Below are 63,825 nucleotides of genomic sequence, written 5' to 3' on the forward strand. Positions count from 1 at the left end.
AGATCAAGGCACCTCTCCACTTCACAGATTTGGGAGCCTGATGTATTAGGGATCACATAGTTAGATCTGGTAGCATTTATGACATGCTACAAAAGATACAAATGAAATGCTTCTAACTTAGCTTTGTGACCTTTTATTTATTTATTTATTTTTGGTAGGTGTCACTATAACTTATTTTGCACAAAAAAATCTTTATTAAGCATTTTTTTACACACAAAAAGTGATTATGATGGATTCCGAGATCATCAATTGCTAAGAGTTAAAGAAGTCATTATTCTGAGCCACCAACGACAATTTTCCAGCATGAGCAGTAGCTAATGGCGCTGTCAATGTATTGGTTTTAGAAAACTTCATGGTTTTACATATTTATTGCCTTTATGGGAAGTGTTATAGTATAATGTCCAATTAACACGGATTTAGATTTGTTTTGGAAGGCAATCATGACATTCAATACTTATCGTTATCTTTTTTTGAACATTTTGCCAATATACTAACATTCTTGACCTTTAATTATAAAGGCTGATGTGGTAGCAGATGAAATTAACGCCTGGGTTGAAAATGTTACTTCAAACTTGATCAAAGAGCTCCTTCCTCCCGGATCTGTCGACAGTGACACTAGATTGGTCCTGGGGAATGCACTCTACTTCAAAGGATCCTGGACTGAAAAGTTTGATACATCTAAGACATTAAACTCTGAATTCTACCTGCTGAATGGAACATCTGTCGAAGTGGCTTTCATGACTAGTAGGAAAAAACAGTTTCTGGCCTCATACGAAGGATTCAAGGTTCTCAGGCTTCCCTATAAACAAGGTGAAGATAAAAGGTCATTCTCTATGTATATCTTTTTGCCAGACGCCAAAGATGGTCTATGGAGTTTGGAGGAGAAGTTAAACAGCGAATCTGAGCTCTTAACACGTTTTCTTCCGATGCAAAAGGTTGAAGTGAACAAATTCAAGCTGCCCAAATTCAAGATATCATTTGGTTTTGAAGCGTCTGCAGTGTTGAAAAGCTTGGGTCTTTTATCACCTTTCAGTGGAGATGCAGATTTGTCAGAAATGATGGATTCGCCTATTGGACACAGCCTCTATGTATCATCAATTTTCCACAAATCCTTCATTGAAGTCAATGAAGAAGGAACAGAAGCAGCAGCTGCATCTGCTGCAGTTGTGCAGCTGAGGTCAATGCCATTACGCATGGACTTTGATGCTGATCACCCATTTATGTTTCTGATCAGAGAAGACATGACAGGAGTACTGCTGTTCACTGGGCATGTTCTTAATCCATCAATTGAGTAAGCTATAAATATGCTATCAATCTCCTTAGAACTTGCAAGATTTTGTTTCTGGTGAAATGTACTGAGTTTCATGCAAGAACGTTTGCTGGTTGATGTTACGAGTTCTCTGTCTTGTATGACAAGACAGGTGTTATAATATTTAAATAATGATACAATCTTATTTGTTTTGCCAATTTTTTTACTGCAGCCAGTTTAAAACCATAAAATTATATATGAACTTTTATCATCTATGTGACTATTGTTTTGTCACTGTATTATTTCAAACATATAAGGTAGATTTAATCTCTAGTGGGTAACACTTGATTAACCAGGCATAATAATTATGCCATTAAGGATTTAATCTTAAGTGATCTAATATATTAAACATGAAGAAATTTATATTATTGGATATGGATTTAATATGTAAGTTAATCTGTTTTATTAATAATAATGGATTGTAATGGATAATGATTTATTATGTGGATGGTCTTTAAAGGAGGGATCAAAGTATATAAGAGAACAAGCTCATTGATTTGAGCATCTTGAATATTTGATTCAATTGAGAAGGATCTTCCTCCTCTCTTTCCTATGAGAAAGATTATGGATTGTCGCCCACTCTTATAGAAGATCATTTGGTGTTTATAAGAGTTCTGACAACAAATAATATCAATGACTTGACGATAAATAATATCAATGACTTTCACGATGGATTCAGGTTAGTCCATTATTAGTCTTTGTTTCGATTTTCAATATTGCGTTAAAGATAGATGATAACTAGATTTTGTAATTGATACATCGATTATTTTCTATGTATTGTTATTTCTTTCAATTGGTATTAGAGCTTAGAATGAGCTTATTATCACTCTTTAAGGTGTAAGAATTATTTTTGACGATTTGACACATATACATCGATTTCGCATTTGATTCTATTTGGATGAGTGAAATTGATGCATATTCGTCGAATATAGAATGGAGAGGTTAGGATTTAACCTGTGAATTAAGTTTTTTCGCATTATTCGCGAAGAACGTGATTAGCAATGCAATTTTAGGGTTTTTTCTGGCTTAAAATCATTTTCAGAAAATGAAATTTTCTAATATCAAAGGTCACCAATCAATTGATAAACGCAAATTTGGGCACACAGCTCCCAAGTCGATTTGGTAGATCGATTGTCATAAGGACCAATCGATTGGAATGCCCAGAATCACAGATAGAAAGGGTTGGAATTGATTGAGCGATTGATTAATGTTCACTAATCAATTGCCATGAGGACCAATCAATTGCTAAACCTAGGTTGTGTACAGAAAGGTTTAAAATTGATTGGGCAAATCGATTGGTTAACACCAATCAATTGCCATGATAATTATTCAATTGATTAGAAAACCTTAGGTTGAATACAGAAGGTCAAGGAATCAATTGGGTTGATCAATTGGTTAACATCAATTGATTACCAAAAGTACCAATCGATTGTTATTCGCTAGGTTGTCCGTATAAGGTTTCCAAATCAATTGGTGGAATCGATTGGTATTCACTAATCAATTGGGGTAAATGAACTCGCGAACAAAAGCCTCCTGAGTCGATCAGGGAACTCGAAGCTGTGTGCCAATCAATTGCCATTGGTGGGCAATTGATTGAGTAGTGTGTCAATCGATTGATAACTAATTACTTGAGTTTAACCATTTTTTCTTGAATTCTTCTTCACACTTGCTACTTAGTCGAGCCAATGTAAGTATCCTATGGTAGTTTTGATGTTATCAATCAAATCAAGTTAGGTCTTGTTGTGATTTGATGCCTTGTGTCTAAGTGTGCAGAAACTTAAGAGCATAGGAAGTTGAGCGAAAGACGCAGCTAGCGAGAAGGATGACACAAGAGAGAGTTGACGGGTTCGGTGCATCTGAGGGACAAGCTATTGCGGAAGAGTACACTGACGGACGAGAAGGAGGTGCGTGACGTTTTCGAGGGACGAGAAGCTAGAGCAGAAGATTACTCGAGAAGGCCGAAAATTGGGTTCGGGTGAGCCCTATTCTAGATGGTCAAAATCATTCAAGCAAGCGGAGCTGAAGCGGAAGACCCGAACCAAAAGTCAGCATTGAGTTGACTCTAGTCCGAGTGCCCGGACTCCGGGCGCTTAGACTTGGTCTGAGCGCCTGGAACCCTAGGGCAGGCAGGGCGCCCTGGGCTTGCTCCTTGGTCAAGGGCTGGTTCAGCCCAGTTCGGGCGCTCGAACCCGGTCCAGGCACTCAGACAAAAAATCTTATCAAAACGTCAGCTGTTGTGATCCGTTGCGATGTGGATAATGTTTTATCCATGCCCAAAGGTCTGGTACTCTTCTAGGAGCCCAAATTAGGGCTATAAATACAACCCTGATCTCAGTAGCTAAACACAACACTTGTAAAACAATTTTCTTTCTGTTTAGTTTTGTAATCTAGGCTTTAACTGCTGTAAGAGGCTTCTCCACCAGAAGGAGATTTGATAGTGATCTTTCAATGTTTTAGATTAGCAATCCCCTAATTATAAACCAAGTAAATCTCTGTGTCTTTTTCTTTTTGTTAATTAGTTTGTTAATTTTTTTGTATAAGTATTTATTTTAATCAAGCTATAAGATCGAGAAAGGTATTTCTTATTTTTATCCTACAAGGCAATTCACCCCCTCTTACCTGCCGCAAGGGACCAACAAGTGGTATCAGAGCTCAATCGCTTCAGAAGGACTAACCGTCGACCGAAGCACAGAAGACAATGGCTGGACCGAGCATTTATCAGCCTAAGTTGGAGGGGGTGTTTGTGATTTAGAAAATGAAGATGGAGATATTTTTCAAAATTGACTTTGAATTATTAGTAATAATGAAATATGGTTTTGTAGCAAGGGAAAGATAAAGAAAAACATCAATGGATGAAAAAGGAGCAAACCGACTTCGTAACAAATGACAAGGTAAAATTTCATCTGCTGATCGTTTTACCGCCACAAAAAGTCAACCGGATCAGAGCCTACGAGTCAACCGAGGAGCTTTGGAAGAAATTCCTGGAACTACATGAAGGAACCTCGGAGGTAAAACACGCGAGACAGGACCTGCTCCGGAACCAGATCAGCAACCTCCGATTAGAAGAAGGTGAAACTGTAGGTCCGTTGGGCCGGCTAGAAGGGGGGTTGAATAGCCCTGCAAGAATCAAAACGCAAACACCCTTCTCGAACTCTTAAACTAACACTTGTAAAATAAGAGAAATAAATAAAAGCAGAAAAAGTAAAAGGCACACTGAGATTTACTTGGTTACAACCGGGAAGGTTGTTAATCCAAGAAAGCGTAGCACTAGTATCTCCTTCAGGCGGAGAAGCCTTTTACAGCAATGAAGCGCACAACAGAAGCTTAAACTAGAACAATGAGTGCACAAGTGTTTGGAATGCTAATTACTGAGTTGATCTAAAGCTTCTGGACCAAGGCTATATTTATAGCCTTGGTCGGGGCGCCTGGAAGGGTTCCGGGCGCCCTGGGGGGGATAAAGTTTTATCCCCCAACGTTCAGATCGCGTAAATCGCGATCTTGGTCAAAATCAGGGTCCGGGCGCCCGGAAGCATTCCGGGCGCCCCGGACAGCTCCGGGCGCCCGGATTGGTTCCGGGCGCCCCGGAGCAAAAATTCAACTGCGGTTGACTTTTTGTCCGGGACCACTTCTCTGTTAAGTCCCCGTCTCGGTTCGGGTCTTCTGCTCCGGATCTGCTTGATTGGGTGATCTCTGACATCCGGAATAGGGCTCACCCGAACCCATCTTCCGGTCTTCTCGAGCGTGCTTCCCTCCGGCTTCTCGTCCCTCGGAATTGTCGCGTGTCCCTTCTCGTCCACCAGCGTACTCATCCGCAGACTTCGTTCCTCGATCGCACCCCGTGCCGACCTTCGCGCTAGCTGCGTCTCTTGCTCCCCGAGCAATCTTCCGCTCCGGCTTTTGTACCTCGGAACCATCGCGCGTACTTCCTTCTCGTCCGCCGGTGTACTCTTCCGCATCGCCTCGTCCCTCGGACGCACCGCGTGCCGTCCTTCTCGCTAGCTGCGTCTTCCGCTCAAGTACCTGTGCTCCTAAGCTCCTGCACACTTAGACACAAGGTTAAATACAACGCAGGACCTAACTTAACTTGTTGATCACACCAAAACAACCTTGGGGTTCCAACAGAAACCGTCGCACACCTCCACTCAATGATCAAAGAACTCATCATCGGACTCACGAATCTCGGAGAAAATATAACTAACCGAGATTCGCTAAGGTACATGTTTAACGCATTTCCTAGGCCTCCTGAATGGTCAACCCTAGTAGATGCATATTTTATCTCTAAAGACTTAGAGGTAAGTAATTTATGTTGGTGCAGCGGGGCCATCAAGAGGAGAGGGGTGAATTGCTTGCAATAAGAAAATACCCTCCTCGATCTTTCAACTCTAAAATAGTAACAATAAAATAATAACAAATAAAATAAAAGAAACAGAAAATAAGAGACTCAGCAATTTGACTTGGTTACAACCTAGATGGTTGTTAATCCCAGGCGGTTGAACAACGCACTTTGAATCTCCTTCTCTGAAGGCGGAGAAGCCTTTTACACACTTAGAGAACTCAAGAGTTGCTAGAAAATTGAATACTGAGTTGAATGATTAATTCCTAGCTTCAGGAGCCTTTATATAGCTCCTTGAAATCCTATCTTGAGTCTTGAGGGCGCCTCCAAAGGGGTTGAGGGCGCCTCCAAGGGGATGAGCGGATAAAACTTTATCCGCTCGTAAACGGTCTGTTTGACCTAGTTGAGGGCACCCTCAAGGGCATTGAGGGTGCCCTCAAAGCTGTTGAGTGCACTATCAATGCTGTTGAGGGCGCCCTCAAGCTGAGAGGGCAGAGGTGCCTCCAATGACTGTTGAGGGCGCCTTCAGTTGCTTTTCCAGCATTTCTTCATCTTCTCTTTAGCTTCCGAAGTTCCAATTGTTTGGGTGATTGCGTCCAACCAAAATAGAGTTCACTTGAACCCAATTTCTGGCCTTCTACTCTAGTAGGCTTCCGCCCCGGCTTCTTGTCCCTCGAACGTCGCACACGTTCTTCTCGTCCACCGATGTACTCCACGTCGTAGCTCTTTCGTCCTTCGGATGCACCGAGTCCGTCGGATCCCTTCTCGTGTCGTCCTTCTCGCTAACTGCGTCTTCCCCTCAACTTTATGCGCTCCTAAGCTCCTGCACACTTAGACACAGGGATCAAAACCAAACAGGACCTAATCTAACTTGGTTGATCACATCAAAATAACCACGGGGACCAACAATTTAGAGGAATTGTTTTCGACATTTGAAATTCATGAATCTAGACATGCAGATCTAAAAACAAAGATGAAGCAGAATATTGCCCTAAAGGCAAAAATGGATGAACCAGAATCCGAAACTTCTCTCGGTGATGACGAAACGACATTCATGGTAAGGAAGTTCAAAAGTTTTTTAAAAATTAATTAGTTTAATCAAGTGCAGGGTAAAAGAAGGAAAAGAAAGGTAAGATGCTACCATTGCAATGAAGAAGGACACGTCAAAGACAACTGCCCAAAATTAAAGAACAAGGAGAAGAACAAGAAGCTGATCCAGACAAAGCATAGAAACTTAAAGGCGACATGGGACGAAATTGTAAGGGATCGGTGGCCGGCTTGAAGGGGGGTTGGATAACTAGGTCACCCCCAACTTTCGATTCTTTTCTACAAGGTTAGTTTACGCAAGCAGGAATACAAAAACTAAAGCAATAAAGATAAGCAAGAATACAAATGCTAACACAATTTCTTTATGTGGTTCGGAGATTGCTTACTCCTACTCTACGGCGTGTCCTTGAGATACGAACCCTTGATCCTTCGATGGATCAATCTCCGGTAATCTCCAGCTAGAGCTTACTCCTTCTCGGTGGAGTACAACCTCTCACAAATCACTCTTCTTCTTTTACAAGATGGAGATTAAGAATAGGAAGAAGAGTATGGCTTGGAAGCTTTGGGCAATGACTTAGGAGTTATTCAATAAGCATGAGTAGTCTCCTTCATGCCCCAAAGCTCCTCTTTTATAACTGGAGAGAGTTGATCAACAAATCAACTCAACCCGACATCAGTCGACTGGTCCATGCACCAGTCAACTGATGTAGCCGTTAGACACAGCCAACGACTCTCTGCAGAAGCCACCTTCTGCCAACGACTATGTACCAGTCGAATGGTCATGGAACCAGTCGAATGGTCATGGAACCAGTCAACTGGTCCCCTTAGCCAATGAGCACAGAAGCATTCTGTGCTTTCTGTGAATTTGGACTAATCGACTGGTCCAAGGACCAGTCGACTGGTCCAAGTACCAGTCGACTGATACCTTACATTCACTCCCACTCATCCTCTCCGGAGTCACCTTTGAAGCTCTCTTCCTCGGCCTTCGTCCCTCAGATGCACCCGAGCCCGCGGCTTCTCTCCGTGTCATCCTTCACATTGCCTTGAAGTCCGCTTCCCTCGGCTACACTCCATTGCTCCTCGTCCGACGGTCCTTCGGATGTCTTCCACACCATCCTTCATCAACTCAAGGATCTGAGCCCTTGGATGAGTTTCTCATGTGTTTCACCAAGTCCTGCAAGACTCAAACACATATCAAACACATATGAAAGCCTAAATTAAACTCTTTGACACACACATCAAAACCATGATCATACCGATCAAACTTTGGGTCGATTGCACCAACAGAAATATCGTCAGAGTCGGAGATCGAAGCACACGTCGGACTTGCGCTGATGGCATGTCATTAAGAAGAAGAAGATGAAGCAAACTCATCCGCAATGAGCATTGAGAGCATAGATGAAAAGGGAGCAGTGTCAGAAGGAAGCAGGACTATAGGGGAGCTTCAGATCAAGGGGTCGACGAGGTAAGTCAGGTATAATCTTTGTCTCCTAACAAGTTGTACAAGTTTATAAAAATCTTGTCTAAAACTTCCTGTCAATTAGAAAATGATAATAAAAATTATTAAAATAAAATAATTAGTTAAAAGGAATCTTAGCAATATCTTGTCAATTGAAAAATTTCGACAAACTAAAAATAGAAAATAAAAATTTAAAAGAACAAATATAAAATTTAAGAAATTCTGCATGTTCGAATGTTATTCCTTCAAAATTTAGAAATTTGCAATGACTCAATTGACATCTTAGATATCATAAGGGTCAAATCAAAAAATTATTATCAAAATATATTCTGAAAAATTTCTGATTAATCTAATAGGTAGGGTTCCAAAATTATACTTAGATTAAATTTTTATGCATGCCTTATTTTTAAATTGAATTAAAGTTTTTTTTAATTGTCTAATATTTTCAAATAAATTACTTTGCATGATTTCTGTTAGAAATTAATTAGAATTATCTAAATAAATTGTTTCACATAATTTTTTTTAGAAATTAATTTATTCTTTAATTTTTCTGAGAAAAAGAATTTCATCACTAATCTGTAGAAAAATTTTTAAATTTTTTTGACCGTTAAGTTATTTTTTATAAAGTTTTTAGCAAAAATTATATTTTTAATTTAAAAATAATTCGCAGAGTAATTTTTGTAAAATTTATTTTTCTGTGAAAATTTATCATGTTCCCTATTCAAGAAAATATTTTCAAAATTTTTTTTGACCATTATTGAATTTTATATGAATTATTTATCCAAGTTCTACCTTTTAATATTAAAAATTCTCGAAAGTTATTTTTTGAATTTTTTTTTTTTTGCAAAATTACTTGCTATAATACATACTCAGAAAATTTTTCAAGATTTTTTGAGCTTAAAAATTATTTTAAGAAATTTTTTATCAGAAAATATCTTTTTTGAAATAATTTATTATTGCTCAAATTATTTTCAGTTTCTTTTCAAATTTTTATTACTGCTTTGGATATATCTGGTAAACTGTTATAAAATTTTTTTTTGATATTTTTTCTAATTAAAAATAATTTTAATAATTATTTCTCTAAAAATGCATTATTTGGTCAATTTTATTTATCTATTCAATTTTGCCTTAGAGACTGTTTTAGATTTATTTCCAAGTTATTTTAATATTACCCTTATTTTTAATGTGATCAAATGGGGAGAATAAGAGATTAAGTGTAGGGGAGGGTACATTTTTTTTATCACATACTTGTTATTTTTACTGTTATACTTGTTATTTTTACTATTATTTATTTTTTGTTTATCCTAACTTAACTTGGTTTACTCACATCAAAAAGGGGGAGATTGTAAGTACCTTGTTGTAATTTTGATGTGATCAACCAAATCAAGTTAGGTTATGTTGTGGTTTGATGCCCTGTGTTTATGTGTGCAGGAACTTAGGAGCACAGGAAGTTGAGCGATAGACACAGCTAGCGTGAAGGACGACACAAGAGAGAGTCTATGGGCTTGGTGCGCTCGAGGGATAAGGCGATGCGGAAGAGTACGCTGGCGGATGAGAAGGAGGCGCGAAGCATTTCTGAGGGACAAGAAGTCGGAGCAGAAGGTTGTTCGAGAAGGTCGGAAAATGGTTCGGGTGAGCCCTATTCCGGATGGCCGAAATCACCCAAGTGAGAGGAAGCGAAGCGGAAGACCCAGACCAAAAGTCAACACGAAGTTGACTTTGGTCCGAGCGGTTGGAACCCTGGGGCAGGCAGGGCGCCCTGGGCTCGCGCTCTGGTCGAGGGTTGGTTCAGCCCGGTCCAGCGCCTAGACCAAAAATCTTATCAAAATGCCAGCTGTTGCGATCCGTTACGACGTGGATAAAGTTTTATACACGTCAAGGGGCCCGGGACCCTTCAAAGCGCTCGGATCAAGGCTATAAATACAGCTTTGATCTTAGTAGCTAAACACAACACTTGTAAACAATCTTCTTTCTGTTTAGCTTTGTAATCTAGTGTTTTAATTACTGTAAGAGGCTTCTCCACGAGAAGGAGATTTGATAGTGAGCTTTTAACGTCTTGGATCAGCAATTCCCTGATTGCAAACTAAGTAAATCTCTGTGTCTTTTTCTTTTTTATTAATTAGCTTCTTAATTTTTTTTTGTACAAGTGTTTATTTTAATCAAGCTATAAGATCAAGAAAGGTATTTCTTGTTTTTATTATGCAAGGCAATCCACCCCCTCTTGTTGGCCGCAAGGGACTAGCAACCAATAATATCGTCAAAACGAGAACTATTGGGGATACTTGGGGTATTTGTGTAGATGAATGTATATTTATGCTAAAGATGGTTGGCCCAAAGGAAAGTCATTTTTATGCCAGATTTATGTTTAAGGAAGCTCACAAGTCTAGTTTCGCTTCTAAGTCATGCACATAGTGTGTTGGCCCAAGAGAAGATGCACCATGTAACTGATTATAAGTGTTGTGAGTGATACTCGAAAACATAATTAACTAAGCTGATACATAATGTTAATCATGTGCATGGTGTGTCAAACCCAAAGGAAGATGCGTTGTGTGGCAGATGAAAAAAATTATGAGTTGTTTGGAGAGTACCGTCAACAAATTATAATTTAGTCTAAAGACTTAATGTAATTTTGCACTAGGTATCCCAATTAATGCCCATAAAGTTGTATTTGTTAGGATCTCTTCGTACTCGGCTAGAGAGGGGGGTGTGAATAGCCGCCCCAAATCGCTCGTTTCTTCCTACAATTCGTTAGCGCAGCGGAAAAATAAACTAGAAACGACAGGAAGAATACAAACCTCAAACAAACCGATGTAACGAGGTTCGGAGATTAGGGCTCCTACTCCTCGGCGTGTCCGTAAGGTGGACGAGTCCAGTCAATCCGTCGGTGGATGAGTCCCCGGAGAACCGGCTAATACAAACTCCTTATGGGTGGAGAAACCTCGCCACAACACACTCTTGCAACAGCAAGTAAGGAGAGTACAGAAATACAAAGAAAGACGGCAAGAAATACAACAGTAAGAAAACTCTTGCTTGCCTTCTCTTCGACTGGAAGAAGCAGCAGCTCCAAGCGCCTACAACAGCAGGTGACCCAGCCAAAGGGAAGCTCACGCAAAGCTTCAACGCTTCAAGAACTCAGCAGAGCTCAGCAGCAGAAAGAAGAGCAAGAAGAAGAAGGAGGCTCGCAGCAGCAGCCCTCCTTTTATAACCTGCGAAAAAAGCGAAGAAACACAGAAGAAATCTAGCCGTTGCGTCGCAACGGCTAGTGCCTGGATCGGTCTGTGGACCGATCAGGCTCCATGTGGATCGGTCCACAGACCGATCCATTCCCTAGCCGTGCTTCTGTTCCGTCTATGATCGGTCCATGGACCGATCAGGGAACCTCCTGATCGGTCCACAGACCGATCAGGGAACATCCTGATCGGTCCAGGGACCGATCAGGATTTGTACTGATCGGTCCACAGACCGATCAGCCCCTCTTGCGCCTCGCTCCTATTCGGCTTCTGATCGACTCCTGATCGGTCACCAGACCGATCAGTCAATCACACAGTATGCTACTGATGTGTTACTGATCGGTCACCAGACCGATCAGAATATTCTCGGTATCACTGGATCGATCACCAGATCGATCCAGCTCATGGTTTTCGCCCAAACCAAGTCCAAACCAACATCCGGTCAATCTTGACCTGTTGGTACATTGCGCCTAGCATCCGGTCACTCCCTTGACCTGCTAGAATTCCCCGCCAAGTGTCCGGTCAATCCCTTTGACCTACTTGGACTTTCCTCAACACCAGATGTCCGATCATCCCTGATCCATCTGGATTTTCCCTTGCCTGGCTTCACTCACCAGGACTTTCACCTAGCTTCACTCACCAGGATTTCCATACTGCCTAACATCCCAGTTAGGACTTTCTCACTGCCTGGCTTCACTCACCAGGACTTTCCAACTGCCTAACATCCCAGTTAGGATTTTCCCACTGCCTGGCTTCACTCACCAGGACTTTCCACACTGCCTAACATCCCAGTTAGGACTTTCTCACTGCCTGGCTTCACTCACCAGGACTTTCCCATTGCCTGGCTTCACTCGCCAGGACTTTCCACACTGCCTAACATCCCAGTTAGGACTTTCTCACTGCCTGGCTTCACTCACCAGGACTTTCCAACTGCCTAACATCCCAGTTAGGACTTTCCCTCGTGCCAAGCTCCCTGCTTGGACTTTTCCGGTGCCAAGTCTCCATACTTGAACTTTTCCAGTGCCAAGTCTCTATACTTGGACTTTTCCCGTGCCAAGTCTCCATACTTGGACTTTTCGCGTGCCAAGCTCCCTGCTTGGACTTTTCCCGAATTTAGGTCAACCAGGTCAACCTTGACCTACGGTTGCACCAACAATTTCCTAAACATCTATTCTTGTCAAACATCAAGAATAGAACTCTCTTCTCGACAAACATCAACATACAACTCAACTAGGTCAATCTTGACCTAAGGTTGCATCAACAATCTTCCCAAGTCAAACATCAAAATACAACTCGAGTCAAGTCAACTCGAGTCGGGTCAACCAAGTCAACCTTGACCTAAGGTTGCACCAACAATCTCCCCCTTTTTGATGTTTGACAAAATCCAAGATCAAGTTAGGTTAACCCGATAACCTAACTTAGGTTTTCCAACCATCTTCCAATGTCCAATGTTCTTTCCTTGAACATTCTCTGGACATTCTCCCCTTAGGTTAACCCGATAACCTAACTTGGGTTCTCCAATAATTCTCCCCCTTTTTGACACACATCAAAAAGAATTCCAATGTTCTTCCTTGAACATTCCTTGACATTCTTCCCCTAGCTTAGGTTAACCCGATAGCCTAACTTGGGTTCTCCAATAATTCTCTAATGAATGCTCTCCCCTTTTTGACACACATCAAAAAGAAGATGGAGGGTATCAAGGTCAAGAGTTTCTTCCTAATGAAAGTCCTATACCTCTCATTGAAACTCTTAATTTCCCCCTTGATACTAAACTCAACAATCAACTTAGTGATAATCCCATATCACTAATCCTCAAAAATCTTAAGGAGTAAAAACTCCCCCTAAAAGTCAACTCCCCCTTGACAATTAGGTAAAACTCCCCCTAAAGGTCAACTCCCCCTTGACCATTGCACCAACAATGTCTTGGAGAGTTTCAAGCCTTAAGAAACTCAAAAATACCACTTCCATAACTGAAATTTCAGACACCAGCTGAAAAATCAGAAATTCGGCACGCCCTGATCGGTCCCCAAACCGATCAACCCTTCACCAGATCGCACTCGTGCCACTGGAACTCACTGGATCGGTCTGCAGACCGATCCACAATACTCTGGATCGGTCCGCAGACCGATCAGAGCTTCCCTGGATCGGTCCCCGGACCGATCCAGCCACTGAAATCAGAACCTCTGATTTCCCCTTCCGGAAATTCAGAAACTCCTAATAAATTCAAGAGAATTCCAAAAATTACGAAACTTTGAGGATACATCCCTCATATCATACACTATCATGGAAAAATAGTTTTCTATGAAAATAACTTCCATTTTTCAATCTTGATACAAAGTTCAAAAACTTTGAGATAGTTCAAGTTTAACTCAACTTTGTATCGTAATGTTCAATGATGAATGCTATCACTAGGAAAGCTTCATCAAGGTTTTTCAAATCAATTTTAACATGCTTTTAAAACCATTTGAATTTAGGACCATAATCTTAGGGCTAGATGTTCATGACTTGTACACAAGCTTTCCCTATGATCCTTAATTTCTTGAATTAGGGTCATCTAGGTACAAGAACTATGCACCTTGATCCTAACTCATGATCCTAATATCTCACACACATCTAAGGTGTATCAAACCACATTCAAGTCAATTTGATGTGAGATATGGGTTAAGGTCAACTTAGGCTAAGTTCTCATGCATTTTCTAAACACCAATTTGATCTCAATATCAAAATGTGTTTTTCATCCTTAAATCAATTCAATTGATTATTAATGCAAGAGATGATGACATGGCATAAATGATATCATAAATGGAAAACATGTGCCAATGTCATGATGTCATGACATAAAGTATGAAACTTAACTAGAGCATGACATATAATAACCTAAGCATTATCATGACATTTCAAATGATCATAAATTAAATATGATGTCATGACATGGCATATGGCAAACAACCATGGTAAGTTAACACAAATAAAATACCTAGATTACCTATCTAAGTATCCTTAATCACTTAGTTAACTTAAATTCTAATCCTAGATTGCCCAAAGTGCTCCAAGAAAATGTCAAAACCCAAATTGGCATTTCTTGATCTCTTGTTTGATTTATACCATTTTAAAATTTTACAAGAGTAGCACTTCTAAATTAAGGCCCGGATTGCCTTGATTACCTAAGAGAATATCAAAATCCCAATTTGATATTTCTCTAGGTTTTTCCAAATTGTGTCAATTCAAAGTAAGATTAATATATTCTCACTTCGGCACACTTTACTCTTCCAAGGAGTGAATGATAAAGATTATTCCATTTCATTTTCAAAGGTTCCCAAAAACCTTGAAAATGCTCCTTGAGTGTCAATTTCCTCAAAGTTGGGTTAACTACCCTTCTTATTGGAGTTGACACTCTCTAACCCATTTATGGGGTAGAGAAAATGCTCCTAGGAACCCAATACCTACTTGAGCTCATTGGGTTCACTAAAAATTCACTAGGGATGACTTCCCTAGCAACCCTCCTAATGACCCTCTTAGTCTTTGAAGCCTTGGTCATTTGGGTCTCATCAAGGTCAACTATAGGGGTGACTCCCCTTGTAACCTTGGTAATGGTCTTCCTAGCCCTAGGTTTTGTTCCATAATCGAATGGAACACTGTGGTAGGTGGGCTTGACCATTTGGGACTTAGGTTTGTGACCCAAACCTTTCTTGTCCTTGGACATTTGACCCTTAGGCCCTAGAGTTGACTTCTCTAAATTTTTAAGGGTCTTTTCTAGGGTATCAAGCCTTGACCTCAAGACTTGATTCTCCTTTTCTAATACCTCAAGTTTTGATTTGTCATTCTTTCTTGAGGTGTTCCTAGGCATGTGTCTAGTTGATTTAGGATTTCTACCTAGGTTTTCCTTAACCTTAGAAGTGTTAATCCTAGGGTTAGCATTCCTAGTAGTATCCCTATCTAGGTTGACATGTTTAGCACCTAAGCACATGTATTGATTAGTGTTAACATGCTTATCATTATTGACTAATGCAATAAAATTACTAGCATGTATCCTACTAGAATTGCACGAATGAGCCTTAAAAGATACCTTAGGGTTTGCCTTAGCTCCCCCTATCGATGTGCATCCCTTGTCCTTGTGAGGTTTCCTCCCCTTCGGACATTGGCTCCTATAGTGTCCCCTTTGCTTGCATTGGAAGCACACGATGTGCTCCTTGCCCTTGCGTTTCGGGACTCCGGCTTCCTTGACCTTTGGCGCCGGTGGAGTCTTTCTTACCCTCTTTGGACACTTACTCTTGTAGTGCCCAAATTCCCTACACTCAAAGCATAATATATGCAATTTACTAGAACTTAAATTGCTTGAGTTACCTAGGGTTGAGGTGGGATGTAAGCTCTCTCCTTCATCCCTTCCGGAGGTAGAAGCTTCTTCTTCTTGCTCCGAACTTGAAGAAGAACTCTCCTCCTCTTCTTCTTTAGATGTTGAGTGGCCCTCAACTTCTAATCCTCTATCTCCATGAAGTGAGCTACTTGATGACTCACTTGTCTCCTCTTCATGACTTGAAGTGGAGTTCTTCTCATAATACTTGGCCAAGTTATCCCATAATTCCTTGGCATTGTTGTAACCTATCTTACACAAGATGTTAGTAGGCAATGAAAATTCAATTATTCTCGTTACCTCTTCGTTGATTTCGGATTTGTGAATTTGTTCTCTTGTCCACTCCTCCTTCTCAAGTGGTTTTCCTTCCTTATCCACCGGAGGAGTAAAACCTTCTTGTACACAAAACCAATTCATTATGTTAGTCATAAGAAAGTACTTCATCCTTACCTTCCAATACGCGAAGTCGCCGCATTCGTAGAAGGGTGGAATGGTGATGTCTTCTCCATAGAGATCCATCTCTAGCCCGTGCTCCCCCGGGTGTTGATCCGTCGAAGAGCGGCCTCGCTCTGATACCACTTGTTAGGATCCTTCGTACTCGGCTAGAGAGGGGGGGTGTGAATAGCCGCCCCAAATCGCTCGTTTCTTCCTACAATTCGTTAGCGCAGCGGAAAAATAAACTAGAAACGAAAGGAAGAATACAAACCTCAAACAAACCGATGTAACGAGGTTCGGAGATTAGGGCTCCTACTCCTCGGCGTGTCCGTAAGGTGGACGAGTCCAGTCAATCCGTCGGTGGATGAGTCCCCGGAGAACCGGCTAATACAAACTCCTTATGGGTGGAGAAACCTCGCCACAACACACACTTGCAACAGCAAGTAAGGAGAGTACAGAAATACAAAGAAAGACAGCAAGAAATACAACAGTAAGAAAACTCTTGCTTGCCTTCTCTTCGACTGGAAGAAGCAGCAGCTCCAAGCGCCTACAACAGCAGGTGACCCAGCCAAAGGGAAGCTCACGCAAAGCTTCAACGCTTCAAGAACTCAGCAGAGCTCAGCAGCAGAAAGAAGAGCAAGAAGAAGAAGGAGGCTCGCAGCAGCAGCCCTCCTTTTATAACCTGCGAAGAAAGCGAAGAAACACAGAAGAAATCTAGCCGTTGCGTCGCAACGGCTAGTGCCTGGATCGGTCTGATCAGAGTCCATATGGATCGGTCCACGGACCGATCCATTCCTAGCCGTGCTTCTGTTCCGTCTATGATCGGTCCATGGACCGATCAGAACGTCGATCGGTCCACGCCGATCAGGAACATCCCTGATCGGTCCGAGGACCGATCGATCTTGATCGGTCCACGCACCGATCAGCCCCTCTGCGCCCGCTCCTATTCACGATCGACTCGATCGGTCACCGATCGATCATCAATCACACAAGATACTCGATGTTATCGATCGGTCACCGGACTCGATCGAATATTCTCAGATCACCGGATCGATCACCGGATCGATCCAGCTCATGGTTTTCGCCCAAACCAAGTCCAAACCAACATCCGGTCAATCTTGACCTGTTGGTACATTGCGCCTAGCATCCGGTCACTCCCTTGACCTGCTAGAATTCCCCGCCAAGTATCCGGTCACTCCCTTGACCTACTTGACCTTCTCAACACCAGATGTCCGATCATCCTTGATCCATTTGGATTTTCCCTTGCCCGGCTTCACTCACCAGGACTTTCACCTAGCTTCACTCACTAGGGTTTTTACACTGCCTAACATCCCAGTTAGGACTTTCTCACTGCCTGGCTTCACTCACCAGGACTTTCCAACCGCCTAACATCCCAGTTAGGACTTTCCCACTGCCTGGCTTCACTCACCAGGACTTTCCACACTGCCTAACATCCCAGTTAGGACTTTCTCACTGCCTGGCTTCACTCACCAGGACTTTCCCATTGCCTGGCTTCACTCGCCAGGACTTTCCACACTGCCTAACATCCCAGTTAGGACTTTCTCACTGCCTGGCTTCACTCACCAAGACTTTCCAACTGCCTAACATCCCAGTTAGGACTTTCCCTCGTGCCAAGCTCCCTGCTTGGACTTTTCCGGTGCCAAGTCTCCATACTTGAACTTTTCCAGTGCCAAGTCTCTATACTTGGACTTTTCCCGTGCCAAGTCTCCATACTTGAACTTTTCGCGTGCCAAGCTCCCTGCTTGGACTTTTCCCGAATTTAGGTCAACCAGGTCAACCTTGACCTACGGTTGCACCAACAATTTCCTAAACATCTATTCTTGTCAAACATCAAGAATAGAACTCTCTTCTCGACAAACATCAACATACAACTCAACTAGGTCAATCTTGACCTAAGGTTGCATCAACAATCTTCCCAAGTCAAACATCAAAATACAACTCGAGTCAAGTCAACTCGAGTCGGGTAACCAGGTCAACCTTGACCTAAGGTTGCACCAACAGTATTCATGTTTGTTGCATTTTGTTACTACACAACTATAATGGTATATACTTTGTTTAGAAAATTTAACTTATGCTCTTTGCTTTTGTTTATATAGTGTTCTCAAAGTCGACTAATCTAAACAATATTCTTGTGGTATAAACTTTAGACAATGGAAACAATATATAACAGTATTATTAAGCTGCATTGATTTAGACTTTGTATTTAAGCATGATCGTCCTACACCTTTATTTAGTGATTCCACTATAGATCAAAAGGTGATTTATGATAAGTGGGAGCGATCGAATCGTATGAGTCTTATGATCATGAAAATGTCCATTCCAGAATCAGTTAGTGATTCAATAACTAAGAATGAAGATGCCAAAACCTTAATTAAGGAATTAGCAGACCGATTCTCCTCAAATAAAAAGATCGAGACTTCTACACTTTTACAAAATTAGTATTCCTATGATACAATGGGAAGGGTAACATGAGGAAGTATACCATAAAGATGTCAAACTTAGTTACAAGACTTAAGACACTAAAGTTAGAAATGTTTAAAAGTATACTTATGAATCTCATCATAATCTCTCTGCCTACATAGTTCATTGTCTTTAAGATAAGTCACAATATTCAAAAGGAGAAGTGAACATTGAATTCTCTCATAGCTTAGTGTGTATAAGAAGAAGAGAGATTGAGGTATGACACATCTCATAGTGCTCACTTTGTATTCTCATCTTAAGAAAAAAATTGGTAATGATAATAGTAAGGGTAAACAACTTGCAGTGACTAGAGTTCAGGACATAAAGTGCAAAAGCAATAAAATTCAAACTCAATTTGTTTATTTTATAAAATGAAAGGTTATCTAAAGAATAATTGCCCCAGATACCTTAATTGACGTGTTAAAAAAGGTATACTTCTCAACTTTGTTAGTTCAGAAGTCAACCTAACTATTGTATCTAATAACACTTGATGGATAGATGCTGGTACAACTACTCATATAAGTATAACTATGCAGGTTATCTCAGAAGTCGAATGCCAATTGATGCTAATGATTTATCTACACGGGAACTGACAAGAAGGCGAACGTAAAGACGATAGGAGCTTTTAGAGTTTTTTTAAAAATTAATGTATTTTTAAATTTAAAAAATACATTTATAGTGTTATCATTTAAATGGAACTTAATTTCTATTTCATATTGGGATAAATCGAATATACTATTCATTTGGAAAGAAAAAATTTAGTATTTTTTTTAAAATTCTATTTTATGTGATACTAGTTCCTTGATCGATAAATTATATAGATTAGTCACTGAAACTCGAATAATATTATAATATATAGTATAAGTATAAAACATGATTTGAACGTGAAAATTCATCCATAAATATTTAGGATACATGTATAAATAACGCATAGAAAGATTAATGTTATTGGTGTTAGAGTGTATACTAAAAGTCTAGCTTTTTGTATAAACATATAAGAATCACATTGGTCAAATGTCTACATTTATGCTAAGTATAGTTGTTCAATTAATTTATATTATAGATAACATGGTGTGTGGTGTCACACACAGAAGATCATGTTATTAGTTCATTATAAATTATAAACAGTAGCTCACAACTAAGATGGATAGGAATAAACCATTAGAATAGTCGTAATGTAATTTGGTATTAGTTTATCTTGACTATAAAATTACACTAGTACACTCTGAGTGTATTGAGCAGGATCATTTAAGGTAAGTTCTTTTTATACTGACTGCATAAAAGAACAAGACCTTTGTTATTATGGAAGTGTGTGCTCTTAATCATGATATAATAATAAGCACATATACTCAATATTCATTTCTTTAATTTATCAAAGGGTGTAATTCAGTTCGATAAATCAATAGGCCCGATAAGTTGGGAAATTATATTATTTATATGGTGTATTGTTGATTATAGAATGAAACTGTGTCCTAGTAATCTAGGTTGATAATGTCCTCAAGAGGAGCTCATAAAGATTGTCATGTAAACCCTGTAGGTGGACTTAGTCCGACATGACAATAAAGTTGAGTGATACTACTCTTGGAGTTAGATATTAATTAAGTGAGTTGTCAGTAACTCATTTAATTAGTGGACATTCGATATCTTAAACACAGGGAGATTAACACACTCATGATAAGAAGGAGCTCATATAGTAATATGAGATTGGTGCGGTAGTTCAATAATAACTCTTTAGTGGAATGAGATATTATTGATGAACTCGAGTTGGGTGTTCGGGACGAACACGGGAAGCTCAAGTTCATCGGGAGACCAAAATCAATTCCTCCTCTTGGTCCCTGTCGTAGCCTCTTAATTATAAAGTGTTATATCCACCCATACCCACCTTCTTACCCACCTTAAGGTGGCCGGCCAAGCCTAGCTTGGAGCCCAAGCTAGGGCCGGCCAAACCAAAGTGAGTTGGTGGTCGGTCGTAGCTTGAACCCAAGCTTAATTGGCCGACCACATTAAATTAAAAGGATTTTATTTTTTAAAAATCTTTTCTTATGTGGAAGTCATGGTTTTAAAAGAGAGTTTAAAATTTAAATCTTTCCTTTTATAGTTTTCTACAAAAGATTAAGAGAAAGGTTTGATATCTTTCCTTATTTATAGTTAAAAGGAAGATTTTAATTTTTGATAAAACTTTCTTTTTATGTAACCATCCTCATGATTTTAAAAGAGAGTTTTAAAATTAAATCTTTCCTTTTTATAGTTTCTACAAAAGATTAAGAGAAAAGATTTGATATCTTTCCTTATTTGTAGATTAAAAGGAAGATTTTAATTTTGAGAAAAACTTTCCTTATTGTAATCATCCACATGTTTTAATAGAGAGATTTTAATTTATAAAAGTTTCCTTTTATAACCAACCATTAAGGGAATTTTTAAAGAGAAATTTTTATTTTAAAAATTTCCGGAAACAAATTAGGAAGTTTTAATTTTATGTTTAAAACTTTCCTTATTTGGAGGGATTGAAATGGCCGACCACATTGATAGAGAAAAGGAAAATTTTTTAATCAATTAAATTTTCCTTTCTATGGCAAAGAAAATAAGGAAGTTTTTATTAAAACTTTCCTTATTTGCCAAGACCAAGGAATATAAAAGAGAGGGTAGAGGTGCCTCACCTCGTAACAATACACATCTAGTATTCCTCTCTTCTCTTCCTTGTGGTGGCCGACCCTCTCTTCTTCCTCTTCCCCTATTCCTTTTCTTAAGTGGTTGGCGGCATCATCTTCTTGGAGAGATCTTGGTGGCCGGATTTTGCTTGGAGAAGAAGAAGAGATAGGAGACATTGTTTCCTAGCATCCCTTGGAGCTTGGTTGGTGGTCGAAGACCTTCATCTCTAAGAGATTCTTGGTGGCCGAAATTTGCAAGGAGAAGAAGGAAGCTTGGGTGGATTCTCGTCTCGGTAGATCATCGCTCACACGACGTCCGAGATAAGAAGAGGAATACGATAGAAGATCGTGAGGTCTATGAGCTACAAAAGGTATAATTAGTTATTAGTTTCCGCATCATAACTAGTTCATCCTTTTTTTTAGATCTTGAAGTACCAAACACAAGAGGCTAATGAATCTAGGCTATCGAATTTATGTTTTCGATTTTGTGTTTCTTTTGTTTTTAAAATTTGTGATTCAATTGTTCTTTTTGGTTAAACCTAAGGTTACTATAAGGAAATTAAATATTAAATTTCGTTGAAAGGTTTTGTCTAGGAAGTGGTGGATGCTCCCATACCCAAGAAGGTCTAGTGCCTCGCCATGTTTAACCTGGAAGCCGATCTCTGAAATTAATATTTAATTGAATTTGTAACATGGGTGGATTTGGATCAATAATGTTAAGCATCGTTTGTGATCCAAGTCTAAACCACTAAGAACAGATAAGTTGAATTTGGAATCAATGATGTTAAGTTCTGTTTGTGATTCCAAATTTAATTTCTAAAGAACACAATAAGTTGTTAGGAAAGGTTCAGGACTTGTACAAAATTTTTGTACAGGGGAACCAGTACGATATTCCGGATAGCAACAAACAATTGGTATCAAAGCTAAGGTTTGCCTCTGTGTGTTTAGTTTTCAGTTTAATTATGCACATGTCATACATATTTTAGGCAGGATAATAGTAGGATATGCTAACTCTGTGGTTGCAGACTCCAACTATTATGGTTTAATGTGATTGTGTGTGATTGACCCTTGGACATGTCAAGAGCATTTTATTGTGTGTGCATGATTGTATACAGCAGGAGTTGTATTAGCCCTAGGATTTTACATTTTTTGTTCGATCTATACTTCATGTACATTCCCTTGAGGAATATAGGATCGATATATGTAAAATTCTATTTTGTCGCGGATCGTATCCTTGCAAGGCGTAGTACTATTGGAGCACCAGAGGCGCAGCAGAAAAGGAAGCTCGATGGACCCGACGACATGAACCCTAGGGCTGGCAGCACACGGAGGACAGAAATGGAAGAAGCCATAATAGTTGGAAAATTAATTTTCATATTTATTGCTTTTATTTACTGTGATGTGTGTGTGCATTATTGGAACCCTCAAGGTTATTTTAGTGTGATCAAAAAGTTGAGTTAGGTCTTGTGTGTTTCTAACCTTGTGTCTAAGTGTGCAGGAGCTTAGGAGCACAGGTAGTCGAGTGGAAGACGCAGCTAACGAGAAGGACGACACGCGGTGCGTCCGAGGGACGAGGCGTTGCGGAAGAGTACACCAGCTGACGAGAAGGAAGCGTGCGGTGGTTCCGAGGGACGAAAGACAGAGCGGAAGACTGCTCGAGGAGCAAGAGACGCAGCTAGCGCGAAGGATGACACGTGGTGCATCCGAGAGACGAAGACTGCGGATGAGTACGCCAACGGACGAGAAGGAAACACGCGACGATTCCGAGGGACGAGAAGCCGGAGGGAAGCCCGCTCGAGAAGACCGGAAGTTGGGTTCGGGTGAGCCCTTTTTCGGATGGCAGAGATCACCCAAGCAAGCAGATCCGGAGTTGAAGACCCGGACCGAGACGAACTGAACCGGAGCAGTGGTCCCCGGATGAAAAAGTCAACATTTGTTGACTTTAGGCTCCGGGGCGCCCGAAACCATTCCGGGCGCCCGGAGCAGCCCGGGGCGCCCGAAACCATTCCGGGCGCCCGGAGCTGGTTTGTTGACCAGATCGCGTCAAACGCGATCTGAACATTGGGGGATAAAGTTTTATCCCCCCAGGGCGCCCGGAACCCCTTCCAGGTGCCCCGACCAAGGCTATAAATATAGCCTTGGTCCAGAAGCTTTTTAATCAGTTCAGAAATTGTAACAACACTTGTGCGCTTCCACTGTTTAGATTAGCTTCTCTCTTTCTGTGTCTACACTACTGTAAAAGAGGCTTCTCCGCCTAATGGAAATAGTAGTGTGATCATCTTCCTTGGATTAACAACCTCCCCAGTTGTAACCAAGTCAAATCCGGTGCCTCAGTTTTTTTATTTTCTGTTTATTTTATTATTCTTCAAGTGTTGGTTTGAAAAGTCGAGAAGGGTCGATTTTAATTTTTTAGGGCTATTCAACCCCCCTTCTAGCCGGCCCAACGGTCCTACATGCATGTGATGTGTGATTGCATGATAAAATTCCTCACCTTAAATAACTAAGTGTGAGAGGGATTTTAAATAAATTCTGCGGTCTCCATTACTGGTTTGTAAGTGATGCATTCAAACTTGCATGTTGTCTCTGAGTGTCTTCCTCCACAACAGATGAGTTTTTTTGAGGATCACTAGATCAAACATCCTTTATAAATGATTACTGGTTTGTAGGTGATGCATTCAAACTTGCGTGTTGGCTCTGAGTGCCTTCCTCCACAACGGATGAGTTTGTTTGTGGATCACTAGATCAAACTTCCTTTATAATTATTGGTTTGTAGGTGATGCATTCAAACTTGCATGTTGGCTCTAAGTGTCTTCCTCTACAACGGATGAGTTTGATTGTGGATCACTAGATCAAACTTCCTTTATGGGTAATTATAGGAAATTGTTTAGGATTGTGTGATCTTCTCTAGGTGAAGGAGCACAATCCTATAAGTAATCAAGTAATGGTATACACTTAGACACATTCAATAGTGTCCTCCCCAACGGAGTCACTGCTATTATTTGTGTGACCAAAGGAAAACCAACTATTAATTGTCATAAAATTAGGTTGACAAGATAATTAATGGGTAAGACCCTCCTCTTACAAATGTCTGAATTTGTATACGTCCACATTAACGTGGCATACAAAATTCACGGTGTTTGAGGTGTTGGTGAATTTAAATGATATTGTTTTGAGGAATCAATACTATTTTAAATTTAAAGTTTTGGTCAAATATTTGATCAAAGATAGACCAACTATTAATTTTATTTGTCATAAAGTTAGGTTGACGAGCTAATAAAATTAATGGATAAAATCTCCTCTTAAAGATTGAATTTGTATACATCCACACTAACGTGACATACAAAATTCACGGGGATTTTGAGGTGTTGGTCTTGACCAAATATTTTTGAGATTCTTAGGATTTCAAATGTTTGTCAATCCCCTAGCTATTATACTATAGAATAAACTTAGTAGTTCCAATTATAATGATTGGAAACAAAACTTGGACTCTAAGGTGAACTGTCCTCTCAGAAATGAGAACAATAAAACTGTATTTTATTCATTAGTTGTTGAAACATATTTAGTGGTGTTATCTACTGGTACCTGGTGTGTAGATACGAGAGCCACTGATCATGTCTGTAATTCATTGCAGGGGTTCCAGGAAACCTGACAACTATATGAAAGGGAAAATACCGTCTACATGGGCACCGCTGCATAAGTACGTAGCAGCTGTTGCAGTGGGAGATGTTTATCCTTTGAAAGAAATAAAACATTGACTGTCTTTACGTACCAAGTTTTAAAAAGAACTTGATTTCAATTTCTAAAACTATTTAAGGATAGATATTCTATCTATTTTGATAACAAAGTTGTTATCAAGAAAAATAGGGAAGTTATCAATTCTGGTACGTTGGTTGGCAATTTATAATCCAATAACTCCCACAATGCAACAAATGAAAAATAATAACACATCTTCTAACTCTAATAAGAGAAAACAACCTTCGAAAATGAACCAATCATATCTTTGCATCTAAGGCTAGGTTATATTAACTTGAGTAGGATTCATTGGTAGCCGATGAACTTTTAGGTTCATTGGTAGTGGAAAACTTTCCAACCTATGAGTCTTACTTGGAAGAAAAAATAACCAAGAAACCTTTTAAGTCTAAGGGGTAAGGAGCCAAAGATATGTTGGAAATGATTCATTCTGATTTGTGTGGACCTATGACTATCCAGGCAAGAGGTGGTTTCGAATATTTCGTCTCTTTTATAGACGACTATTCGAGATACGGGTGCATTTACTTGATACGCCGCAAGTCTAAGTACTTTGATAAGTTCAAAGAGTACAAGGCTGATGTGGAGAAACGTCAAGGTAAAAGTATCAAGACACTACGGTGAGATCGTAGTGGTGAGTACCTCTTAGGAGAGTTTAGAAGTCACTTATCAGATGTGGGAATTCAATCCCAACTGACTGCACCTGGTATACCCCAACAGAATGGTGTGACAGAACGAAGGAATAGGACTCTTATGGAAATGATTAGATCAATGATGAGTTATTCAGAATTACCCAATTCATTTTAGGGATATACATTGGAAACGGCAATGAACATAGTACCTTCTAAGTCAGAACTCTCTACTCCCATAGAATTGTAAAATGGGCATAAGCCTAGTCTGAAGCATATTCAGAATTGGGGTAGTCCAGCTGATAAGTTGGACAGGGGTTCACTTGTTTGTGGGTTATCCTAGAGAAACGAAAGGAGGTTTATAGTCCTAAAAATTAGAAGGTCATTGTTGGCATCAATACCCGATTTTTAGAAGAGGACTATATTATGAACCACAAGCCCATGAGTAAAATTGTTCTTAAAGAAATAATAAAGGACACGTCTAATCTAGTATCAACAGTACAAGATGAGATACCACAAGAAACTGCAACACGTATCACAAATGATACACAACAACAGACAATACCTCATCGTAGTGGGAGGGTTGTTAGGCAACCTGAAAGATTCATATTTTAGGAGAGTCTTTGGACTTGATCCCTGGTAAATATGAATCTGATCCCCGGACATATGATGAATCACTCCAAGATAAAGATGTAGCATCTTAGCAAAGAGCAATGAATACAAAATTAGAATATATGTATTCTAATAATGTCTGGGAGCTTGAAGAATCACCAAATAGTGTAAAAGTCATTGGGTGTAAATAGGTCTACAATAGAAAAAGAGGGATAGACGGGAAGGTGGAAACTTTCAAAGTAAGGCTTGTTGAAAAAGGGTATCGATTATAAGGAAACTTTTTCATCGGTAGTCATGTTTAAGTCTATCCAGATTCTTTTATCTATTGCTGTTTATATGGACCATGAGATTTGGCAAATGAATGTCAAGACAGTTTTCTTTAATGGAAGTCTTGAAGAAAACATCTATATAAAGCTACTAGAGGGGTTTATTGCAAAGGGTAAAGAGCGTCTAGTATGAAAGCTCAATTGGTCTATTTATGGACTGAAGCAAAGCTTCAAGGTTTTGAAATATCCTATTTAATGAAGAAATCCAGACCTATGGATTTATTAAGTGTCCAGATAAGTCTTGAGTATACAAGAAGTGTGATGGAAACGTGGTGGTATTTCTTGTACTATACGTAGATGATATTTTTGATAGTTGGAAACAATATCAAAGTGTTGTCGGAAGTAAGGGTATGGTTGTCCAAGCAATTCAATATGAAGGACTTGGGAGAATGTGCACTTATTCTCGGGATCAAAATAATAAGGGATCGCAAGAAAAGAATGTTGTGCTTATCCCAAGCTTCATATATCGATACGATCATAGCTCATTTTAGCATGCAAGACTTCAAGAAAGGTTTTCTACCTTTTAGGCATGGAATATCTTTATCTAAAGAGATGTCTCCGAAGACATAAAAATAGATAGAAGAAATGAAGGCAGTTCCTTATGCCGCAGCTATAGGAAGCCTAATATATACTATGTACGAGACCGGATATCTGTTTTACCGTGGGCATGGTTAGCAGATATCAAAGTAATCCAGGACAGGGACATTGCACTGTCGTAAAGCATATATTAAAGTACCTGAGAAGGACTAGAGATTATATGCTGGTTTACCAAGCAGATGATTTGCTCTCTGTGGGTTACACGGATTCAGAATTCCAATCTGTTAGGGACAATAGTAAGTCAACCTCGGGGTTTTGTGTTTATTTTAGGAGGTAAAGCCGTAACAATGGAGGAGTGTTAAGCATAGATGTTTTTCGGACTCCACCATGGAAGCTGAGTATGTGGCAGCCTCTGAGGCAGCCATAGAAGCTGTATGGCTCAGAAACTTCATGATGGACTTAGATGTAATTTTTGGTTTGCCCAAAAATTATTAAATGTATTGTGATAATAAGTGGTGCAGTAGCAAACTCCAAGGAACCACGAGCCCATAAAGCAAGTAAACACATAGAGCGCAAGTACCACCCAATATGAGACATCCTATAACGAGGAGAAGTTGTTGCCGCCTAGATTTCATCAGGTGATAACCTGGGAGATCCTTTCACTAAGGCCCTTAAGGCAAGAGCTTTTGATGGGCATGTTGAAGGGTTGGGAATCAGATGTATGGCAGGGTATATGGCAGCATAGTCTTTTAGTATAAGTGGGAGATTATTAGAGTGTATACTAAAAGTCTAGCTTTTTGTATAAACATATAAGAATCACATTGATCAAATGTCTACATTTATGCTAAGTATAGTTGTTTAATTAATTTATATTGTAGATAACATGGTGTGTGGTGTCACACACAGAAGATCATGTTATCAGTTCATTATAAATTATAAACAGTAGCTCACGACTAAGATGGATAGGAACAAACCATTGGAATAGTCGTAGTGTAATTTGATATTAGTTTATCTTGACTATAAAATTACACTAATACACTCTGAGTGTATTGAGCAGAACCATTTAAGGTAAGTTCTTTTTATACTGACTGCATAAAAGAACAAGACCTTTGTTATTATGGAAGTGTGTGCTCTTAATCATGATATAATAACAAGCACATATACTCAATATTCATTTCTTTAATTTATCAAAAGGTGCGATTTAGTTCGATAAATCAATAGGTCCGATAAGTTGGGAAATGATATTATTTATATGGTGTGTTGTTGATTATAGAATGAAACTGTGTCCTAGTAATCTAGGTTGATAATGTCCTCAAGAGGAGCTCATAAAGATTGTCATGTAAACCCTGTAGGTGGACTTAGTCCGACATGACAATAAAGTTGAGTGGTACTACTCTTGGAGTTAGATATTAATTAAGTGAGTTGTCAGTAACTCATTTAATTAGTGGACATTCGATATCTTAAACACAGGGAGATTAACACACTCATGATAAGAAGGAGCTCATATAGTAATATGGGATTAATGCGGTAGTTCAATAATTACTCTTTAGTGGAATGAGATATTATTGATGAACTTGAGTTAGGTGTTCGGGGCGAACACGGGAAGCTCAAGTTCATCGGGAGACCAAAACCAACTCCTCCTCTCGGTCCCTGTCGTAGGCTCTTAATTATAAAGTGTTATACCCACCCATACCCACCTTCTTACCCACCTTAAGGTGGCTGGCCAAGCCTAGCTTGGAGCCCAAGCTAGAGCCGACCAAACCAATGTGAGTTGGTGGTCGGCCCTAGCTTGAACCCAAGCTTAATTGGCTGACCACATTAAATTAAAAGGATTTTATTTTTTAAAAATCTTTTCTTATGTGGAAGTCATGGTTTTAAAAGAGAGATTAATATTTAAATCTTTTCTTTTATAGTTTTCTACAAAAGATTAAGAGAAAGGTTTGATATCTTTCCTTATTTATAGTTAAAAGGAAGATTTTAATTTTTGATAAAACTTTCCTTTTATTTAACCATCCTTATGATTTTAAAAGAGAGTTTTAAAATTAAATCTTTCCTTTTTATAGTTTCTACAAAAGATTAAGAGAAAAGATTTGATATCTTTCCTTATTTGTAGATTGAAAGGAAGATTTTAATTTTGAGAAAAACTTTCCTTATTGTAATCATCCACATATTTTAATAGAGAGATTTTAATTTATAAAAGTTTCCTTTTATAACCCACCATTAAGAGAATTTTTAAAGAGAAATTTTTATTTTAAAAATTTCCAGAAACAAATTAGGAAGTTTTAATTTTATGTTTAAAACTTTTCTTATTTGGAGGAATTGAGGTGGTCGGCCACATAGATAGATAAAAGAAAATTTTTTAATCAATTAAATTTTCCTTTCTATGGCAAAGAAAATAAGGAAGTTTTTATTAAAACTTTCCTTATTTGCCAAGACCAAAGAATATAAAAGAGAGGGTAGAGGTGTCTCACCTCATAACAATATACATTTAGTATTCCTCTCTTCTCTTCCTTGTGGTGGCCGACCCTCTCTTCTTTCTCTTCCCCTATTCCTCTTCTTAAGTGGCCGACGGCATCATCTTCTTGGAGAGATCTTGGTGGCCGGATTTTGCTTGGAGAAGAAGAAGAGATAGGAGGCATTGTTTCCTAGCATCCCTTGGAGCTTGGTTGGTGGCCGAAGACCTTCATCTCTAGGAGATTCTTGGTGGCCGAAATTTGCAAGGAGAAGAAGGAAGCTTGGGTGGATTCTCGTCTCGGTAGATCGTCGCCCACACGACGTCCGAGATAAGAAGAGGAATACGGCAGAAGATTGTGAAGTCTATAAGCTACAAAAGGTATAACTAGTTATTAGTTTCCGCATCATAACTAGTTCATTCTTTTATTTAGATCTTGAAATACCAAACACAAGAGGCTAGTAAATCTAGGCTATCAAATTTATGTTTTCGATTTTGTGTTTCTTTTGTTTTTTAAATTTGTGATTCGATTGTTCTTTTTGGTTAAACCTAAGGTTACTATAAGGAAATTAAATATTAAATTTCGTTGAAAGTCTTTGTCTAGGAAAGGTTCGGTGACGCTGAAGCCATCCTTTAACGATATCGTCACCAATACGCGGAGGTCAAAGCAATAGATTTCCGAACAAAGGTGACGTTTTATATTCCTATTTACATCGTTTTATCACAGGAAAGTTTTTTTGAGAAGGGCATATATCATCAGTTCACGATATGTATTTCTTCTCCAAAATATCGGTCATTAGGTGGTTCTTAGAAATAGAATATGCATCCTCATTATTCACCGAACTCAATTCGATACGGTTTGGTTGCACTAGATTCATAACTCCCACCTTCGTTCTTTCTTTTTGTAGTGGATCCCACCACAAACACACACAAACACAACATTATTCTTCTTTTGTTTAGGACTCAGCACAATCTACTTCTCTGCAATCTTACCTAGGTAGCTGTCATTGTAGCCTTATTCAAGATCAAGGCACCTCTCCACTTCACAGATTTGGGAGCCTGATGTATTAGGGATCACATAGTTAGATCTGGTAGCATTAAGACATTCTACAAAAGATACAAATGAAATGCTTCTAACTTAGTTTTGTGACCTTTTATTTTTTTGGTAGGTGTCACTATAACTTATTTTACACAAAAAAATCTTTATTAATCATTTTTTTTATGCACAAAAAGTGATTATGATGAATTCCGAGATCATCAATTGCTAAGAGTTAAAGAAGTCATTATTCTGAGCCAACCAACGACAATTTTCCAGCATGAGCAGTGGCTAATGGCGCTGTCAATGTCTTGGAACAGTTGAATGGGACCGTAGAAAAGAAATGATCTCAATGTATTGGTTTTAGAAAACTTCATGGTTTTACATATTTATTGCCTTTTTGGGAAGTGTTATAGTATAATGTCCAATTACCACGGATTTAGATTTGTTTTGGAAGGCTATCATGACATTCAATACTTATCGTTATCTTTTTTTGAACATTTTGCCAATATACTAACATTCTTGACCTTTAATTATTAAGGCTGATGTGGTAGCAGATGAAATTAACGCCCGGGTTGAAAATGTTACTTCAAGAATCAAACTTGATCAAAGAGCTCCCTCCTCCCGGATCTGTCGACAGTGACACTAGATTGGTCCTGGGGAATGCACTCTACTTCAAAGGATCCTGGACTGAAGAGTTTGATGCATCTAAGACATTAAACTCTGAATTCTACCTCCTGAATGGAACATCTGTCGAAGTGGCTTATGACTAGTTGGGAAAAACAGTTTCTGGCCTCATACGATGGATTCAAGGTTCTTAGGCTTCCCTATAAGCAAGGTGAAGATAAAAGGTCATTCTCTATGTATATCTTTTTGCCAGACGCCAAAGATGGTCTATGGAGTTTTGAGGAGAAGTTAAACAGTGAATCTGAGCTCTTAACACGTTTTCTTTCAATGTGAAAGGTTGAAGTGAACAAATTCAAGCTGCCCAAATTCAAGATATCATTTGGTTTTGAAGCGTCTGCAGTGTTAAAAGTTTGGGTCTGTTCAGTGCAGATGCAGATTTGTCAGAAATGGTGGATTCGTCTATTAGACATACCCTCTATGTATCATTAATTTTCCACAAATCCTTCATTGAAGTCAATGAAGAAGGAACAAAAGCAGCTACTGCTTCTGCTGCAGTGATGCATGGGATGTCAAGGTCATTACCCATGGATCCACTGGACTTTGAAGCTGATCACCCATTTATGTGGCAAGCATCCCATCACGTACTAACTCGGACGACCAGTGGGGTCATAACCCATTTATGTTCACTGGGCATGTTCTCAATCCATCAATTGAGTAAACTATAAATATGGTATCAATCTGTTTGGAACTTCTTGCAAGTTTTTGTTGCTGGTGAAATGTACTGAGTTTCACGTGTCTTTAAGACAATTGCGCTTACCCAGCGTCCCTGGAAATGTACTGAGTTTCACATGACAAAAGACGATTACGTTCATCTCAGCACCTCGGAAATGTACTGAGTTTCATGCATGAATGTTTGCTGGTTGATGTTATGAGTTCTCTATTTTCGATGACAAGATAGGTGTTAAGGGCGTCTCCAATAGTTAAAACTCTAAATGAATTTTTTTTTATGATTTCAATATGTCATGTCAATATTATAAAACCTCATGGAAACATTCCCAATGGTTAAAGCTTTAAATGAACTTTTTTATGATATAATTCATAGCATGTAGTTGCATGACTTCATGCATATACATCAATTTAATACATAGCATGTAGTTGCATGGCTCCATGCATATACATCAATTTAATACAAAAGAATAGGTTTGAATTTTCACTACCGCTCTAAAATTATAAATCTCAAATCTCATATCTACAATAATTTAAATTTTTTTATTCAGTTTTTTTTATTTTAAAAACCTCTCACCAACCTTGTGTTGGAGATGCTCTAATATTTAAATAATGATCCATTCTAATTTGTTTTGCCATTTTTGACTGCAGCCAGTTTCAAACCGTAAAATTATATACGAACTTTTATCATCTATGTAACTTTTTTTTTGTCACTTTGTATTATTTCAAATCATATGGACTAACAAGCCATTAACAATACAATAATTATGCTATTGAGGATCTAAATTTCAATTAAGTGATCTCATACATTAAACATGAAGGGGTTTATATTATTGAATGTTGATTAAATTTGTTAATCCGTTTCATTAATAATAATGGGCCGAAAATGGATTATGGGTTATTATGTGGATGATCTTTATAAGATGGGCCAAACAAGATCATTGATTTGAGCATCTTGAATCTTTGATTCAATTTAGTTTCTTCATCTTTCTCTTCTCTTTTTCATTAAGATGGATTACGGATTGCCGTATACTTTGTAGAAGATCATTCCATGCTCACAGGAACTCCAGCGATAAGTAAATACATTGTTAGTCATTGTTTCGATTTTTAATATTACCTTAAAGATTCATGATAACTTGATCTTATAATTGATGTATCGTATATATGGTTTTCGATGAATCACTATTGCTTTCCTATCATTATCCAATATTATAGTCTTCCATTATTATCTGCAAATGGTAGAGTATACCTAACATTATCTCCTTTTTCATCTCTATCAACTTGGTTTCAAATTGTTGTCTAAACTTCTACTTTCGTGCTAAAGCTTGCCTTAACCTCCACTTCTGATCAGTGTCTGAAGAAAGATTTTTGAGTTTCTGCCATTGTTTCAATCAAGTTGCTGATCAGATCATCCACGTAACAAAAGTCAAATATACAGATTATGATGAATCCAAGGCCATGTCTGATGGATGATATTGACTCGGACATGTATTCTCAAGAAGATTATCAACGCCTCTTCGGATTGACGTAGTTGATATAATGTTTTAATTGGTTTTAAAATTAAATATTAATGATGTAAAATATCTCGTTAAGTGCCGCTGCATTAGATAAATTTTTTCTATGATTTAGCCCATTTTAAAAATTATGAGACTGTCATCAGACGATTATGAAAGTAATTTGGAGTCCTCTAAAAAGAAAAAGCACCGCCCCTCCACTAGAAGACAAGGAATTCAAAGGTTTCCGCCGTCTCTGTGAGTCATTGTACTCAACTGGGTTTAAACTAAATTAAATAAATTATAAAAATAATAAAAACTAAAATATATAACAATTTTATCATTCTAAATAAATTCAATTACTTTAAGTTAACTAGAAATCCCATGTCGTGCTTGCCTATTTAAGATTGCTAAAATATTCTTAGTATTTATCTTTTCAATATATTTTATTTGTGTCATAATAATTTTTATTGGTGAAATTCTAAATTATATATATAAGAAACCGATTGAAAACGTGAGTCATAGTACTAATGAGAAGATAATAATGACACAAAATGTCGTTGCTGTGGTCCTTATTGACTATGACGTTGATCTGATTGCTATACATTGTATTCAACCTTTGCCATGGCAAAAGGCCAAAACACCGTTCCACGTCTTTAAATTAGTTCGCCTCTTAATTCTCTCAATTTAATAATTGTACCTAAGTTTCGCATTTCAATTCAACTTACTTCATAATCAAATTAACCATCTAATAACCTTTTCAAATGTGATATTGTTGTTGTAACAATTTAATCTATGCTGAATGAGTGGACGTTAATGAATAAAAAGATGTTTTCAAAGAGTATTAAAGAAGTATTTCAGGAAGTCTCCTTAAGCAAAGTGCTTGATTAAGACTCGCCAACTATTGTAAGGCCCTAAAATCAATTGGTGTCACATGTCAGCGTAAAACAAACGAGTGCAGCAAGAAAGAGACACGCACGGCTTATCTTTTTCAAAAGTGAGCGTCCATTTTTGACTTTGAATTCTCCGGTTCGAGACGTGTTAGACATTGCACTCTTTCTCCTCCCCATGGCCATGGGCGGCCGTGATCTGTTTAAGACTGCAAATCAATGGCCTGAATTAGTGCCTGATTTTTTCTTCCTTTTTGAGGTGGCTCCACATAAATCACAAGAAGCCCTAGTTGCGTTTTGTGCTTCCTTAAACTTGTGTATTGTCCAGTTGAGATCCTCAATCCCTAAAATGACATGTCTTTGTATTTCTTCATCGATCGGACGATCATGATATCCTTGTGATATACATTATATCCTTAAGATATGATTTAATCTGTCCGATCAATGAAGGAACACGGGGACATGTCATTTTGGGGACAGAGGATCTCAACTCGTATTGTCTAAAATGTGATAAATTTTGTGTGAATACTTTCGATGCTCCATTTAGTAGAAGAGTACTTATGCAATTGTGTGCTAGGGGCCCTAGACATCTAGGCTTTGTGGATTTACATGATGAGTGAAATATGAGATCGGAATGTTGACGTCTAAGACTAATCAAATCACAGTTAGTTTATAGGATTGTGGTGGTAAAAAAGGTGAATATGTTCGCTCCTAGCGTCTCCGTCAACTCGTCACAGGGTCAACACGGAGGAGGTAAATCACGGACGGCTACTAGCCTTTGGAATAGTGACTAACACATAAGAGAGGTATTTATCTCGGCTTTGCCGAGATTCGAACCCCAAACCTCATGGTGGTAATACCTCATGTGATCCTATATAAGATCAAATTGGTAGAATCAGATTGATCAGGATCGGATATTGATTCGTTGATTCGAACACGAACATAGAAATAGACATCCAAAATTTATAATTTTAATGAAAAGAATGGAAAAAAATATTTGTAATGATTAAAATTGTCTGAATATTAACTTAAACAAGTTTTTTAAATTGTCCCAAAATCATGAAGATACGAAATACGAAAATAACCCTAATATATTGAAAAAATTATTGGAAGCCTAAAGAAAATTATAAATAATATTTTTTTATCTAAAATTGGACGATTAGAGGTTACGCCTAATAATAATTATAGAGCTTTGAATGAATTTCGATTTAATATATTGTGTATTAGCTCAAGTAAAAAATTATAGTCTCTTAAAATATTTTATCATAGGATTATAGAAATATACTAATTTCACTGATTTTGTATAATTCAATCCCAATTTATTCCGAATAGATTTAGTATTTTTGGATCGTAGGATCGTAAGAACATAAAATCAGAATCGTAATTTTAGAAACCATGAGAACTTGATACCCTGTGAAAAAAAAAATCATGGAGTTGGAATAGTTACGATGCCCCACTTGAGTTTGTTCTTTCTTTTAAATCATCCAACACACTTGACTCGGCAAGCCAATTTAGAACTCATGGACCGACCCGCTTGATCCTTCATCATCGATCGTACAATAATCAACTAAATCGATCCAATTAGATCAATTGTCGCACTCGGGTTGAATCATCCGGTCCAGTTAGCCTTTACTTTTTGCAAATGAAAGTTGAGCGGTACATTTCTTAAAAGACCAGTGATAGTAATTTTTTTTATTCTGATGCATTATTTTTAAATCGATACTCTTTTATCCTAAAGTGGCAAGATCGTCCTTTCGACATCTCCGAATGACATTATTACCCTCCTCGCTTATATATCGTTTCCTCTCCTTCCTCGCAGTTTCTCAGAGTTCCATCGGCATCTCGATTGGAAGGAATTGGGCCCGAGAGGCTGTGGCGCCGTGGCGGCGGATATGGATTCGTCCTTCGCCGGTGAGGTTGCAACAGAGTTGATTAAGGAGCTCATGAAAGTGATCCGAGGAACCTATCTCTGCCGCCCGGCGGCTGAGCAGCTGAAGCGCTCCGTGGACTCACTGCTTCCCATCGTTCAGGAGATCCGCCACTCGGGTGTGGAGCTCCCGCAGCACCGTCAGTCTCAGCTATCCGAGCTCGCTGACCGCCTCCGATTCGCCCTCGACCTCGCCCGCAAGGCCGCCGCCTCCCCTCGCTGGAATGTCTATCGCTCTGTGCAGCTTGCTCGAAAGATGGAGGGCATCGAAAGCTGGATATCCCGCTGGATCGAGCGACATATGCCCGTCCATGTCCTCGCCGACGTTCACCACATCCGTGTTGACTGCGCCGCCCGCCTAGACCGCATCGAGCGGGCCCTCGATATGGCCGCTTCCTCCCCGGTGGCGGCCACCGCTTCGAAAGTCCCGGTGGCGTTCGGGAGTGCGCCGTTCTCGGGATTCCCGATGTCAGACATGATGGACCCGATGGCGCCCGTTAAGACACCGTTTGCGATGGGGAATACTCTATCATCAGGTTTCCCGATGATGGAAGGATTTTTTCCCTCTCCGGCTCCTACGAAGGTTCCCGTGGCGATGGGGAAACCACCATCTTCAGGATACCCGGTTGCGAATATCATGGACGGGTTGATGATGGCCGGAGAAGGGGTGAAGCCTGTAGGGGTCGGAATAAGGATCGGAAAGGAGAAGGTGAAGGAGATGCTGATGGAGGGCAGTGATAGATCACCCGTGGTTGGAATCTTCGGGATCGGAGGGAGTGGCAAGACAACGCTCGCCAGAGAGATATGTAAAGATCCAGAGATTCGAAGTAAGGCTCTCCCACGGAATATCTTATGTTATTGCAAGTACAAATACTCTTTTTCACTCCCAAATGGTTCAAATGAAGATGAAAATAATTACTCTCGAAGAAGTTTGGACCTTTTCCACATTTCTAATGGAGAGAGTTCTTACAGAACTTCTAATTTGTGGTTGGGTGTTTGCTAATCATATTGTCCTTATCGCATTGAAGGTTTCTGTTGATTCATAGCCAATCTTACCGTTTTTAGTTGTTTCAATTTCCTCTGGTCGAATTCTCACAATTTTTGTACTTTTCAATGATAATCTCAAACATGGATCATATATGCAATTTTTTAGGAGGTTTTCTTAGACTGATTAAGGAAATTTGATACTGTTAATTGATTTCAAAGTACTTTATCCTGGAAAATACAAATCGTTAGTCCAGTTGCTTGCTGATAGAAAAAATATTTCAGCTATAACACTTATTTTTTACTTTCTGTCATGTGGTTGGTAGAGAACACTACTACAGAACATTAGATGGAGGTCGATAATTGATGGTATATTCTTATATTTCTTTTCTGTTTTGTTTTCCGTTAGGTTACTTCAAGGATAGAATTTACTTCACCACCCTCTCGCAATCTCCAAATTTGGAGAGTTTAAAGTTGAAGCTGTGGGAACAAATTAGTGGAAATATGGTTCTTGGTGCTTACAATCAAATTCCAAAGTGGCAGATGGAGTTAGGGCAGATAGAAAAAGGATTCTCTCTCATAGTATTGGATGATGTGTGGTCCCTTTCTGAGCTTGAAGAACTTATTTTCAGCCTTCGGGGATGCAAGATTCTTGTGGTTTCACGATTCAACTTCCCTTCAATTGTTAAGAACACTTACGAGATAGAATTGCTGGGAGAAGAGGATGCTTTGTCACTCTTCTGTCATGCAGCTTTTGAGCAGAAATCTGTACCATTTAGTGTTGACAAGAAGTTGGTAAAGCAGGTAATTTCATTGTTCATATCAGTCCTAATCCATTGTTGCAGAAGGAAACTGTTACCGATTCATATTTCAACTATTCTGACACATTTTTTGTGATGTGTTTATAAAATAAGAAAAAAGACAGGTTCATTTTTATGAAATATCTTAGTAGAATATTCTTATTGGGTGCCCTTTCATATAGTTACCAACCAAATTTGTAGTTCTACGAGAATTTGCAACATGATTAACTGGATAGTGTTTCTCTAGTTGATAGTGTCCCCCATTTTTCTTTCTTCAAAGGAAAAAATGTGATCACCTTATTGTTAGTCTTTGATACTCATTTTTAACACGCCAGTTAGGATAATTTTCTTCAGACTATTAAATCAAAGAGTTAGTTTGTTTTGAACTGGATTTCATGCTGAATGCAGGTTGTTGACAAGTGCAAAGGGCTTCCTCTGGCTCTAAAAGTAATTGGTGCTTCTTTGCGAGATCAACCTCCAAAATTTTGGTTAAGAGCCAAAAATAAGCTCACTCGAGGAGAAGCTATATGCGAGTCCCATGAAAATAAATTGATAGAACGAATGGCATCATCCATTGAATTTCTGTCAGCTAAAGTGAGAGAATGTTTCTTAGACCTCGGATCTTTTCCAGAAGACAAGAGGATCCCTTTAGATGTGCTAATTAACATGTGGATGGAGCTCCATGATCTTGATGAAGAAGATGCTTTTGCCATTCTAGTGGAGCTTTCAAATAAGAACCTTTTAACTCTGTGCAAGGATGCACAGTAAGTTCCTATAATCATCTAATTTTGGAATCACTCAGGCTTCAATGTTCATAGTATTAACTTGGCTGAATTTTATGCATACTACAGGAACAGAGCTGGAGATATCTATAGCAGTTACACGGAGCTTTCTGTTACTCAACATGATTTGTTGCGTGACCTAGCTCTTTATGTGAACAATCAGGAGCCTTCAAATACTCGGCGGAGGTTAATTATGGCAAGGAGGGAAAATGAACTTCCAAAGGAATGGGAGAGAAATAAGGATCATCAGTTTGAGGCGCAGATTGTTTCCATTAACACAGGTATTCAACTTTGTGTGGTATAACAGCACATGACATGCTCTTGGTTGATATTTGCAGTTTATATTTGCAATAAATCTGGAATGTAGAAAGCCAACCAGATAGAATGACTAGTGTTTTAACATTAATTTTCATGTCGTTAGGCATATTTATCTGGTGTGCATCTCATTGTTAGGCCTCCAAATTACATTCCTAACAAAGAAATGGCTGGTTCTTCTGTGCCGTCTAATTAACAATATAGGGATAGATAAAATTACTTTCCATTGCATGGTTGAAAAATTAGAATTGTGCTTCTTTAGAAATTGACAACCTCTCTGTTTCAGGTGAAATGAAAGAAACTGATTGGTTTCAGATGCATTTTCCCAAAGCCGAAGTACTAATTTTGAGTTTTTGTGCTGATGTTTACTTCTTACCGCCATTCCTCAGTACTATGCCTAAGCTGAGGGCTCTGATCTTGATCAACTATGGCACATCATGCACATCGCTCCAGAATTGCTCTGTATTCACACCTTTAAGTAACTTGAGAAGCCTTTGGCTTGAGAAAATATCCGTCCCACCATTGCCAAAGTCCACAGTTCGCTTGAACAACTTGAGAAAAGTATCTCTTGTTCTATGTGAACTAAATGACAGCCTCAGAGGATCTAAGGTGGATCTTTCATCGACGCTTCCTCGTCTATCTCATCTCACAATAGATCATTGCATCGATGTCACCGAGCTTCCCTCTTGCATCTGTGACATCAACTCACTCGAGTGTCTAAGTATCTCTAACTGTCATGATTTGTCTGAGCTGCCATGTGAATTTGGCAAGCTAAGTTCCCTAGAGATTCTAAGAGTGTATGCTTGCCCTTCTCTGAAGAACTTACCTCTGTCTATTTGCCGGATGAAAGGTTTGAAGTATCTTGACATTTCTCAATCCTTTAATCTCCGAGAGTTGCCAGAAGAGCTTGGCTATATGACAAGCTTGGAGAAGATTGATATGAGAGAATGTTCTCAATTGAAAACTCTACCTAGATCCTCATCATTCTTGAAGTCTCTTGGGCATGTGATTTGTGATGAAGACATTGCTTTGTTATGGAAAGAGGCAGAAAGAGATATACCAGATCTACGTGTCCAGGTAGCTGAAGAAAGTTTCAACTTGGACTGGTTGCTAGAGTAGTCCTATTTGTTCACTTCTGTCTTGTGTCTGTTAACTGTAACTGGGACTTGTACATATGCAGCCATTTTCCTGCATTTTGAGGAAAGAATCCCAGAGCATCATGATAAACTCTGGCCATCTTTAACACGCAACTAATTGTGTTTTTTTGTTGCTTAATCGAGAAATTCTTTTCAATTTTGTTTGTCACTGTAGAAATATCATAAGCAATGAAAAGAATGATTGCAAATTGTTGTAAGAATGATGCATCCTGGCGTCTTGGTCTAATCTCTCAATTCAACTAGACAAAGAAGGGGTTCAGTCATTTTTATAAAATTGATCTACCTGATTAATATATTTATAAAAAATAAAAATCAATTTGTTTGTTTACCGCTTTCCTTTATTTTTTTTAAGGATGAAAAGTATTAAAATTTAATTTGTGCTTTTAATTTAATTCTAAGAATGGGAACTTTTGTAAATATCTTGTGGTAGTTTTGTTGTGATCAACCAAGTCAGGTTAGATCCTGTTATGTTTGATGTCTTGTGTCTAAGTGTACAGAAATTTAGGAGCACAGGAAGACGAGTGAAAGACGCAGCTAGCGAGAAGGACAACACCGAAAAAAGTCGATGGGCTCGGTGTGTCTAAGGGACGAGGCGTTGCAGAAGAGTATGCTGGAGGACGAGATGGAGGCGCGCGACGTTTCGGAGGGACGAGAAGCTGGAACGGAAGACTACTTGAAGACCGTAACATGGGTACGGGTAAGCCATATTCCGGATGGTCGAAATTACCCAAGTGAGCGGAGCCAGAGCGGAAGAACTGGACCCAAGCGAGCGGAATCGGAGCGGAAGACCTGAACCGAAAAGTCAACTTGGTGTTGACTTTTGGGTCCGGGTGCTCAGATCACTTGGGTGCCCCCTAGGCGCCTCGCTCGAGGGGCTATGTCGACTCAGTCTGGGCGCCCGGAACCCTTCCGGGTACTCGGAATTAAAAGTTTATCGAAATGCTATGCACGTTGTCACAATCCGGTACGATATGGATAAAATTCTATCCACGTCCAATCGTCTAGAACACATCCAGGTGTCTCGATCAGGGCTATACATACAGCCCTGATCCTAGAATCTAAACAACAACACTTGTAATCAATTCTCTTTCTCCGGTTAGCTTTGTAATTGAGTGTTTCAACTGCTATAAGAGGATTCTTCGCCTAAAGAAGACTTTTAGTGAGACTTACCTTGGATTAACAATCACCTATGTTGTAATCAAGTAAATGATCTACCTCTTTCTTTCTTTAATTAAGTTTCTTTTTATGCAAATGTTTATTAATTTAGCTTGAAAAAATAATAAATGTTTTATTATTTATTTCAGGCTATTCACCCTCCTCCTTTAGTCGGTCGCCAATGGACCTTCAATTGGAATCAGAGCAAGGACACTTCAGAAGGACTAACCACCGACCGAAGCAAAATTAATGGTCGGACCAAACCTCATCCTGCCAAGTTCGAGCGGGAGTTCTCATACTGGAAACGCCGAATGGAGGTATTCCTAAAAACTGACTTTGAAATTCTTTTAATAATTAAGTACAGTTTTACAGTTCCAAAAGATTAACAAGGCGTAGAGAAAGAAGAGTACCTCTGGATGAAAAAGGAGCAAAGTGATTTCGTAGCCAACAGCAAAGTGGAATATCACCTTTTAAGTGTATTACCAATTCAAGAAGTAAATTGTATCGGAAGCTACACATCGGCAAAAGACCTTTGGGAGAAATTTTTGAAACTCCATGAAGGAACATCCGAAGCAAAACTCGCACAACGGGACATTCTTCGGAACAAACTGACGAGCATCCGTCTAGAAAAAGGTGAGAAGGTAGCTGAATTGCATGTGAAGATCAAGGAGCTGATTGTTGATGCAATCGACCTAAGTTTGATCGGTACGATCATTGTTTTGATGTGTGTGTCAAAGAGTTTAAGTTAGGTTCACCCTTGTATTTGATATGTGTATTTGAGTTGTGCAGATTTGCAGAATACACATGTGACTCAGGTTGATGGCTTCGGGTCCGGTGAAGGATGAAGCATCCGAGGGATCGTGGATAAGGCAGCGAGGACAAGGACCGAGGGAAGCGACTTCGAGGCATACGCGAAGGATGACATTGGGGACGAGCCGCGGGCTTGAATGCATCCAAGGGACGAGAGTCAAATGAAGTAGGCTTGAATGCAAGAGGTTAAAGCTGCAAAGGAAGTGTCAAATGAGTCGTAAGGGTGAGGATACGAGTGCATGAGAAATTATACTCGGAGTAAAATACTAATTTTAGGGTTTTACTGTAGCAGTACTATAGCGTTACTGCAGCGCACTGTAGCAGTACTGTAGCAGTCGACTGCATGTTTTAGCAGTCGACTGGTGCAGTCGACCGCGCAGTCGACTGGGCCCGAACAGAATGGTTCTGTTCATTCAGTCAGTATGGATCAGTCGACTGCATGTTTTAGCAGTCGACTGGTAAATGACCGTTGGCAAGCTGTTGGTGCTGCAAAGTAGCCGTTGGCTACCTCCAATGGTACCACCAGTCGACTGTTGGTTTTGCCAGTCGACTGGTGCCGAGATGAGTTGATATGTTGATCAACTCTCTCCTCTTATTTATAGGAGGCTTTGGGGCTTGAAAGAGGTTACTCATACTTGTTGAATAACTCCTAGTCCTTGTCCAAAGCTTCCAAGTCATATTCTCTTCCTCCTAAACCTAAGTTCATCTTGTAAGAGGAAGAGAGCCTTGTGAGAGGTTTGCTCCAACGAGAAGGAGCAAGAGCTAGCCGGAGATTGCCGGGGATTGATCCACCGAAGGATCAAGGGTTCGTCCACCTCAAGGACCGTGGAGTAGGAGCAAGCAATCTCCGAACCACGTAAAGGAATCGTGTTAGCATTTGTGCTCTTACTTGTTTATTTTCATTGCTTTAGTTTTCGTATTCCGCTTGCGTAACTAACCTTGTAGAGAAGAATGTAAATTGGGGGTGACCTAGCTATCCAACCCCCCTTCTAGTCGGCCACCGATCCCTTACAAGTGGTATCAGAGCGAGGACGCCCTTCAACGGACTAATCATTGAGAAGAGCACTTCATCAAAATGGCCGTCTCAAACATTTATCCACCTAAATTCGAAGGGAACTTCTCTTGGTGGAAGAAGAGAATGGAGGTATTTTTCGAAACCGATTTTGACATAATGCTAATCATGGAAAATGGTTTTAAAGTGCCTAGGGATCAAGACAATAAGATACTTGAGAAAACAAGGTGGAGCAAGAAACAAAGGGAAGAACATTTAGCGAATTCTAAGGCTATACATCATCTACACAATGTTCTTCCCCAACAAGAAATAATAAGGGTTGGAACCTACTCAAGCGCCAAGGAGTTATGTGAAAAGCTAGTGGAGCTTCATGAAGGGACATCGGAAGCGAAATTGGCAAGAAGAGACCTCCTTCGAACTCAACTCAACAATATCAAGCTTGAGAAAGGAGAAAAGGTATCAATTTTACATTCTAGAATTAAGGAAATTATTTATGGACTAACAAGTGTAAGTGAGACACTTTCAAATCGAGACATGATGATGAAAGCCCTAAATGCTTTCCCAAGAACCACAACTTGGAGTTTCATTGTAGATTCATACTACATATCAAAGGACCTAGAGAAATCCTCTCTAGATGAACTCTTCTTAACAATGGAGCTTCACGAAACAAGAGTTGAAGGGTTAGATGGAGAAGCTCATAGATCAAGAGGAGTAGCTCTTGTGGCAAACAAGGGAAAGGGAAAGAAGAAGAAATCTTCATCTCCACCATCCTCCGACTCCGAAGAATCAAGCGCCTCAATGGATAGTGATCAAGAGGCGTATATGGTAAGAAAAATGAGAAGGACATTTAAAAGGTTTTCTACTAACAAATCTCATGCTAGAAAAAGCTCAAGAAGCAAAAGTAGAACAAGGAGGGTACTTTGCTACAATTGCCAAGGAGAGAGACACATAAGAGATGATTGTCCTCTCTTGAAGAAGAAGGAAGGGAAGAAGAGGGAGGAGAAGAAGACAAAAGAAAAGGGGAAGAAGGCTCAAAACCTAAAAGCAACATGGGATGATCCTTCATCATCATCGGAGGAATAAGAGCACCATGTAGTCAATTTTGCGCTAATGGGAATTGATGATATAGCCTCCACCTCATCCGAAAATGAAGAGGGAAAGAGCTCAAGTGAAGATGAAGAGGGGAGCTCAAGTGAAGGGGGAGGTCAAACTTCGGATTCGGACTTCTCGGTAAGTGAGATACATAATCTTCCTCCCCATATTTTAATCAAAATTATTTCAAGTACAAATGATGATTTGTTTAAAGCTAAAATGAAAAATAAATCCTTGAAAAATGATATTTACATGCTTAAAGAAAGATTAGAATCCATGTGTTTTAAGGACAACAATATGCATGATTCTTCTAATTCTTCAAATGATTCATGTTTAGAAGAAGAAAATAGAAAATTAAGGGAAAATGTAGAATATCTTACCAATGCCCTTAGAAAATTTGAAATTGACTCTAAAACCCTAAACGTGATCATTGGGAGCCAAAGGGCAAGTTTTAAGAAAAATGGGTTAGGATACAATGAATTCAACAATGAAAAGACCTACCATTGTCTACTTGCTAGGGGGCAATCAAAAACCAAGACCATAGATAGAAAATGGATCCCCAAGGAATATTTGGTTAACCCAATTAGAAAGAATTTCTATTGGGTGCCAAAATCAATTCTCAAGGGTTAGAGGATTTTAGGTCAAGTCAACCATAAGAAATAATTATTCAAATACTTGAAAGATGGTTGACTTGAGACCTTAAGGAGGAGCACTTAGCCTTGATAGAAAGTCATAATCAAGGGGGGCTAAGTAGAGGTTACCATTATACCTTATCTCACAATGACTTGCATGATTTTCCAACCATAAATGTGAGATAATAGGATGATACTAATAATTTACTTATGCTTATGGCGTTTTGATGAGTTATGTGATGTATCAATTTTTAGTGATCATAGACCAACTATGGGGAAAGCAAATGTTTAATTAATGGACATCTTGCCCATAGATCATAGTTGGACATTTCAAATATTTTGAAAACAATTCTATGTTTTATTTACAGTGGATAGTTATTTTGAAACATATGAATTCAAAACTAAGGTTTAATTTGATACAAACTTAAGTATTTTTCAAGGTGTTTGAGTTTTTATCAAAACTTCAAAAATATTATGAATTTTCATGGAAACATATTTTTCCTTGTTAAAGAACATTATAAGAAATATGTGTTCAAAATTTCATGATTTTTTGAATTTTCTAGAATTTTTTATGCATTTCTGAAGTTAGCTGTAAAATGCTGAAATTCGGGTTGATTTGTGCCAGTCGACTGCGACAGATAGCAGTCGACTGGTAGCTGGTTTCCAGCACCTTCAAGAGCTGGTTTTGAGTATTTATAAGTCCACATTGATACCATAGTATGTGTACATATTTGGTACAATTTTTGATGGTGTCAAAGGGAGAGAAAAGGGAAGGTTTACGTTAGAAACCTAACTATGTGTAAAACTTGAAAATTATAGTTGAGAGCATATGTTAAGGGGGAGCTTGGGTATTATGCTTCATGTTTACATATTGCTTCTAATTTTCATGTTGATATTTATGTCTAACTTAAACATATTGTCACACATCAAAAAGGGAGAGATTGTTGATGCAATCGACCTAAGTTTGATTGGTACGATCATGGTTTTGATGTGTGTGTCAAAGAGTTTAAGTTAGGTTCACCCTTGTATTTGATATGTGTATTTGAGTTGTGCAGATTTGCAGAATACACATGTGACTCAGGTTGATGGCTTCGGGTCCGGTGAAGGATGAAGCATCCGAGGGACCGTGGATAAGGCAGCGAGGACAAGGGCCGAGGGAAGCGACTTCGAGGCATACGCGAAGGATGACATTGGGGACGAGCCGCGGGCTTGAATGCATCCAAGGGACGAGAGTCAAAGGAAGTAGGCTTGAAGGCAAGAGGTTAAAGCTGCAAAGGAAGTGTCAAATGAGTCGTAAGGGTGAGGGTACGAGTGCATGAGAAATTGTACTCGGAGTAAAATACTAATTTTAGGGTTTTACTGTAGCAGTACTATAGCGTTACTGCAGCGCACTGTAGCAGTACTGTAGCAGTCGACTGGTGTAGTTGACCGTGTAGTCGACTGGGCGCGAACAGAATGGTTCTGTTCGTTCGGTCAGTATGGATCAGTCGACTGCATGTTTTAGCAGTCGACTGGTAAATGACCGTTGGCAAGTCGTTGGTGCTACAAAGTAGCCGTTGGCTACCTCCAACGGCAGCACCAGTCGACTGATGGTTTTGCCAGTCGACTGGTGCTAAGATGAGTTGATATGTTGATCAACTCTCTCCTCTTATTTATAGGAGGCTTTGAGGCTTGAAGGAGGTTACTCATACTTGTTGAATAACTCCTAGTCCTTGTCCAAAGCTTCCAAGCCATATTCTCTTCCTCCTAAACCTAAGTTCATCTTGTAAGAGGAAGAGAGCCTTGTGAGAGGTTTGCTCCACCGAGAAGGAGCAAGCGCTAGCCGGAGATTGCAGGGGATTGATCCACCGAAGAATCAAAGGTTCGTCCACCTCAAGGACCGTGGAGTAGGAACAAGCAATCTCCGAACCACGTAAGGAATCATGTTAGCGTTTGTGCTCTTACTTGTTTATTTTCATTGCTTTAGTTTTCGTATTCCGCTTGTGTAACTAACCTTGTAGAGAAGAAAGTAAATTGGGGGTGACCTAGCTATCCAACCCCCCTTCTAGCCGGCCACCGATCCCTTACACTGATCACCGGACTAGGCAACCTCAGTGAAACTGTAACCAACCGGGACTTAGTACGCTACGCACTAAACACCTTTCCTAGAACCCCCGAATGGATTTTAGAATTACATGAGACTTGATGTGCAGGTACAACAGTAGAGTCAAGCCAGAATCTGACACTAAGAGCCACCAAGAAGGACGAACCTGAGTCAGACTCAGATCTGGAAGGAGACTAAGGAGCGTACATGGTAAAAAAGTTTTATAAAATTTAAGTCTAATAAATTTAAAGAATTGCATAACAGAAAAAATCAAAGAAATAGAAGGAAGATTCGATGCTACCAGTGTCAAAAAGAAGAACACATAAAGGAGGACTGCCTGGAGCTCAAAAAGGAAAAAAGCAAAGGCCCCAGCAAAACAAACATAAGAATCTCAAGGTCACTTGGGACGAAAGCTCGTCATCTGAGTCAGAAATAGAAGCATACGCCGGACTAGCACTGATGGCTATTCACAAAGAATAAAGTTCCTCAGAAGCCAGCATCGATGAAGGGGGAGTGACATCAGATAAATGCAGCGAAGAAAGGGGAGAATCAAGCTTCAGATAGATTTGACATGGTAAGTGAGGTATGTCTCTTACCTCTTGATTAAATTTACTTTGGCATTAAATCTATGACTAAAGTAATGTATAAATTAAAAACCAAAAAAAAAAAAACGAAAACTTAGAGATAAAAAGAATCTTAGCAAAATCTTGCTTAATAGAGGAGTTTGATAAATTAAAAATTGAAAATGCTAATTTAAATGAACAAATAGAAAAATTTAAAAAAAATCTGCATGCTCATATTCTAATTATTATCAAGGATTAAATTGGTATTTTAGATATCATTAGGATCAAATTAGAAAGTTATTATCAAAATATGGTCCTAAAAGATATTTGATCAGTCCAATAGGAAGAAGCCTATATTGGGTTCCCAAATCCTGCTTAGAATAAATTATTTTTTTTTAAAGTTACAATTTATAGAAAGAAAATTAAATGTTTAATTTCTTTAAAAGGCTTTGTATAGAAGTGGTTGTTGTTCCAATATCCAAGAAGATTTAATGCCTCGCCATAACCTCGAAGTCAATTATTGAAATGAATACTTAATAAACTAACTGTTAAATAGTTAATTGTTATAAAAAATTTTTAATTTGCCCAATCTAAAAATATTTATTATTTACTCAAAAAGGTATTTTTAAATTTTAAGTTTTTTTAAAAATTTGTTTTCTAATTAAATTAACTCGTTTGTATAAAAGTTTGTATAAAATTTTATATCTGCTTTATATATGTCTGTTCAACCCCTAATTTTCAGAATCTTTCAATATTTAAAAAATATTTTTCAAATTATTATTTTTCAAAATGTGTTTATAACTAATTAAAGTCAAGATTTTATTGAAATTTAAACTTTCATGATTTCCTGGATAATCGCTATTATAGTATTTTCTCTTAGACTTTATTTTGGACTTACTTCCAAGTCATTTTAAAGTACCCTATTTTTTTAATGTGATCAAAGGGGGAGAAGTAAAATTAAGTCTAGGGGAGGGTAAATTTATTTAATTTTTTACACATTTTGTACTTGCAAAAATTATTACCTTACTGTTATTTATGTTTGATTTACCCTAACTTAACTTGGGTTGCTCACATCAAAAAGAAAAAAATTATAAGTATCCTGTGATAATTTTGTTGTGATCAACCAAGTCAGGTTAAGTCCTGTTGCGTTTTGATGCTCTGTGTCTAAGTGTGCAGAAACTTAGAAGCATAGGAAGTCGAGCGAAAGACGCAACTAACGAGAAGGACGACACAGGAGAGAGTCGACGGGCTCGGTGCGTCTGAGGGACGAGGCGTTGCGGAAGAGTACGCTGGCAGACGAGAAGGAGGCGCGTGGCATTTCTGAGGGACGAGAAGCCAGAGCGGAAGATTGCTTGGAGGTCGAAAAATGGGTTCGGGTGAGTCTTATTCCGGATGATCGAAATCACCCAAGTTAGCGGAACCGGAGTGGAAGACATGGACCAAAAAGTCAACCGGATGTTGACTTTTGGGTTCGGGCACCTGGACCAAGTGTCGGCCCCCAGATCACTTGGGTGCTCCCTTGGCTGCCTCACCCGAAGGGATATGTCGACCCGGTCCGGGCGCCTAGAATTGAAAGTTTATCGAAATATGCATTGTCACAATCCAATACGACGCGGATAAAATTCTATTCACGTCTAGACACCTGGAATCCGTCCAGGTGCCCCAATCAAAACTATAAATACAACCCGGATTCTATAAGTTAAACAACAGGGTTGTATTTTATAAGTTAAACAACAACACTTGTAATTAATTCTCTTTCCATTTAGCTTTGTAATTAAGTGCTTTAACTGCTGTAAGAGAAGACTTTTAGTGAGCTTTATTTACCTTGGATTAACAAACACCTATGTTGTAATCAAGTAAACGATCTACCTCTTTTTTTCTTTAATTAAATTTTATTTTATGCCAGTATTTTTTAATTTAACTTAATTAAAAAGCTAAGAAAAATCTTATTTTTTATTTCATGTTATTCACCCTCTAATCGACCGTCAAGAGACATTCATTTTTGACTAAAGTTACTGTCGTGTGTGACTCAGAAGTGCTCAAGTCTCAAAAATAGTGATTCGGAGCAGCGTAGTCCAGAGTCTTAGCACTGATCGGCGCCCACGGATAGATAAATCTTAAGAGACTAAAATTTCGCCCCCAGGGCGTAGCGCAGACGGTGGGCGCATGGTATCTCTGACGTAATGGTCAAGGGTCGATTCTCAGGAACTGACGACCTGGGGTTTACCCCGCCATGCGCCTATGACCTATGTACCTATATGAATCTCCCTCCATATCCATGGGGCCGGTACTAGGGGACCGCTAAGGTAGCGGATCTACCTTTTTTAAGAGACTAAAATTTTTCATTGCATCCCGCTATGCGTCTGTATATTTATTTCCTTTTATATGTATAGAACTGGCTCTAGGGTATAATTGGTTAACAGTTCAGGTTTAGATAAAAAATATCTTTTAAAATTTTCTATTGTTCTGAATAATTTTAGTCTATTGTATTTTTAGATTTTCAAGACTATTTAAACTATTTGTTAGTTGATGTTAGGTAGTTGTTTTAATCAATAATAATTTTTGACCACGTCATTTTCTTTTCTAAAATGAGGAGTTGGATTGTCTATTTTTTATTATTTTGTTAAATTAACATAAGATTATTTTTAATATTTATATTTAATCAATGAAATCAATAGATTTAATCTCTTTCAAAAAAGACGGTGAATGATAGACCTTCCTCGGAATCCACTGATTTTTCTAAATTTAATTTTAAATTTTAATCATAAATTTAATCTATTGCAAGTGGGTAACACCCACACACGTGCTCACGTGTCCGATTTTTCTTTAGATCTACTTATTTTATATTTCAAAAATATGTTCCAGAACCATACCAACTCATCGCAACATGTGCAGTTCCAAGAAATTAAAATACTCACTACGCACCGATACCACCGAATCGGAAGACATCGTCCCGCACTTCCGCTTTGTCTCGTGTTTGCGAGTTATAATACAGACACCCTCTGTCTCTCCTTCAACTTGTTGCCGTGCTTGAAAAGCTCGGCCATGGCGTCAAGATTTTCAGTGACTTGTTAATTCACCAGATGATTCGATTATAATGCACTAGGCCCCAGACCACCGCACCTCGAACGATTCCAAATATTGCGTGCACATCGCAGTCCCACAATATACAGGAACAGCACGCCATGAATCTGAAGACCAATTTGTCCAAACAGGACAACATCGAAGCACTCGCTGTTTTAATTAGTGTCCGAAGGGGAACAACTGGAGTTGGTAACATGGATGGACCAGAGGCACTCCCCTCTTGTCACGAACATCCAATCGAGTGGCGGTGCTGCATGTGCCCGCGAGCTGTTCTTCCATTTGACTAGAAGGAAGTCTCCAGGAACTGCGCTCCTGACTCCTTGTCCTGCTCGATCGTTATCTGCAGAAATTGAGCGCAGCAATGTTTGAAGTTTCAGAGGCATGCAATTAAGAGCACTATATATACTCCGAGTTCATGTCCGAGAGCGCTTGTCATCTGTAGCAGAGTGAGCTGACCCGTTACGTTATGGCCAGAGTGTGTGGCAGAATCCTCGCCCTCTGCTTCGTCGTTGCCGTGTTGGCGGCGGCCGGCGTCGCCCACGGGCAACTGTCGCCGACGTTCTACAACACAACGTGCTCCAATCTCGAGGGTATCGTGCGGTCGGCCATGACGCAAGCTGTGAACAAGGAGGCGAGGATGGGCGCGTCCATTCTCCGCCTCTTCTTCCATGACTGCTTCGTCAACGTACGTAAAGCAGAGCATTCTGTTTCAACATATTGACGTGTTAATTGTATGTTTGATAGATATATACACGTGCTTTCTCAGGGCTGCGACGGATCGATTCTTTTGGATAGCACGGCCAATTTCACCGGCGAGAAGAACGCCGGGCCGAACGCCAACTCCGTCCGCGGTTACGATGTCATCGACACCATCAAATCCAACGTCGAAGCCGCCTGCAAAGCCACCGTCTCCTGCGCTGACATCCTCGCCGTCGCCGCTCGCGATGCCGTAGTCCTCGTCAGTTTTCCCATCCCGACAATTTTCTAAAGAAGAAATAGCGATAGATTAAAGTTATGAATGCGACTCGTGCAGCTTGGTGGGCCGACGTGGAAGGTGGAGCTGGGGCGGCGGGACGCCACCACGGCGAGCCAAAGCGCGGCAAACAGCAACCTTCCCTCGCCGGGATCCAGCCTCGCCCAGCTTATCTCCGCCTTCTCCGCCAAGAGCCTGAGCGCGCGCGACATGACCGCGCTTTCCGGCGCGCACACAATCGGCCAGGCCCGCTGCGCCACCTTCCGATCGCACATCTACAACGACGCCAACGTGAACGCCTCCTTCGCGTCGCTCCGAAAAATGAGCTGCCCGTCCTCCGGCGGTGACGCAACCCTGGCGCCGCTCGACGTGCAGAGCGCCACCACCTTCGACAACAAGTACTACCAGAATCTGGTGGTGAGGCAGGGGCTCCTGCACTCGGACCAGGAGCTCTTCAACAACGGGACGCAGGACGCGCTGGTGCGGCAGTACAGCAGCAACACGTCCGCTTTCAGCGCCGACTTCGCGGCGGCGATGGTCAGGATGGGAGCCATAAGCCCGCTTACGGGGACGAGGGGACAGATCAGATTGAATTGCAGCAAGGTCAATTGATTTGATGTGTTCCCTCGTCTTCGGTTCAATAAGTAAATTACCAAACTCCATCCATCCAATAAATCATGCGAATTTTAAGAATGAAAAGCAAAGTCAACCATTTTCTTCATCATATCATCATCATTTAGTTAATTACAACTCACGATTAAATGGTTGACTTGTCCATTTCAGCCAAAAATAACTCATGTAGTCTCACTAGCTAGCTAGTAGCCTTACGTTGATCCAATCAACCTAGTTGTACCCTATTAATCAATCATTTAAATCGGTAAACTCAATTATTATTGCTTACATTCTATCTCAAGATGATGCTTCCGTTCCAGGTTTCCGAGTCTCCATCTTATTCACAGTAATTAATGCCAAACATTATGCATGCTACAGAGTATTGATAGGTAGTTGAATTTTAAAAGGCCAAGGGTGTACGACTTTGATTGCTTTTTAGTGGTCAATACTTGTCATGAACAATCTTTAGTTTTCACATGTACAAGAGGTGGATTTGTTGCAGGAATTATAATTAATGAGCAAATTGAACAGAAGAAGAAGTAGAAACATGAGAAGAAGTTGAATCACGGCTCAAATACTACTTGGATTCTTTTTCAGAATACTTTAATTATGTATCTTTGTACACACTTTCTCTCGGTGCAAACTGAACCAAATTAAATCCAATGAAAGAACAAATCGGAGTGACAACACCATATATATATCCACACCCTGCAAGGAAGAAGAAGACAATGGAACTACCACTCCTACAAAATCTTTTGAATGAGATATAAAGGGAAGAAGAAGAAGAAGTAGTAGTTAATGTCCGATTCCGGGGCTGGGGACCGACCCCAGCATCGGGTCGAGTTCGCTATTCTTTGAGCTGGGAGAAGAGGAAGCAGAGCTTGATCTGGATGCAGTAGGAAGCAGAGCTTGCTTCATGGACGGATCATTAACCTTCTTCTCCTTCCCCAAGTGGATCAGCTTCCTGGCCTGTAGAGGCGGAGCGAGGAGGAGGAGTAAGAAGAGGAGGAAGACAAGGAGGAGAGGTTTGGGATTACAATCGGTCGATGCCATGGCAGGAAGCTCGTTTTGGTAGAGAAGAAGGTTTACATTGGCCATGGATGGGTTTAATTATATCGAGAGGATGAGATCAGGGTGGTGGGCTCCCTCCTCTTCGTGCGTGCAAAATGAGAGTAAATGGCATAGTGAAGACAAAGCATGCAGCGAGTGAGGATTGAGAAGTGTGGAGCAGTTGCTTAATAGGTGGGCTACAACTCATCCAATCCTGTTTTTGTTTTCAAATTAGACAATTTTCATGATATAATTAATTATGAGCTAGGTTTTAAAGAGCAGATTATTGATCTGCAGTTGAGTGGATGGACGAGAGCTACAAGTAGTTGTTCCTTCCAAGGAAGCCCGTGTTCCTTTCCTTGTTCCCGTGCGTGACAAATGTGGTGTGGGTAGTTCGATGCTAAATTTGTTGGTTGTGTACAGGAGAGTGTTGAGGGTTGGTGGAGCGTAGAAGACACTCCCTAATTGAAGGAGCTAGGGAAGCGATCAGTTTCTTACACGCCGCGGGCTTAACAAAGGTAGGTGGGTGTTCGCTCTCGCATTTATTTGGCATATGCCACAGTTTGCTGAAGGATGATATGATATCAAAAGATGATCGACTGGAGTAGAAGAGGTGGAGTTGTTCGATCGAGTCAATTATTTCTAAAGACAACATGCAGTTACGTTCGTTGCAGCAGCAGCAGCAGCTCCCATGCACGCCCTTTGACATCAGCGGCTATCGCTTCGGCGTTTGGGTCTTTTCATTATTCGGGCTTTGGAGTTTATAGGTGGCCCTGTTCTTCGGGTAGAGAGGGAGGTTTTTCGGCTTGTGTGTTCGCTGTGCCGCCGTCATCGTCCCTTTGCTCCACATCACCGCAGCCCAGCCAATCAGCATAGCCCACTCCTTCGTCGCCGGCGAGCCTCCAGCTCCTCTGCTTTCCCCCTCTTTCTCTCTGATTGGGGGTTTTTTCCAACGCTGCAGTGATGTTTTTTGGCTGGATTCCCTTCTCGGCAGCAGTTCGTCGCCATCGAGGGAGAAGAGGGGGAGGCCTGCCTTAGTGATCGGAAGTCGCCGCTATCCACTGGAGGAAGCGTACGCACGAGGCCGACATCGACCACCCCGACTACGCCGACGCCGTCACGCGGGGGCTATCCCGCCGGTCACTAACACCCCTTTTCTCTCCCGTGTGTGAGTCATCAACGCCGCGGGCAGTCTTGGGCAGATCTCACCGCTGCCTCAGACCTCCGGGCCGCTGTCGTCGTGCACTCCCTGTGGCACTCTGCGCCGGCCACGCCTCCTTTTTTGGTCATCGTCTCCAACAGCCTTAGATGGCTCTACAGCCAACTACAGTGGCTTTACAGCCGTTGTCTCCATCGTTTTCGGCGCAGATCCGATCCATCACTGTGTCTCCGGTAGCCATCTGTTGCATATTCGGCCATCGAGCCGTTGTGCTTTGTCTTTCGTGTCACCATTGGTATTGTGAGTTGTTGTTACTAATCGGCTTATGAGCCGTGACTGTATGTTGTATTCCGGTCTACGTGCTGATGTCCCACACTGGTCGTATTCGGCTCTGTGTCATCACCGCCGGACTTAGCTCCTCTTCGACTGGCTCAGATGCATCCGCTCTTCCGGGTCACAATAACTCGATCAGCTTCACGACCAGCTCACCGACCCATCCGAGGGTGCCCCCCGGGGCCAGGGCACGTCACTGTACTCGTCTGGTATTTATTTAGTTGTGCTATCATTGTGCGGCTACTTATATATTCGTGGGACCCGCCTCGAGCATCGGGGCGACCCGGTCGCTGGCTACATGTAGCGTTGACCGGAGGTTTTCCGATGACTGGGTCGACACAGAAGATAGTTCATCATTCGGGTCATGAAGGTGCGATCAACATTCCAGACATATCATTCCGGTACGTTCGTCTTCTCAAATTCATGACAGGATCAAACATGATATTTATATATATATAAATAATTCTTTCTTAATATATGTCATCTCTTCGCCCAGGATACAACAGATCAGATATGTCACATATTCATGATATTAATATATCTTTTTTAATTAATGCACAATCCTAACTGTGTTCATTTTAATATTAATATTTATTATTTATGAATTCCATCATTCACTCATTTATTTTTATTTTATATTAAATAAAAAATAAAATTTTAATTTTATTCTTACAATTAATTGCATTTAAAAAATTGAACGTGATACGTAGATATTATAATTAACATGCTAAAAATATAAATCAGAATTAAAGTTATGTGCATAAATATTGGAAGATTCATGAATGACTCTTTGGATAATGCATGTACCTCATTTAATATTTGTTCATGTATTTATGTAGATACATCTTGGGTACTCTCTATAAATATCCTATGTATTTAACAATTTAGATATGAAAAAAATAATAATAAGTAGTTTCCTCCCATCTTGAGTGTTATAGTTTTTTTTTATGCTATTCATCTGCTAACAAATTGGTGTCAGAGCCACCATTTGTGTTTGGAGACAAAGTTTGAAGGAAAATGTCGAATGGAACCCCATTTGTTGTTCCATCTCTCACCAAGGAAAATTATGATAATTGGTGCATAAGAATGAAGGCTTTGCTTGGATCATATGAAGCTTGGGATCCTGTGGAGAATGACGTTGATGAAAATGTGACATCCGCCAAGAAGAAGGATCAAAAGGCGCTCACCCCTCATCCATCAAAGTTTGGATGAAAAGATGTTCGAGAAAGTTCCTGCGGCAACTACTTCCAAGCAAGCATGGGAAACTCTTCAAGCTTCATTTAAAGGCATTGATAAAGTGAAGAAAGTGCGTCTCCAAACATTGAGAGGAGAGTTTGAATCTCTACGCATGAAGGATTCCAAATCCATTTCGGATTATTTCTCAAGAGTATTGGTTGTCACAAATCAATTGAAAAGATACGGAGATGATATGAAAAATGTGAGATCTTTGTGTTGGGACCAAAAAGAAGCTAGACGGGGGGTGAATAGCTCGTCGCGTGCTCGTGTGCTTCTTTGCTTGTTTCTTCAGAGATATGCAGCAGAAATATACAAGAAACAACTACAACAATGCTAACAAGTAGATTTACTTGGTATCCACCTCACAAGAGGTGACTAATCCAAGGATCCACGCACACACACACACCTCCACTATGTAAAAACTCCTTTTCAGTAACTACCGAAGGCGGAGAAGCCCTACAAGACTCTCAGTACAAGAAGGAAGAAAGGGTAGTAAAGAATAAGCAGAAGCTTACCAGAAATGCAGTAAAAGCCCTAACCCTAGCTTTCTTCTTCTTGCTTTTGATCCGCCTCTTGACTTGGAAGAGCCTCCAAGAACCTTCAAGAACTGGCGATCTGGAGCTTAGAGAGAGCTGTGGAGGAGCTGAGATGAATCGTGTGAGCTCTGTGAAGTTCTGCGTATTCTCTACCGAAGGAATCGAGTGCCTGCAGCTTAATACGACGCCAACGGTCGGATCCCGATCGATTGGAATGCTCCCAATCGATCGGGGAGGCTTTGGATCGATCCACGGATCAATCCAGAGCGCCTCTGTGCTCTGGGAATTTGCCTGGATCGATCGGCTGATCAATCCAGGGCTTATCGCGACAAAACGCACCTTCTCAATCGATCCACTGATCGATTGGGACCTCTGGATCGATCAGATGTTCGATCCAGAGGCGTTCTGTGCATTCGCGACTTCTTCCCAATCGATCCACTGATCGATTGGGACGAAGGCTTCTCGCAGGGACACCCCAATCGATCGCCCGATCGATTGGGCTCCAGCCAATCGATCGCCCGATCGATTGGGCTCCAGCCAATCGATCGCCCGATCGATTGGGCTCCAGCCAATCGATCGCCCGATCGATTGGGCTCCAGCCAATCGATCGACTGATTGATCCAGCTGTTGGTTTTTGCCCAAAACCAAGTCCCAAGCCCCCAAACCAACATCCAGTCAATCCTTGACATGTTGGTACATCATGCCTAGCATTCGGTCACCCTTGACCTGCTAGGACTCCCTCACCAAGTGTCCGGTCAATCCCTTTGACCCACTTGGACTTTTCTTCATCATGCTAAGTATCCGGCCACTCTCTTGACCTACTTGGACTTTCACCAGATGTCTGGTCAACCTTGACCCATCTGGATTTCTCCGTGCCAAGTATCCAATCAATCCTTTGACCTACTTGGACTTTCATTAGATGTCTGGTCAACCTTGACCCATGTGGATTTCCCCCGTGCCTGGCTTCACTCACCAGGACTTCCATTCTGCCTAGCTTCACTCACTAGGACTTCTCTTCTGGCTGGCTTCACTCACCAGGACTTTCACCTAGCTTCACTCACTAAGATTTTCACCTGGCTTCACTCACCAGGATTTTCCTCTGCCTGGCTTCACTCACCAGGACTTTCACCTAGCTTCACTCACTAGGATTTTCATACTGCCTAGCTTCACTCGCTAGGTCTTTCACCTGCCTTCACTCACTAGGATTTTCCTTCTGCCTGGCTTCACTCACCAGGACTTTCAAACTGCCTAGCTTCACTCATTAGGTCTTTCACCTGGCTTCACTCACCAGGATTTCCTTTCTGCCTAACATCCCAGTTAGGACTTTCCCAGTCAAGTATCCTGTCAACCTTGACCTACTTGACTCTTCTTCAACCAACCTGATCAGATCCTGATCAGAGGGGAATTGCTCCAAACAATCTCCCCAAATGAACAACTTCACCTGCATTGTCCATATCATCGAAGTCTTGTATTGTCACACATCGAAACCCAAACCAAGACTCAGGCTTGGTCAACCAGGTCAACCTTGACCTGAGGGATATTGCACCAACACTTTGGATCCAAGATTTAATTATATCATGGTTGTCATCGAAGAGTCTAAAGATCTAGACACCATGACCGTTGATGAACTTACCGGATCTTTACAAGCACACGAAGAAAGATTGATAAAACCGGTTCAAGAATCGGTTGAACAAGCTTTGAAAGCAAAGCTATCATTGAAGGACACAAACAAAGGCACATCCCAAAGAGGTCACGGACGTGGAGGATCTCGAGGGCAGGGCCAAGGTCGAGGTCGTGGTTATGGAAGAGGTGGACGAGGTGACAAAAACACCTCATATAATAATGAGAGGAGTCAAAACTTCAATCAAAGAAGAAGTCATGGAAGAGGTAGAAGTCGTGGAGGCCTCAAATGAGGTATGACAAATCTTGGCCACTATTCTTGGGAATGTAGAAATAATATGGAGGAGACAAATAATTATGTGAAGAGCAATGATGCAAAAGAAGATTTGGGCCCTACTTTGCTTCTAGCTTGCAAAAATGATAAAGATGAGAATGAGAGTACATGGTATCTTGATTCCGGCGCAAGTAGCCACATTTGCGAAAGGAGAAATTTGTTTGTGGAACTTGATGAATCAACCGATGGAGATATAACTTTTGGCGACTCTTTGAAAGTTCAAGTGAAAGGAAAAGGTACGATTTTGATTCGTTCAAAAGATGGGAGTCATCAATTAATTTTCTATGTGTTTTATGTGTCGGTCATGAAAAGTAACATTTTGAGTTTGGGCCAATTATTGGAAAAGAATTATGATATTTATCTAAAAGATAAATACTTGACGTTGAAAGATGATAGTGGAAGATTGCTTGCTAAGGTGCTCATGACAAAGAACCGAATGTTTTTGCTAAATATTCAAAGTGATGTTCCTATGTGTTTGAAATCTTGTTTCAAAGATTCATCTTGGCTATGACACATGAGATTTGGGCATTTGAACTTCGATGGGTTGAAAATGATGAGCAAAGGAAGAATGGTGAAAGGATTGCTTTCCATAAACCATCCTAATCAACTTTGTGAAGGATGTCTTCTTGGCAAGCAAGTGAGAAAAAGTTTTCCCAAGGAGTCTTTAACAAGGGCTCAACATCCATTGGAGTTGATACACTCGAATGTGTGTGGACCAATCAAGCCATCATTACTTGGTGAGAATAATTACTTTGTGCTTTTCATTGATGACTATTCTTGGAAAACTTGGTTGTATTTTTTAAAGGCAAAATCGGAGGTGTTTAGAACCTTCAAAAGATTCAAATTAATGGTAGAGAAACATAGTGGCTATCAAATCAAAGCTCTTCGGTCCGATAGAGGTGGAGAATTCACATCTAATGAATTCAAGGTTTCTGTGAAGAAAATGACATTCATCATCCCATGACGACTCCATACTCACCACAACAAAATGGAGTGATAGAGAGGAAGAACTGAACTATTCTCAACATGGTGAGGAGTATGTTAAAGAGAAAGAATATGCCAAATAAATATTGGGCCGAAGCTGTCTCTTGTGCAGTACACTTGATGAATCGGTGTCACACCAAAAGTGTTCATGGTATGACGCCTCAAGAAACTTGGAGTGGATACAAGCCAAGTGTTTCACACTTGAGGGTTTTTTGGAAGCATTGCCTACACGCATGTTTATGATGAGAAAAGAATAAAGTTTGATGATAAAAGTGCAAAGTATCTCTTCATCGGCTATGATCAAAGCTCTAAAGGGTACAAGTTGTATAATCCAAGCAATGGGAAGATTGTCATAAGCAGAGATGTGGAGTTCGATGAAGCAGGTGTTTGGGAGTGGAGTACTACAAAGAAAGAGAGGGGATATAGTTCTTTCCTTGATGATGATGAGGGGGAAGAAGGCATGGCACCACCTAATACTCCACCACCAACACCACCACCACAAGATTCACAAACAAATAAAGCAAGCTCGAGTGAAGGGCCTCAAAGATTCAGAAGTTTGAGTGACATTTATGATGCCACTGAAGAGGTAAATTTTAGTGATTTTACTCAATTTTACTTACTAGCAGAAACCGAGCCTGTAAGTTATGACGATGCCGCTCATGATAACAAATGGAGAAATGCCATGAATGAAAAAATCAAGGCAATCACAAAGAATGATACATGGGAGCTAGTATCATTATCGAATGGCAAGAACACAATTGGTGTGAAGTGGGTGTACAAAATAAAGAGAAATGCGCAAGGCGAGGTTGAAAAATACAAAGCAAGATTGGTTGCCAAGGGGTATAAGCAAAAGGCCGGAATTGACTATGATGAGGTATTTGCACCTGTTGCTCGTCTTGAAACAATTCGGTTGATCATTTCTATTGCAGCTCAAAACTGTTGGAGAATCCATCAAATTGATGTAAAATCTGCATTTTTGAATGGAGACTTGGAGAAAGAAGTCTATATTGATCAACCTTTGGGTTATGTAGTGCCTAACGAAGAAAATAAAGTGCTAAAATTGAAGAAGGCTCTCTATGGCTTGAAGCAAGCCCCTCGTGCTTGGAATAGCAGAATTGATAAATATTTTCTAGCAAATGGTTTTATCAAGTGTCCATATGAACATGCTCTCTATGCAAGGAATGATAAAAAATGGTAATATGTTACTTGTTTGCCTGTATGTGGATGACTTAATTTTTACAGAGAATAATCCAAAGATGTTTGAAGATTTCAAGAGAGCTATGACAAAGGAGTTTGAGATGATGGATATTGGCATAATGTCCTACTATCTTGGGATTGAAGTGAAGCAACGAAATGATGACATATTTATTTCTCAAGAATGATATGCTAAAGAAATTCTCAAGAAGTTTGATATGAAAAATTGCAAGCCGGTCGGGGCACCTGTGGAGTGTGGAATCAAGTCACACATGAATTAAGATGGTGAAAAAGTTGATCCAACTTTATTCAAGAGTCTTGTTGGAAGCTTGAAGTATCTAAACTGTAGTAGACCGGATATTCTTTTTGGCGTTGGACTTGTGAGTCGTTACATGGAAGCTCCTACTACTTCACATTTGAAAATTGCCAAAAGAATTCTTCGCTACATCAAAGGTACAATCAATTATGGTATCTTGTATGCTTTCTCGGACGACTTTATGCTTGTTGGCTATTGTGATAGTGATTGGACCGGTGATATTGATAGTCGAAAAAGAACTACTAGGTTTATTTTCTTTATGGGAAATTCAGCTTTTACTTGGAATTCTAAGAAGCAACCTATTGTGACTCTTTCTACTTGTGAGGCGGAGTATGTAGCTGCTACTTCTTGTGTTTGTCATGTTATTTGGCTAAGGAGTTTGTTGACAGAATTGAATCTGTCACAAGAAGATCCGACGAAGATTTATGTTGATAATAAATCTACAATTGCATTGGCCAAAAATCCAGTGTTTCATGAAAGAAGCAAGCATATTGATACAAGGTATCATTTTATTCGAGATTGTATATCGAAAGAAGAAGTGAAGCTTGAATACGTGAAGTCGGAAGATCAAGTTGCCGATATCTTCACGAAACCATTGAAATTTGATGTTTTCAAGAAACTTCGTTTTTTACTTGGAGTAATGAATCTGGTTTAAGAGGGGATGTTGAAAATATAAATCAGAATTAAAGTTATGTGCATGAATATTAGAAGATTCATGAATGACTCTTTGGATAATGCATGTACCTCATTTAATATTGATTTATGTATTTATATAGATACATTTTGGGTACTCCCTATAAATATCCTATGTACTTAACAATTTAAATATGAAGAAAATAAGAAGAAATAATTTCCTCTCATCTTGAGTATTATAAATTTTTTTTAATGCTCTTCATCGGCTAACATAACACTCATCCATATTACATATTAATTGTAACACAATAGTCTGCGCGTTATAACATCAATATGAATGTTCTTACAACTTGATAAAATATAATATTTTATTCTAATTAAAATTATTACACGTAAAAAATGCTATTATATCAAGAAATTTACTTAAACTCTATCAATACTATTTTAACGGGTGGAAATCAATTTAAACTTTTTATAACAACTACTTAATTATTACAATATTATATCAGTTACTATATGATTACTAATATTATTTGATTTGCTAATGTTATAATCTAATTTAATATTTAATTAACGGTTTAAATTAAAAAAAATAAATCAAAGTTCACAATTCTAATTATTTTTACTGTACTGTCTGTTCTTTGACGTCGTCAGTGTCCCCTCTACAGGTAGAACCCTTCCAATTCCATTGTGAGGATGGCTACGGTGATGCTTTCGCCATTGACACCCAGGTTGAAATTAAATTTGATTTTGGATAAAAATAATAAATTAATATGGAGTTACTAAATAAATAGAATAAATAAGATGGTAGTGAATAAAGATAAAATTTTATGAATAAAGATAAAATGAATGAGATGGCAAACATGATAGAATAAAGAAAAAAAATGTTCAGAATCAATGTATTTGAGATTAGTGTTTAATGAATAAGTCTATAAATATGCACTTTTTTCTAATGAATGAAGCAAGTTGAGTTTGTTTGTTTTATTCTCATGCTCTTCCACGTAGAGTGTATTTTTTTCCCCATAAATCTTTTATTTCTTCTCCCATAATTCTTCTTCCAACAGTCCATTCATATCATCTACGCCAAGCTCTTCCGCCACTATTTCTGCCCTCGATGCTGTAGCGACTGTAGAGGAAGCTTAGCGAGGTGTTCCCCACGAGCTCACTAATGTCGCGAGCGGTGCCGGTGTTGTTGTTAGGGTGGATGTGTAAGTACCCTGTGGTAGTTTTGATGTGATCAACTAAGTAAAAGTTAGATCTTGTTGGTATTTAAGTCATGTGTCTAAGTGTGCAAGAACTTAGGAGTACAGGAAGTCGATCGAAAGATGCAGCTAGCGAGAAGGACGGCACGGAAGAGAGCTGACGGGCTCAGTGCATTCGAGGGACGACGTGCTGCGGAAAAGTACACTGGCGGATGAGAAGGAGGCGCGCGGCGTTTCCGAGGGATGAGAAGCCGGAGCGGAAGTTTGCTCGAGAAGGCTGGAAGTTGAGTTTGGGTGAGCCTATTCCGAATGGCCGAAATCACCCAAACGAGTGGAATCGGAGCGGAAGATCCGGACCAATGCGAGCGGAACCCTTCCGAGCGCCTGGAATCAAAAGTTTATCATTTTGTGACGTGACGTATCTTGTTGTGACGAGGATAAAAGTTTATCCCCCTCCAAGCGCCTGGACCCTTTCCAGGCGCCCCGACTAGGACTATAAATACAGCCCTGGTTCTAGAAGGTCATAACAACACTTGTAATTGATTTCTTTTCAGTGTTGTTCTGTAATTGAGTGCTTCAACTGTTGTAAGAGACTTCTCCACCTGAAGGAGATTGTTTAGTGAGATTTAACTTCCTTGGATTAGCAATCCCCTTATTGTAAATCAAGTAATTCTTTGAGCCTCTTCTTTTTCAGTTTCTTAATTTTCTTTTTATGCAAGTGTTAGATTAATAAAACTATAAAGTTTGAGAAGAGATTTTTGTTTAATTTTATTGTGCAGGCTATTCATCCCCCTCTAATCGGTCGCCAAGAGATCAACAAATGGTATCAAAGTCCAACAGCTTCAGGAGGACTAACTGTCGAACGAAGCACAAGAGATG

At 39.8% G+C, this 63,825-nt stretch overlaps 3 protein-coding genes and 1 pseudogene across 3 annotated transcripts in view; all 4 read left to right on the forward strand.

Moving 5' to 3' along the window:
- Positions 1-1,467, forward strand: part of LOC121988647 (serpin-ZXA-like) — a 2,337-nt gene extending 870 nt beyond the window's left edge. Inside the window, exon 2 of the mRNA XM_042542189.1 lies at positions 519-1,467. Within this exon, the coding sequence (XP_042398123.1) occupies positions 519-1,295 (777 nt within the window). The 3' untranslated portion in view covers positions 1,296-1,467. The remainder of the gene's footprint in view (positions 1-518) is intronic.
- Positions 1,468-8,068: 6,601 nt separating this feature from the next.
- Positions 8,069-32,111, forward strand: LOC122044298 (annotated as a pseudogene).
- Positions 32,112-36,175: 4,064 nt separating this feature from the next.
- On the forward strand, positions 36,176-40,469 carry LOC121988654 (probable disease resistance protein At4g33300). Its single transcript, XM_042542200.1, has 5 exons — positions 36,176-37,122; positions 37,689-38,083; positions 38,488-38,843; positions 38,931-39,142; positions 39,463-40,469. Exons 1-5 carry the CDS (start codon positions 36,261-36,263, stop codon positions 40,293-40,295), a joined length of 2,658 nt encoding a protein of 885 aa, XP_042398134.1. The 5' UTR covers positions 36,176-36,260; the 3' UTR covers positions 40,296-40,469.
- Positions 40,470-51,150: 10,681 nt separating this feature from the next.
- Positions 51,151-52,637, forward strand: LOC122017047 (peroxidase P7-like). Its single transcript, XM_042574553.1, has 3 exons — positions 51,151-51,449; positions 51,531-51,722; positions 51,798-52,637. The coding sequence occupies exons 1-3, from the start codon at positions 51,231-51,233 to the stop codon at positions 52,347-52,349; spliced, it is 963 nt and encodes a 320-aa protein (XP_042430487.1). The 5' UTR covers positions 51,151-51,230; the 3' UTR covers positions 52,350-52,637.
- Positions 52,638-63,825: the final 11,188 nt, after the last annotated feature.

The sequence above is a fragment of the Zingiber officinale genome, chromosome 1B (genome assembly GCF_018446385.1).
Source record: "Zingiber officinale cultivar Zhangliang chromosome 1B, Zo_v1.1, whole genome shotgun sequence".
NCBI classification, from domain to species: Eukaryota; Viridiplantae; Streptophyta; class Magnoliopsida; order Zingiberales; family Zingiberaceae; genus Zingiber; species Zingiber officinale.

Coding starts and splice junctions, on each gene's coding strand:
- LOC122017047 (XM_042574553.1), top strand. CDS start 51,231: ATGGCCAGAGTGTGTGGCAGAATCCTCGCCCTCTGCTTCGTCGTTGCC. Junction 51,450..51,530: donor TCCATGACTGCTTCGTCAAC/GTACGTAAAGCA, acceptor GTGCTTTCTCAG/GGCTGCGACGGATCGATTCT. Junction 51,723..51,797: donor CTCGCGATGCCGTAGTCCTC/GTCAGTTTTCCC, acceptor CGACTCGTGCAG/CTTGGTGGGCCGACGTGGAA.
- LOC121988654 (XM_042542200.1), top strand. CDS start 36,261: ATGGATTCGTCCTTCGCCGGTGAGGTTGCAACAGAGTTGATTAAGGAG. Junction 38,084..38,487: donor ACAAGAAGTTGGTAAAGCAG/GTAATTTCATTG, acceptor TGCTGAATGCAG/GTTGTTGACAAGTGCAAAGG. Junction 39,143..39,462: donor GATTGTTTCCATTAACACAG/GTATTCAACTTT, acceptor TCTCTGTTTCAG/GTGAAATGAAAGAAACTGAT.